This window comes from Impatiens glandulifera, chromosome 6 (genome assembly GCF_907164915.1).
Source record: "Impatiens glandulifera chromosome 6, dImpGla2.1, whole genome shotgun sequence".
In the NCBI taxonomy this organism is placed as follows: domain Eukaryota; kingdom Viridiplantae; phylum Streptophyta; class Magnoliopsida; order Ericales; family Balsaminaceae; genus Impatiens; species Impatiens glandulifera.
This window is the reverse complement of record NC_061867.1, coordinates 16100427-16172515: the sequence shown is the minus strand read 5'-3', so window position 1 is coordinate 16172515 and position 72089 is coordinate 16100427. Positions and strand designations below refer to the sequence as shown.

The window sequence follows — 72089 nt, the reverse complement described above, 5'->3', positions numbered from 1 at the left end:
TCCTCAGCAGTTTCTGAGGCGTCAACTTCCTGTTGTGAAGAAGTTTGATCTTGCTGAACTTCAATGTTGTTAACCGGTTGATCATAAACGAATCTTCGGTAGATCGTAACTTCATCTTCACTATCAGATTGAATAATTATATTTTCCCATCTGTTAGATATATCAATGGTTGAGGAAGTATTACTTTCAATAAATTCATCAAATACAACATGGGATGATCCTTCAATAGTAAGAGTCCTATTGTTATAAACTTTATATGTTTTACTAACTTCAGAATATCTTAACATGATACCAACATCCGATTTAGCATCCAAAGCGGTCAAATAATTTTTGTCATTGTTGTGGATATAACACTTACAGTCAAAGATCCTAAAATACCAGATATTAGGAACCTTGTCATGGTAAATCTCAAAAGGCATTTTATTAAGACGTTTATTTATCATAGACCAGTTTTGAGTATAGAATGCGGTATTGATAGCTTCTGCCCAAAGTTTTTGAGCGACACCCGAATCGGCTATCATGGATCTTGCAGCTTCCTTGAGGATTCAGTTTCTCTTCTTGGCTAGTCCATTTTGTTTGAGGAGTTCTAGAACTAGACAACTCGTGTCTAATACTGGATTTCTCAAGATATAAATTTAGAATCCTATTAGTAAATTTAGTACCTCTATCACTTCTGATCTTGTTAACACATACATATTTTTCATTTTATACTCTTTTAAGCATCTTAATCAGATTTGGAGAAGCTTGATTTTTGGAAGCTAGGAAAATAACTCAAGTATATCTAGAGTAAGCATCTATAATTACCATAGTATAGTTCAATCCTCTTAAGCTGGTTGCACTAATCGGTCCGAAAAGATCCATGTGAAGAAGTTTTAAGAATCTGCTGGATTGAATGTCTCTCTTACTTTTAAAAGTTGATTTAATTTGTTTACCCATTTGACAAAAAGAGCATACTTTATCTTTTGAAAACTTCATATTAGGAATACCTTGAACTAGTTCTTTAGTGCAAATTTGGTTGATTGTTTTAAAGTTCAAATGATTTAATCTTTTATGTCATTTTTAGCAATCAAGTAAATAGAGTTAGGACATTTAACTTTCCAGTCTACTTTATAAATGTTTCTTATCCTATGCCCAATCAATAAAGTACTACCATGTTGGTTCTTAACTAAGAATGCTTGTTTGTTAAATTCGACGGTGTATCCTATATCACACATTTGACTAATAATAAGCATAAAACACAGGTTCTCAACAAATAGCACATCATTTATAGTTAGGTTGTCATGGATAATCTTACCCCTACTCACAGTCTTACCCTTAGAGTTGTCACCGAAGATGATCTTTGAATCGGATTCTTTCACAATATTAGTTAATAGCTTGTCGTTTCCTATCATGTGCTTTGAGCATCCGCTGACCAAGTACCATTCCGAGTCCTCCAAGCGTTTAATTTGTTTACCCTGCAAGATACAGTTATTTACACCTTTTTCTACCCACATTTAATTGGGTCAACGGTTAATTAGTCCCTTATGAATCCATACTCGAATTAATCAAATGAATCTCCCTGTAATAGTTTTAATAGTTTTACTTGTATCAGGCTTGACATCTCTCTGTTTGCTTTTGAATATCTTATTGTGTTGTGGTGATGATCTTTGATGAAACTTTTGTGACCTTTTGTCGTGTTCTTGCCTGACTGGCCGGTTGTCTTTCCTTTTTTTAGGATTAAGTCATCGCGACTTGTCGGTTGGTCCTACATAAGTTGGTTCCTTTGCTAGTTTTGAATCGTGACTTGCTTCATTATCGATTGATGTTCTTTTGACAAAACTTATAAATGGAAGCTTGTCTTTACTGAGTTTTAACTCTTTGCAGTTAGAAGATCTAGACTTATCTGGATTGTTGTTGCCGTAGCCTAAACCGAACTTGCAATTATAAGGTCTTTGATGACTCGTCATCTGGCTCACAGCATCTCCAGATTTCTTCAATGCAGCAATCACATATTTAGTTCTTTCATTTTCTTTAGTCAACGATTGGACTGTCTTCTTAAGCTTCTCATTCTCAAAGGATAGTTCAATCCTTCCACCAGTCTGCGCATTTAACTGAGTTGGTACGAGATTAGATAGGTTCATGTACTCTATGACCATGTCATTGAGTGCAGTAATCAAATCTTCTCGGGTGAATTCCTTAAAGGCAAAGTCGAATACCTCTTCCTCGTTTTCCATAAGACATCTGATTCCTTCATCATCACTGTTTGAGTCGCTATGTGCCTACTGGCTTCCACCATCATCAGCTAGTAATACCTTTTGGATCGCCTTGCCTTGACTGTTTGACTGGTGATCTTCCCTTTGGTTCTGATCGGTTGGCTTTCTATCGTCTCTTCTTGGCTTCCAACATTCCAACTTGTAGTGACCTAAGGCATCACAATTAAAACAATGAATGTTAGCTTTGTTGTCGTTAGAGTAGTTTTAGTTGTATGAGTTGGTGGGTTGGTTCTTCTTCATGAACTTTCTAAACTTCCTGGCGAGCATGGCCATTGCATCATCGATAAATTGTTCAACTGATTTGACAGGTACCGGAGCTGCCGGTTCCAAGAAGGTCCCCGAAGCTTTGGTAGCTATTGACGTTGAGGCTTCATCTTTATTTCTTGAGTTCATCTCGAACTCATAAGCTTTCAGATCCTCAAAGGCATCATGTAACTTCATCTTATGAAGACCTTTTGATTCCCTCATCACCATGGTTTTGACATCCCAAGCGCTAGGAAGCGATCTTAAAGCTTTGACAATTGTTTCTTTGTTGTCGTATTTCTTTCCAATAAGTGAGAGTTCATTCACAATGCTTGTGAAGCGGTCACCAAATTCCTTTATTGTTTCTCCAGGGCGCATCTTGATGTTTTCAAATTTTTTAGTAGCCGCCATGATCTTGTTTTCCTTGATTCACTCGTTTCCTTCGTGAAGCTGGATGATTGTCTCCCATACTTCTTTTGCAATAGTGCATCCTCTGATTTTTGCGAACGTATTTTAGTCCAGGGTTTTGTAGATGGCATATCTGCCAAGACTATCTAGGTTGTTCCTTCTTTTGTCCTCACTTGTCCACTCACTCCTTTCTTTGTCATTCTTTATTGGACCATAAGAGATGACAAACATTATTTCATCATCTATAGTGGTTAGGTGCACTTGCATGCGTAGCTTCCAGTCAATGAAGTCTTCGCTTTCAAGGAGTGGGGCCTTACTGATGTTCAACATGCTTACATCTGTTTACATGAGTATAGAGATTAGTTGCTCTGATACCACTTGTTAGGATAGGAATCGTCGAAAGAGATTGGGGTCTCTCTAGGGTGAATGCTTACACATACGTCGGTTGATAATAACCCTGTTAGAGGTTAATATCGGTCTCTATACTTCGCAAGTTGAACCGAGTTCAAGCACGGAAGTGTTTATTTCAACTTGAAGCAATGTAATCACGGTTTAAACAGCAATAAGAAGACACAATGTAGAAGGAAAACACAACAAAAAATTTATGGATGTTCGGAGATAAAGCTCCTACGTCACCCCTTCTTCTCAAACTTTGAGAAGGATATTTACTCAGAATATTCAGACTACTTACAATGCTTATGTCAAACACCCGAGGCTTGTTTACTGCTCGTTTTCGACTTCTCACTAAGTTCACTCTATTGAACAGAAAAAAGATTTTGTCAACTTACAATACTCGCCACTCACACAAAATAGATGAAATTGTAATACACTTGAATTTCTAACACACACTTGTTTGAAAGCTTGAGAAACTCGATAGCAATATATGAACGTGAGTAGGTTTGAAAGCTTAAGCAAATGTTATAGTAGGTTGTACAAAAGGTCAAAAAAAATTTCAAAAGATAGTTCCAAGGTTGTTAATCCGGTTGAGCCTTGTTCTCTTAAATAGAGAATATGATAACGGTCATATTTTTCTTCAACGGATATATTTCCTTGATGGTACTTTGTTTCTTGAATCTGATTGGTTGAGGATCGGTATGGTACAACTTTGGGATATCCTCTGATCTTGTTTGGTAATAAGTCAACATGGTATTAATTTGATAATGATTTTCGAGGAGCAAATCAGCATGTAAATTTGTCTTCTACTGATTTGGCTTGTCTGGGGTAATGTGATAAATATCTACTCCAAGTGAACTGTATTTGACTTATACCGAAATGGTAGCCTGAGTTCATTTGGAGGGCTTCAGCTTCCAAGAGGTTTCATCAGACTTGTATTAAAATGGCAATAATACAGTCTGGACAAGTCAAGGCTCCCTTCTGTAATTACCGAAATTGTTCTACCTAGCACTAAAAAGGAAACTGTCGGCTGCAGTTAGTGTAAGGCTGTCTTGGCATAAAACCGATTTCGCTTTTTGAATCTGACCGATCAAACTACCGATCGGATTACCGATTTCGCCCTTTGTGAATAACTGGTCAAACTATCGTTAGATGGATATTACCGGTTCCGCTTCTTGGAGTAAACACCGGTCATTCTACCAATTCCATATAATGTACGATAGACTATCGGGAAAACTACCGATTGTGCCGTCTTTTATGAACCGAAGATACTACCGGTCAGATTACTAGTCGGTTTACCGGTTCCACTTTTAACACAAAACCGATAAGTTTACCGATCAGCTTGTTGAGCGGTAAAGCCGTTTTCCACTACCAAACTGATTCACTAACGGTTCCTCTTCTTGTATAAATAGTCGAACATACAACCGATCAGATAATACCGATTTGCGTTGTCTTTATAAATTCGATGAGACAAAATACCGGTTGCGGTTCTTTAAGTAAATGACTGAACGGAAGGACATCGTTGATGATTGTAAATTCAAAATATTTACAACATGCATTTGTTTTGAAAGGAAGTAACATGCTCAAAATGTTCATTTAAACTATACAAACATACACATAATACATATATATTAGCCACATAAGAGTTGTAGTGAAGAGGTCTTTTGGTTGTCTAGGCACGATAAACAACCAGCTTGGTGATAGTAACCAGGTTTTTTTCTAAGGGTAAAATGGGTAAGAGAGTCTCATTCACCAATAGTGGAAGGGATAAACCCCTGCCATAAACCAGGGAAGATAAACTCAATTGGGAATTTACCCCCAACCTCCACAATGCATGCGTCATATCGAACGACTCATCACCAAAGGGTGGGTCGATCCCAGTTTCTTAGTATTTCCTCTCACAACATCACTCGATTTGTAACAAGTTGTCATTCCACATTGACAATATTTGCACGTAATTGTAAAAGTATCGATCCCGATCGAGTACTTCGTTGCAAGAAGAGGATGATGTACCCTTTACACATAAAGGATAAAGGCTTTAAATATGGTAAAACATATGCGTCTTTTAAGGTGTTGTACCTTATAAGACAAACATATTAAGTGTGAAAATGTGATACAAACGTTTTAAAAAGTCAAGTTTATGTTTTTGAGTAAAACATTAAAGTCCCCAAAAAAGTCGGTAAAAAGCTGTAACCTCCGGGAAATCTCCCTTCGCAGCTTAGCACGTGTTTGGAGAACATGTGGCAATACGGGGGGACTCGGGGTGACTCCAGGTTCGATGGCTTTAACATAGATTAACGTGTCAAACATCTTTTAAAATAAACCTTATTTTTAAAGGATTTTGAAATTGTATCTCGCAGCTTTTAAAATTAATTATGTAAAAATAATTAATTTTATTCAAATTTTAATAATCTAGGAATTTGTTATAATCAAATGGAAATTTGTTATAATCAAATGGCAATTTGATTTAAAATTTGATTTATATTAATTAAGCATAATTAGATTAAGAAAAGATTATTTATTTGAAGACTGAGTCATCAATTGATTTTAAAAAAATCAATAAAAAGATGTACGTGTACAAACGTACTTTATACAAGAGTTTCTTGTTTTGGTTCGAAGTTTGGTGATACTCGGGAAAGAGTTTTCGCGCTTCATCCTCTTTACCCGTCCGAAAACGGTCTCTACTTATAAAGTTGGGTTTTAAAAATCGGTTGTATCACGTTTTAATTTTAACCGAATATTCTTTCGGTCTTAGTCATGCTTCTAGGTTTTAGTGTTATTTAAAATATTGAAACATCAATATTTAAATGTTGGTACCTATTGAGAATGATAACTAGGGTGGAAATACCAAGGGTTCCATAAAGGTCGGGAGAAAGAATAGGGGCAAAACCATACATTTGCTGCCTCAGGACAACTTGAGAACACTCCTTGATCCTTATGGAAGCTTTATGAATGCACAAATCCGAGCTTCCAAGAAATAAGCATAAATTTTGAAAAATTCGAAAGCTTCAAGTCATAATGGTGGATTTAGAATTTCTTTGATTTTAGAGGGTTGTGTTGGTTAGTTAGCTTCGAAATGAACTCAGGGGAGATATGTATACTATTCCAAGGTTGGTTAAATCTTCTAGTGGCTTGAATTAGTCAAAAGTCATTAATGGATTTTGAATGTTCTTGGCAAGTGGTTGACGGAATAGGCCGTGACAAGGCCTATAATTATAGGGAGAATGATCATCGTTGTAAGGTGATCATTCTGGCATTTGAACGGGTCAAAACCATCGACCAATGGCCGAGTTCCAAAAGGAAAATATCAACACGGATCTTCAACCTTATCTAGACGGCGGTCGCGATGAAGACAAAGACCGGAGCCGAAAACGACGTCGTTTTGTGCGCGTTCAGCGTTCCGTTGGCGTTCCATTTAGGTGCTGTTGTGTTTGGCGTTTTCGGATAAAGGGGTTAACGTCCCGTTAGTTGATCCAGTGCCTCACACACGCGCTCCTCCTTGGTTAGCATCGGTTACGCGGAGCGTTCTGGTGCGTTGGATTGGATTCAACCGTCCATCCGATGGACGTTGTTCCTACTGCATTGGATTCATCTGTTTTGGCTTTAATTTTGATATTTTTAAATACATAAAATATTAAAATAAATATGACAAATATTTTACCAATTTATTTTATTTATTTATTTATATTATTAAGATTTAAATAAATAATTTTTTTATGTGAATTGGATACAAAATTCACTCTTAATTATTTATCTTTGTCCTTTAAATTTTCTAAAATTATTTTTTATTTTTATCGTAACTCTTAAATAATTTGATTAATTAATTAATTAGTCATAATTAATTGTTTTAAATAGGGTTTTGGCCATGGGTTAATAATTTTGATCTTATTTATGTAAAATTAATTCAAAATAATTATTTTAATATTATAAAATGAGATGTAAATTTTTAGTGCTTAAAATTATATTCAATTATTTATTTTTTTATTTTTTTATAAATAACTGTCCTTACTAAATTTGGTTATTAAATAATTAAAACTATTATAAATATAAAAAGTAAAAATAAAATCTTAAATAAATTAGTTAGATAATTTTTTAATATTATATTTTTTATAAATAAGTATATAATAATAATAATAAATATTAAAATCAAGTAAGACTTTAATTTGATTGTTAATTTGATCCAAAATTGAATGTATGATTTATATTTTAAACTTTATATATTAGATGAAATTAAAAATATAAGTAAACATTAAATTTGGATTGAATTTTATTTTATAAATTAAAATCAATTCAAAGATTTGAATAATATTATTTTTGAATTTTATTTTACAAATTAAAATCAATTCAAAGATTTGAATAATATTATTTTTGAATTTTATTTTACAAATTAAAATCAATTCAAAGATTTGAATAATATTATTTTTAAATTTTATTTTACAAATTAAAATCAATTCAAAGATTTGAATAATATTATTTTTGTTTAAAATATTTATATATAAATAATATTTCTTTTATATCTTCAACCGTATAAATACACAAAATTCATGTTAGTTTAATTAAATTTGCAATCCCTACCTACTTATAATGAATATTTATAAATAACTAGAAAAAAAATGAAAATGACAAAATCTGTAAGAGGCAAGAGCTTTATAAATTTTAAAAATGTTAAAAGGTTTATCCCGTTTATTTATTATCTGTAATAAAATCATCAAATAACAAACTCCCATTTATGAAAAAAAAAATTGCAAAATTAACATGGTTCACATTCTCACTCTTAGGCCCAAAATTGAGCCCATTGTAATTTGGCCCAGACATGCCATTTTATAATGAATCAAGCCCGGCAATGGACTTCAAAAAAAAATTACAGAAAGAAAAGAAAGAATGGTAGACTAAAACACAAATCATGCAAAAGGAGATTGTCATGTAATAAATGAAAATTAATTCTTAAAAATAATTAAGTTTGAGTGATTGGTGATAGATTTATAATAATTCTCTCAACCCATGTTAACAATGAGTGAGTTTAATTTAATAAACAGTTTGAGAAACAGTTGTTCACATTACACTTTACTCCATTTAACTTGAAATATTGTTAATTAATACTTTTTGTTTATATATAATTCAGATAATTCAAATGGTTGTTTTCATTTGTAGCGTCCTATTTCTCTTCTTGGTACTAATGTTTATTATATATTTTGTTTTTGTTCATCCTTAATAATTAATCCATTAAACTAACAATTAAACAACACTATATCAAAATTTATTTTATAAATATGAAATTTCTTTATTCTTTTGATAGACAAACTGGTTAAAGAAATCATCCGACAATACAAAAACCATTACATAACCCGAAACTCTCCATCTCCATCTCCATCTCCATCACCAACACCAGCCTCCGCCTCCCCACCACCAGCCGCCACCTCCCCACCACCATCAGTCGCCGCATTTTCTTCTTCTCCTTGTTCTTCTGGATCATTCAATAGTTCTCTAACATCTGCAAAATCCTTCACTGTAAACAATGGAGGTGGATACATTCCCCGCCACGGTCTATCTGGGTGCAGTCTCATGTGCCCAGATAAACTTTTATCAGATTCAAATCCCAAATTGCATATATAGCATGTGAATACAGCCGACACAGCCGTCGCCGCCGTTAGAGCTGTCGGAGGAACTATCGCCCTCAGTTGAGGTGGCATAGAAAGCCCGACTCCCATATCTCCCCCATTCCTCATCCTCTTTCTTATGAATGTTTCAAGACATGGAACATTTGTTTCAAGGGTGTAAGACCCTCCAATTCTTATATATATATACTCAAGACCCTGGGGTGACCCATAAAATTAAAATAAATTTCACAATGTTACATTTAAAAAAAAAAATTAATATATAACAATATTAACTAGTGTAAAAAAAATATTTTAAAATATATATCAAAAATATTAATATAATAAGTTGTAAACCAAAAAATATATTATAATAATTTATTAATTAATTAGTATTTGATTCAACAAAAATACTCTTCTTGCATTTTTTATATATTGTGTATGATGTCTGAAAAAATATAATATATATTTTACAATGAGAAAAGATTATAAAGATAAACATAAAAATAAGAACAAATAAAAAAAATTTAAGAGTATTAAAATGTAACTTCAAAGATGATTTTCACCATTAAGGTTGGATTTATGATTAAAAAAATGTAAATTAACAAAGATGGAAAGCGGCTAAAATATAAATAATATAATTAGGGTTAGTGATATAAAAGTGATTGATATAATAAGAATAAATAGGAAATGAGCCTAATATTAAAGTATAAAAAATAATAAAATATTTACTAGAGAGAAAAAAATTAATATAATGAGTGAGAAAAAATTATTATATTAGATATAATATGAAAAGAGAAAAAAATTATTATATTATATATAATAGAGAGAGAAAAAAGTAATATATATTATTATATAATATGGAGAGAAAAAAATTATTATATTATATATAATAGAGAGACATAAGTAATATATATTATTATATAATATTAAGAGAGAGAAAATTATATTATTATATATAATATGGTGATAATAAGTTAACATATTATAAGGAAAAAAATATAAAAGGAATATGATATTATATTATAAAAATATTTTATAATATATAATTAATAATAAATATAATAATATTATATACTAAAATTTTGTAAAATTTAGAGCTCCTAAAAAATGGGGGCCCTATGCAAGTGCATTGGTTGCATTGCCCTTCGATCGGGCCTGCTCGAGACAACCGGCGACGACGGAGGTGCACCAGGAGAATTGGTCGGAGGCACATCACCGGATGGGGGAGTCGATAATGTAGTTGGTTGACATTATTATTTTTTATGAAGAAGGGAAGTAAACTAGGATGATTCTAGGTCCTTCCTCTTAGTCTTTGGTTCTACATGACTCGGTCCAAGAACACCGAGTGTTCTTATAATTTGGTATAAAAATTGTAGGTTTGCAACTTTTGATACAGATCATGAAAACGTGATCTATAAGTTATTGTTAACTCAATTGGATATAGAGATCATTATCCTTAATCCTAAAACCGATCAATTGAGCCATATGACGATTGATTTTCCGATATGATTTCTAGGGCAAGATTTAGAAACTTTTGAATTAGATCATCTCATGGTCTAATTCTTGTTCCAACAGATTCTAAATGATGTTTATAATCAAATACGATAAAACAATAACATCAATCAAGCTTTTTAACAAATTTTAAAACTGAAATTTAAACTTTTATATTAAAAAAATTCAGTTCGATCAAACATGATCAGGGTGTATGTTTTATGATTTGAACTCATCCTAACATATTTACAAACATGTTAGGCATCTATTTGGATCGAAATCCAAGCTCAAAATCTCAAGAACACAAAATTTAAAATTTTCATATTTTCAAATCAAATTTGGGTTTGTTTTATTGGGGTTGAATTGATGAAATCTCTTTCGACAAAAAGTTTAGATTTCATCTGAGGATCGATTTCAATTATAGAAAGTACAAAATAGTGTAACCCATTATTTCTTCTAGAGAATATCTTAATTGTTCCAGAATAACTAGTAAAAAACTTCAATGAGAAAGAATTCGGTTGATCCATAAATAAGTTTAACTCGATCGAAATTGAAAAAATTCAATTTTGAATCACAACTTGAATTACATGTGGTCTGGAAGCTTACTTGTGATTGGAGAACACTTCTATGATCGTAAGGAAACTTTCCAAAACTCTGGATCGAAGCTTAGAACACTGGAATAGTTTCTTCAAAAAACAGTCGTCGAAGTTCCTTTGAAAATCTTCAAACAGACCATGATTGTTGAATTATGTTTGATGGATTGAAAGAAGAAGACCTGGGGAGTATTTATACTCAAGCTAAGTCGGTTACGAAGTTGAATTCATATTTGATTTCGCTTCTAAAGTTCATCTTCTTCGTTTCTATTTTATCTTCACAAGCCTAGTTCTATGGTAGGTTTTGAATTCAATCCTTAGGGGAAATGATGGCAATAGAGATACATGCACATGGGTGAATTTTGGAGGGATAAGGAAGAGAAATGGCGAAGATAAAGCTTTTGGAAGGTTGTTGGTGTCGGGCGCAGTTCTCTGGTGTTCGCTCGGTCTCAACTGAAACGACGATTAAAACGACGCCGTTTCATTAAAACAAAACGCGTCGTTACGATCTGTTGACGGTCCGTCAATCGTTCGGGCGTTTGGGATAACGGGGTTGACGTCCCGTTAGTTGATATTGTGTGGACCAGGGCGCGTGTTGATCTAGTTATAACCGGCTACACGGCGTATTCTTGGACACTAGATGAAAATTCAGCGCTGATCCAATGGATGAAATTCCTGTTGAAGCCGATTTCTTTAATTTCGACCACACTGGATCATTAGTTTTATTTTAAATTAAAGGGTTATTTGAAATCGAATTTTTAACCCTTTCTTCCATTTTTCTTCACCAAATTAATGCACAAAAATATTTTGACAACATAATAAAAATTGTGTTCAATTATTTTATTTTTGGGTATTTATTTAATTATTTTAAGCTATAAATTACACATAAATTATATCTAAAATCATAATTAAATTATTTTACCCCCTTTTGGGGTTTAATTGGGTTAAAATAAATACAATATTTTAATCCCAAATTATTTTTGTCCTTTTAATTAATTTACCTAATTAAGGTTTAATTAACACAATAATTAATCCTAATTTAATTTTGTCATCTCCTTTGAATATTATTTATTTTAAAATTATAAATATTATTATAAATTGCGGTATTTCAAATTTTCATGCTTACAATAATATATTGTTATATATTAAAATTTTATATTATTATAAAGAAATAAACTTAAAACTTTTATAAAATATAATTAATAAATAAATATATTGATGATTTTATATATTTAAGTGTGTTTTTAATGTTCGGGGCATAATCGGGGTGAAATTAGGGTGGGAGACACAAATACCATCCCCGCGCCATCTCCGATCAACTATTGGTCAAACTGGGACAAATGGGACAATTCGGTTCAGTTACCGCGGTGTGGTTTCAAATTGTCATCCTTATCTAAAATCATGCCAAAAGGTGTAATCGAATGTGTAAGAATATACCTTAAAGATCGCAAAGTTCTTCCATAAAGGGCAAACAAGAGTCAAAAGGCATAGTCGAATGCTTAAGTATGGTGGAAATTGAGAGTGATTAGGATTAATAATGCATTATTGAAAACATAATTTAGATTATATATATGGGTGCAAGAGATTTTAATAATGCATTTTTTTCTTTTTAGTATTAAAATTATTATTATTATATATATATAATCGAATATTTAAAAATGTACCTTAAAATCGCAAAGTTCTTCCATAGAGGGTGAACAAAAGCCAAAAAGGCATAGTTGAAATGAGGACTTAAGGTGAAAATTGAAAATAAAAATGGTTACGGTTAATATTGCGTCATTAAAAAATAATTTAAATTATATGTATAGGTATAAGAGATTTTAAGAATGTATTTATTTTAGTTTTAAAATTATTAATTATATATATATATATATATATAAATTAAAAAAAACAATAAATATTTTTTATTTTAATTTATAATGTTTATATATATATATATATATATATATATTAAAAAATATATAAATTAGAAAAGAAATTTTAAAATATTTAATTTTTTATTTTTTTTAATAATATAAATAAACAAAATAATATATAATATAAAATAATATTGTGCGAAAAAATTTAAAAAGAAAAATATCAATATATATATTTAATATTTTATTAATTAAAAAGACTGAAATAAAAAAAAAATTTGTTAAAAACAATAAAAAATTGTAAAACAAATTAATAAAATTATTTTAAAAAAAAATTAAATAAATATGTTATGTTTTAAATTTATTAAGAAATGTATGTGAGACTTATTTATTATTATAGAAAAATAAATTAAGATACTTCAAAGAATATTTTTTATTATTTATTTAATTATTTATATAAATATATATATATATATTAATTGTAAATAATTTTTAATAATTTATTATTATAAAAATAATTAGGACATTGTATGAATAATTTTTAAATAATTTTTGTATTAGTACATATTTTTTATTTAATTATTATATTAATTTAATTATTTTTTAATATTTTTCCAAATATCTATTATAATAATTTTTTTATTATAAAACACAAATTAAAATGCTATATACAATAATTTTATTACCACATATTGTTTTTAATTATTTATATATATATATATATATATATATATATTAAATCTTTTATATTTTTCCAATTATTTATTATATTAATTTATTTATTTTTAAACAATTAATTAGATTTAATTTATTATTTTTTTATTTTTGATAAATGTCAATTCTTACTAAATTTGTTATTAAATATTAAAATTATTATAAATATAAAAAAAATAAAAAACTTAAATGTAAAATGAATTAGTTAAATAATATTTTAATATTTTTATTTTTAGTATTTAATAATAAAAAATATTATACCTAATTAAAACTTTAATTTGATAGGTAATTGGATCCAAAATTCATTTGATGTTTTTTCTTAAAACAAAAATTCTCAAATAATTATAAATTTATATGATTAGTCTGCATGCATTATATCTTTCTATTAGATTTTTTAAACTTTATATATACTTTATATATACTTGATAAATTTGAAAATATAAGTAAACATTAAATTAGAATTTAATTTAATTTTATAAATTAAAATCAATTCAAAGATTTAAATAATATTATTTTTATTTAGAATATTTATGTATAAATAATATTTTATTTATATCTTTTCACGGAATCCATACTAATTTATATATATATAATGATGCTTAATTTTTAAAGTATCCGGACTGCCGGGTCGAGAGCTGTGGTTAATTTGGATATATGTGAGAGTAAATTGATACTTGGGTCGGATTGTGGGTTGACCTGCCCATAAACTTAAAACGGTTAAAAATAAAATTAAAAATGTTATAGGTATGGTTCAAACTTGCAACCTAACAAAAACAAGTACAACATTTTAACCAACTAGGCTAATAACACTTTAGATTTTAAATTCAACCCAAAATTTGATAAACGCGTGACATTTTAACAATATAAGTTCAACTTTTTAAATAACTAATCTATATATATATATATATATATATATATATATATATATATATATAATGATGCTTAATTTTTAAAGTGTCCGGATTGTCGGGTCGAGAGCTGTGGTTAATTTGGATATATGTGAGAGTGAATGGATACTTGGGTCGGATTGTGGGTTGACTCGCCCATAAATTTAAAACGGTTAAAAATAAAATTAAAAATGCTATAGATATGATTCGAACTTGCAACCTAACAAAACAAGTACAACCTTTTAACGAAGTAGGCTAATAACACTTTATATTTTAAATTCAACCCAAAAATTGATAAACGCGTGACATTTTAACAATATAAGTTCAATTTTTTAACTAACTAATCTATATATATATATAATGATGCTTAATTTTTAAAGTGTCCGGATTGCCGAGGTGAGAGCTGTGGTTAATTTGGATATATGTGAGAGTAAATGGATACTTGGGTCGGATTGTGGGTTTAGGGTTTAGAATTTCGGATGTGAGAGTAAATAGATATTTTACCGTAATATTTTTTAACGATTTTTTATATTATTACTCGTGCAAATACACGGGATACATACTAGTTTAATTAAATTTGCAATTTTTGCCTACTTACCTACTTAATTTTATAAATTCTCACAATATATGGTTAAAAAAATTAATTTCATGGTTCTTTAAAAGATATTTATTGAGTTAACTAAAAAAAATGAAAATACAAAATCTCCTAGAGCAAGAGTTTTAAAAAATTTAAAAATGTTAAAAAGTCTGTTTATTTTCTGCAATAAAACTATAAAATAACAAACTCCCATTTATGAAAAAAAATATATTTGCAAAATTAGCATGGTTCCATTCTCACTTCTGGGCCAAATATCAAGCCCATTGTATTTTGGCCCAAAACCACCATTCTATAATGAATCAAGCCCGGTCATGGACTCCAAAAAATTACTGAAAGAAAAGAAAGAATAGTAGGCTTAAAACATAAATCATTCAAAAGAAGATTGTCTCGTATTCTCAATTTAAAAAATAAAAATAAATTCTTTAAAAAAATTAAATTTGAGTAATGGGTGATAGATTTATAATAATTTTCTCTACCCATGTTAACAATAAGTGAGTTTGATTTAATAAACATTTAGAATACAAGACCTCAACATTTAAGGTCCATTGGGTTGTTAAAATAAAAAATCATAAATGTCTCAACCCATGTAGTGTAGCTCAAACAAATCTAGGGTTACATGCTCGACTTTTGACTAACTATTGTTTAATATCGTTCTAGTGTATTAATATTTACATTAATTTTCTTACGACAATTTAAGAGAATAAAAATCACGAATTCAATACATTACGAGTATCATTTTTTATATATTTTAAATTTTGTTAACCCTTAAAACCAGACTGACTAATACTTTGTTGGTGCGGAATTCATTAGGTTGTTCATATTACATTTTACTCCGATTGAACTTGAAATGTTGTTAACTTAACACTTTTTGTTCTCATATAACTCAATTAGTTGTTTTCATTTGTAACATCCTCGAATTTGGGATACCATTAATTAATCATATTAGTATTTCTCTTCTTCTTAGTAATGTTTATCAAAGTTTTTGTGATTGTTCATCCTTAATAATTTATCCATTAAACAACACTATATGAAAATTTATTTTATAAATATGGAATTTCTTTATTCTTTCCAAAGACAAACTAGTCCATTGGACAATACAAAAACCATAACATGACATTTAAGGAGTTTTGTTCAAGTCGGGGAGAATCCACCTCCTCCCCCCAAACTCTCCCTCCCCATCACCACCACCACCACCAGCCGCCACCTCCTCACCACCATCAGCCACCTCATTTTCTTCATCTTCTCCTTCTTCTTCTTCTTCTGGATCATTCAACAGTTCTTTAACATCTGCAAAATCCTCCACTGTAAACACTGGAGGTGGATATATTCCCCTCCACGGTCTATCTGGATGCACCCTCATATGCCCAGATAAACTTTTCTCAGAATCAAATCCTACATTACATATACAACATGTGAATACCACTGCCAAAGCCGCCACAGCCGACGTCGTCGCTGGGGCTGCCGGAGGAACTACCGCCCTCAGTGGAGGTGGCACCGAGGGCGCCCCGGCTCCCATTTCATCACCATTTCTAGTCCTCTTTTTTAGGACTGTTTCAAGATAAGGAACATTTTTGTCAATGGTACATGACCCTCCATTACTCGAGACAACCGACGACGACGACGGCGACGGGGGAGGTGCACCGGGAGAATTGGATGGAGGCACATCACCGGATGGTGGGGGAGGAGAAGAGGAGTTGGTGGACATTATTCTTTTAGGAAGAAGGGAAATAAATTGTTTGTCAAATTGTTAAAAAAATCAAATATTTATACATAAATATATAACAATAAGAAAATAATAATAAAATATTTCACCATCAATTACCTACATAGATTTAGTAATACATTAGATATAATCTTTGAATAATAAAATAATGAAAATATTTTAAATTATATCTAAAGTTAAATATTATTGACTTTTTTGGAAAAATAATTCACAAAAAGATAATACTTTTTTTTAAATAATTAATATATTATGGGTATAAGAAAAAAGCAGTTAAATCATAACAATAAAATATTATTATTAAAAAAAGTAGCATAATAAATGCAAGAAAAAGAATTTAAAATACCAAAGATAAACATTAATATAATTAACAATGAATGATATTTGTTTTTAAAAAAGCATAAAGTTTCAAATTTAAAATTTTCTTTTGAAAAAATTGATTAAAATCCTATTTGGGGGAGATGTAGTTGTAAAAAAATGGAGTAAGAAATAATATAAATGCAAGAGAAGACTGAACAATTACAGGGTAAGCCCGGCAAGCCCTCGGGCTAGGGTAACCTACTTCTCGTCAGCCCATTTATTAAAAATATTAAGTTATTTAGTCAAATTTATTGTAATTTTAAACATAAAATTGTTTAGCTTAATGGTTCAAGATAAAGACTTATGATTTTTATATGGTTATAGGTTCAAATTTCACCAAAAACAATTTTTTTTTATCAATTTTGTAAACTACACATAGGGTAAGATTTTTTTCTAATGAGCCGGGGCAGCCCAAAACTCGGGGCCGACTCTGTATAGGATGCAAACTTAATCCAATTAATCTATAATTATTAAAAATGTCAACACAAACATGACACATTTTAGAGAAATAAGAAAATTTTTGGCTCAATCAAATAATATGACAAATTATAAGACTAAGAATACGACAAAAGATACGACAAGAATATCATGTTCTTCAATACAGTTCAATTAAATGAAACAAAAAAAACTTATTATGATAGTTTAAGTGACAATATTCATCTCTAAGAGATCAATAGTTAAGTTAGAGTTTATTGAAAAAGAGATTCATCTTAATAATAAAAAATGAAATACTCAAAAGACAAGACAACTCAAGACAAACATTGATACCGATTAAATCAAAGAATACGACAAATGATACAACTAGAATAGTTCAATTTAAATAAATAAATAAATAAACTTATTGATAGCTTAAGTAACAAATTATAAAAATATATTGTTCTTCCATTTAATTCAATTAAAATAAATCAAAAGAACACATTTTTGGAGAAATAATAAAATTTTGGGCTAAATCAAATAATACGACAAGAATATCATTCTTTTCCATATATTTCACTTAAAAAAATAAAGAAATTAACATATCATGATAGTTTAAGTAACAAAACTTATCTAAGAGACCCATGGTTAAATTGAAGTTTTTGAAAAAATAAGACAAACATCGACACCATTGGAAAAAATAAGAAAACGTTTAGCTAGATCAAAAGATACGACAAATAATACGACAAAATATCTATATAGTTCAATTAAAAGAAATTAACTTATTAGAATAATTTAAGTAACAATATTCGTTTCTAAGAGATCAATAATTTAAGTTGAAGTGAGGACAATGATTATTTGATGACTTCCTAAATTTAGAAAAATAAAATAAATCAACTAACATTTTGGTAACTACAATCCAACCATGTTGCAAAAGTTATACAAATTTTCAATCAAATGAGAAAAAAATAATAAGTAACACATATTTATGTTTTATTTTTAAGGGAGACATTAAAGATATGTTAAAAAAATTAGCATAAAAAACTGCAAAATGATGTATTAAGATATGGACAACAAAATCTCTTTCACAAGTTATAAAGAAAATTTAAGTAAAATTACTATCCTAATCTACTTACCTAATGAATGTTTATAAATTCTCACAAGGTTAAAAAAATTAATTTTGTGGTTAACCAATTATGGTAGAATTCTAAAATTCCTTGAAAGATATTCATTGGGTGAACTAGAGGCGCAAGTTTTAGATATTTTTAAAATGTTTAAAAGTCTATCCATTAAGATTTTGTTGCTTTAATTTGTTTATTTTCATATTTTGCAATAAAACCATCAAATTCAAATTACAACTTTCAGTATTATACTCATTAAAATTTTAAAAATAGTTTAAGTAACAATATTCATCTTTAAGAGATCAATAGTTAAGTTAAAGTTTATTGAAAAGAAATTCATCTTAATCAATAATGAAATACTCAAAAGACAAGTCAACTCAAGACAAACATTGATACCGGTTAAATCAAAGTATACGACAAATGATACAACTAGAATATTTTTTCTTCTGTATAGTTCAATTTAAAGAAATAAATAAATAAACTTATTTGATAGCTTAAGTAACAAATTACAAAAATATTCTTGTTCTTCCATATAATTCAATTAAAATAAATAAAAATAACACATTTTGGAGAAATAAGAAAATTTTGGGCTAAATCAAATAATACGACAAGAATATCATTCTCTTCCATATATTTCACTTAAAACAATAAAGAAATTAACATATTATGATAGTTTAAGTGACAAAATTCGTCTAAGAGACCCAGGGTTAAGTTGAAGTATTTGAAAAGACCAAGAAAAACACACCATTGAAAAAAATAAGAAAACTTTTAGCTAGATCAAAAGATACGACAAATGATACGACAAAAATATCTATATAGTTCAATTAAAAGAAATTAACTTATTAGGATAACTTAAGTAACAATATTCGTCTCTAGGAGACCAGATTAAGTTGAAGTGAGGACAATTATTATGTTATGATTTTCTAAATTTTGAAAAATAAAACAAATTAACTAACCTAATTAAAGATGAATTTGATAACTACATCCAACCATGTTGCAAAAGTTATACAAAATTTTAATCATATAAGAAGAAAAATAATAAGTAACATATATTTATGTTTTTTTTAAGGGAGACATTAAAGATATGTTAAAAAAAATGAGCATAGCAAAATGATATATTCAAATATGGACAACAAAAATCCTTTCACGAGTTATAAAAAAAATTTAAGTAAAATTACTATCCTAACCTACTTACCTAAAATATTTATAAATGTTTATAAATTAATTTCATGGTTAATCAATTATGGTAGAATTCTAAACATTCTTTCAAAGATATTCATTGAGTTAACTGAGGCGCGATATTTAGATATTTTAAAAATGTTTTAAGGGTCTATTCATACAAATTTTGTTACTTTAATTTGTTTATTTTCGTATTTTACAGTAAAACCATCAAATAATAACTTTCAATATTATACTTATTAAAATTTCAAAAACAGTTTATGGTTTCCAAAATTGAGCCCATTAGAATTTGGCCGAAAACCACCATTCTCTAAGCCCAACCATGGACACCAAAATATTACCGAGAAAGAATTGTATTCTAAAACATAAATCATGCAAAAGAATACTCAAATAAATTAAAAAAAAATAAGTTTGAGTGATAATTCATAAATTTATAGGTCAAGGCTAACAAGAAGTGAGTTTATAATAAACAGTTTGATTAAATACATAGAAAAAATGGGTTGGGTTAATAAAATAAATAAAACATAATTATTTCGGCCCATTTAGCTACCTTAGTTTCAATCAAGGGCGGTTAAAATTTAGAGTTGACTTTTAAAATTTTACGATTTTACGAGTCTAATTTTAAGTAAAGTCTTAAATAGATAAACTCTTACGATTTTAAATTTACGATAATAAAATTTTACGATTTTAAATTTACGATAATAAAATTTTACGATAATAATATTTTACGAGTTTATAAATAATTTTAATTTTACGATTCAATACGATTTTAGTTTAAGAAAACAAATTTATATTTAAAAATTATAATATAAAGTTATTATTTATTTGAATTAATTAATTAATATAAATAATTTTATAAGTATAAATTTTTCTAATGTTATTTACTTATTATTATTTTTTTATTAATTTATATTAAAATATATAATTTTTTTAAAGTTGTCTAAATATAAAATACTTAATTATATATATATAAATAATAAAAATATATAATTATTATTTTTTCAAATTAAAATCTTACAATTTCATCTAAAATTTAGATTTTACGAGTTTACAACTACATAACGATTTTTTCCGTCTATTCAAACAGGTCTAGGTTACCTTCCCTCTTTTGACAAACACTTTCTAGATGAAAACCCATCCTATCATAACTAGAAAAAAGAACCAAAGAGATTATAACTATAATCAGAACAAGGCAAAATGAATAGCCTCACCTCGAACGTGAAGGAAATCCAAGTCGATGTGATTCTGAGCATGCACTAGAAACAACAAGTGTTCCATGGTCTTGAAATGATGAGACAATAAATTTTGCAGAATGCTCTTCTTTTAGAGAAAAAATAAGTTGAAAGGAAAACATTAATGAACATAGTAAAGTATGACATTATATGCTCTGCAGACGATAAATTAACATTTAAAAATAGAAAGCACGACCATCTAAACAAGCAAATTTCAAATAATAGAATCACATCGTCTAATCGATGGCAATTATGAGTTAAAAAGGCCAAATTGAACCCTTTTTTTCGCCACAAACAGAGTGGACAGAAATAAATAGAAATAAACCTACACAAACAAACACAGCCAGATCGAATACATTATTTTCGAAGAAAGGAAAAAGGGCCAGCTTACTACTCATCATGGTTAACTGGCAGCCCATCCCTCTTGGAACAAAACCAATCATAAGCATACATCTCTGTAACAGTTTTTTTTTCTCAACTTTTTACCTTCAAAACTTGATCAGCGAGTTTCATCCTCTAGGTTGCGGAAACCAGCATTTAGATCGTCATGGAGCTTCTGAAACTTGGCCACAAGAGCTGATTCTCCTTCAGCCGGATCTTCAAACTTCTGGGATCTGCATTTTTATATAGGTTTGCATATAGTTAGAAGAGAAAATGAGGTGGAAATGAAACAATCTAGTGAAAATGAAACACTTACACAAGACGGTAGAAAAGATCTCCTAACCGATGCTTGATAAGAGTGTAACTTATCTTTTGTCCATCCATACCAGCTGCACGTTCCACTGCCTGCACATTTATCCCATTTTTCCTTTCATTTTATATCGTTCTCATTGAAAAACGAAAAATTCATAGTTGTAACATAGAAATGTGCGTTTGGTAAGCAAGTGTGGCTAGGTGAGACCCAGAATTTCATTTGTTAAACAAACATTTATGGGTTAGCTCTAGGGCCTTGTTTGATGAAGGGTTATTTATCCCATCGTCAATTAAATTATCAACTAAAATACCCTTACTTTATTTTTACAATATTTTAAGACATTAAATATAAAGGATATTTAAGTACTTTAACCCAAATAATCCTCTTTTATAGTTTAAATATTAAAAAAAAAAAAACTACATTAGACGCTCTAGGTTATAACATCAAAAGAGGTATTTTGGGATGCAATGGTAGCAATTGATATTTAGTTGAAATGAGTTGATGTGATAAAAAGTGATTGAAGATTTGATTATATTGTAAAACTAAAAAAGAAAAAAGGAGAAGATGTTCTTGCACATAACTTTCATATGGGTGAGAGAAAATCTAAACCTAGCAATGTTCAAGACCAATAATCTTGAAAGCATGTTGGCAAACAGTCAAGCAGCGCTAAAAATAAGCATGGAAGTGTAAATGAATTATACCTGATTAGCCAAATTATAGAAATGGATTATGTTGCGCATCATCCAAACAGACTTGTAAAACGGGCAGAACTTATCATACCTATTGACCAGGAGTTAAAAAAATCAAATTTAAGAGATTTCAGAGTCGATTGCATGAAGCATTTATTTAATGAAGAAAGAAAGAAAGCAATATGAAGCATTTACGGTGTAAAAGCATTCTGGGCAAGATAGTCCTCTCTCAAAAGCTTGGCAGTTTCTAAAGTAATTTTATCAGATTCTGCTAAAGCATCTTTCCCAACAAGCTGTAACAAAAGGCAGCCATTAGGGATACTGAAAAACAGCCTAAATGCAACTGACAATAATATATAGTGAGATTAATGAAAAAACATACTTGAACAATTTCATTCAAGTCATCCTCTCTCTGCAGAACTTCACGAGCTTTTGTCCTGATGTTGATAAAATCTGGGTCGAATTGCTCATAGAAGGATTCTAATGCCTGAAAAATGATAAAGCAGTGTTTTTTTTCTGATTCAATCCAAACGAAGAAAGCATTGACTGGAATATAGCATAATTGTTCTTAATTCTCAAAAAGAGATAAAAACACACCGTCGAGTATTTTGAATATGAGATAAGCCAGTTTACAGAAGGGAAATGTTTCCTCTGAGCTAATTTCTTGTCCAGACCCCAGAAGACCTGCTCAATCAAAGTACAGCATATAGAAGAACAAGATTATAATGAAGTTGACCATCAAATCAATAAATCATCTGACCAACCCAGCAACTGACAAAATCTAACTATAAGAAAAGGCTTTTTGTAAACTTGCCCTCACCTCTTAGTATCCTTATCTAATGAATATAATTAATTCCAATAACTAACATATGATGCATATTTGAAGACAAAACTGTTAGATGGTCTGACAAACAGGATAGAACCAAGCTAAGTCCTTGTTTGATGTGGATCACATGATCAATCACTTCTTCTATCAAATCATCAAACCCTTAATATATTCTATATAACATTTTAAAATAATAAGTAATCTCTTGGTATACCTGAACTATACTGAGGGTTGCAGATGTAACCGGATCAGAGAAATCACCACCTGGTGGTGAAACAGCACCAACAATTGTGACACTTCCAGTACGTTCTGGTCCACCAAGACATTTCACTTTACCAGCCCGTTCGTAGAAGGATGCTAAACGTGCAGCCAGATAGGCAGGATATCCACTGTCTGCAGGCATCTCCGCCTGAACAGAAAAAAGGATAAATATACAATTTAAGGAATGGAAATAAATTAAGGAATGTAATTATGAGATCAATGAAATCAAATCTAAATTAAAAGAAAATTTCAAAAAACATATAAATCAGCCAACTTACCAGTCGACCTGAGATTTCACGCAATGCTTCTGCCCAACGTGATGTTGAATCTGCCATCATACTAACATTGTAGCCCATATCTCTAAAGTATTCAGCTATGGTGATTCCTGGATATTCACATCCACAATAAGAAGTGTTATAATAAATTCATTAAGTTCTTAAACAATTTTCATCTTATTCTTCAGGAAAGAAAAAGGAAAATGTAAGAAAAGAGATGAACATTCCATACATAACTGAGAAGAACATATAATCAAGGGATAGGAGGAACAAATGGTGATAGAAAGTGCAACAAAGACAAAAATGAAGAAGGTATTTTGCACCAAGAACGTTGTTTCGATTTTGATTTTGCACCTCAAACTTTTAAAATCATTTGATTGTATCTCCTAATAATGAATCCATTTGCGGTCAGGGTAATATCAAAATATTTCAAAAGTTAGAGGGGGAACAATTGAATGAGGTTGGGTTTGAGGGGCAAAATCGAAACATATACAAAAAAAATAAAAAGTTTAGGCTACTTAATATTTCACAAAAGAATGCAAGAGCCTTATTTTCTACAATGTACAAACTGAACAAGTCATTACCTGTATAGATAGAAGCCTCACGAGCAGCGACAGGCATATTTGAAGTGTTTGCTACAAGTGTGGTACGTTTCATGACTGACTCTTCACGGCCATCTGGAAGTGTCATTGTCAATTGAGGGAAATCCATAAGCACCTAGCAATAACAAGGTAGTTCAAGTTAGAAAATCTCAGCAACACCAAAAATAAATGGATGCCAAACAAAAAAGGCAAACAGACCTCTGCCATTTCATTCCCTCTTTCTCCACATCCAACATAGACAACAGTATCTGAATTAGAGTACTGCAAACACACACAAAAAAAAGTGTTCAAAATGAACAATTAGAAAGAGCTCCATTGGCACAATGAATCATGTGTGAGTAACAATTACCTTTGAAAGAGCTTGACTGATGACAGTTTTTCCACATCCAAATGCACCAGGAATGGCACATGTCCCACCAAGAACTGATGGGAAAAGTGCATCAAGAACACGCTGATATGAACGAAATAAAAGGTTAACAGAGAATAATACTTGAAGACCAATTTTAGAGGATGAAAAAAATGTTATCCGTGCTAGTTACCTGTCCTGTTAGAAGAGGAGTATCAGCAGCGAGTTTTGATGCAACAGGCCTAGGTGTTCTTACAGGCCATGTCTGTGGATAAAAAGGCAAATAAATTATTTATTTCTGTATGCTAAATGCAAATGCAAAAACAAAATCAAATTTGTGTTAAATGAGGTTGAGGTGTTAATAACCTGAAGCATGGTAAATTTCTTTGTGACACCTTGGAACTCAAGCTCCAAGACAGTATCCTGCATGTACATAACAAGGTTTAACATGCAATCATCTCCTCGTAAAGTTTACCTACTTTGAATATTGAACAATTGATTAAATAATTTCATCCGAGAGTTGATCCAGAAGATGTAGAAACGACAAAAACCACTTTGTGCCATGTAAGACATAGGTGATAGTCCCATGACCCCTAAAACTCTAGGTTTGGTTTGGTTTGGTTTAGTTATTGGAAGATACTTTTGATCAAATCAAATTTTAAAATCAATTATGTACATTTATCAAGACTCTCCTAAAGGAACATTTAACCTGCAAACCACAATAAGATATTCAACTCAGAACATAAAATAATTGGGACTAGTTTTTGTTAATTTTCATCACTATTTAAACTTAAATTATTTCTGGAGTGCAGACAGTTAGTTTATAAGACCTAATTATATTTGCTTCAGATCTTTTATAATTCTCCAAATTGTATCTTCTACAACTTTCAAACTTATAGTTATGATTAATGGGCAACTAAGTTAACCAAATTATTTATAGATGGAACTGGTCTGGCTGGATCCAAATAGATAGTGGCAAAAGGGTCTGATGGAACTGTGAAACAAATCCATAGGCCAGAAGAAAAAGTGTGATTAGTAGGAATCTCTCTTTACGGTTTTTGAAAGAAACCAGAATCGCATGCATGGTACCTTCAATGAATATTGTCCAGCAGGTGCTATGTATGATATCTTTCCCATTGCATCAGGAGGAAGAGCCACGTGATGTTGCATTAAACTGTTCTCAAAAACAGTCTGCAATAAATTTAAGACAAATTTAGATGAAAATATGTAATAGTAATAGGGAGCAAATAAGAATACATTTATGAAGAAAAAAGAGCTAAACATCAAGTGCAAGATCAAACTTACAGCATACAAATCTCCACCAGTTACATGATCTCCCTCACCTGCCAATCCAAAGATGATTTCAAATTGCAAAGCATTGATCATAAAGCTCTCTTGAGACAGCACAAATCAATTTTTGTGGCTACAAATAACATTACTGGACTAATCAGTTACCAATTTTTTTCGGCTGAAATTCCCAAAGTGTGTCTTTGTCAAGGGCGGGAACAGAAACACCACGAGGAATATACACATCACCAGATAGTTTTGCTATGGTTTTTAGAGGCCTCTGCATTAATAATTTTTGGGTAGGGAAAGAAAATATATAGATGGTAAATATCATCCTTAAGCAAAGTAAATGCGATTAATATTAGATGATTAGTTGTTACAAACAGATTTACTAACCTGAATACCATCAAATATATTCCCCAATATTCCAGGACCCAACTCCACAGATAGAGGCTGTCATATTGTAACCAGAGTTGGTGAATCCAAAACTAGAGTATGAATGCATTAGGAGCTTAAAATCATGCCAGATAACGATTCATGCTTACTTTGTGGGTTCGTAGCACGGGGTCATTCACAGTTAATCCAGCTGTTTCTTCATAAACTGATGGGAGAAAAATACAGATTAGTGTACATACATGTTATTTTCTCCTCTTTGGGATAGTAGGTCAGGTAAAATCTAAAGATTTGGGTTTAAAAGATAGCAAATAAAGACCATAAGAAGAAATAGGTACAGATAAAAGGATAATCAAAAACATGCCAAGAAAAAGTCACTACAGCCCATATCACAAATGGTTAGTGATGCATCTGAGAAAAATAAAAATAAATACCCTGAATTGTAGCAGAATCTCCTTCTAATCGAATAATTTCCCCAATAAGATTATCATGTCCAACACGAACCAGTTCATACATAGCAGCTCCTGCCATTCCATTTGCAACAACAACTGGCCCTGACACCTATAAAAAAAGGCAAACCAGAAGGTAAGAATGATAACATGCATCACAATAGGTAAGAGGCATTACATGAATTGAAGGCTAATACAGTGCAAAATATTTTGGACAATAAAATATATGGATAGGAATTAGGGAAGATGTGAGAGGGAACCGAAGAAACACAATGATAAATAGACTTATTTAAACACTGACAATTGAAACAAAAAACATTACCTTTATTAGGACGGAAAGAAAAGAGAACAATCAAAAAACATTCAATCTAACAACAGAATGAAAAGTCCTAAAAGAGATATCATAAGTGACACTAACAAGTAGAGCTTGTTTAATTTTTCAAGATAAAGGAATAACAAAAAGCACTACATCGAAAACTAATAAAATGTTAAAGGTGAACAAGAAATTGTGGCCAAATACTATTATACCAATATATTCTCTAGTCAACCCTCTATAGTTTATCCTTCATCCTATCCATATGTTCTATAGACCATCTCCAAGTCATTAAGGGTTCATCAAAATGAAAAAATGAACAAAACTGAGTCAAATGTAAAGGACATGCCATCTCCAGAAGAACATCAAATTGAAGTTAAATGAGAAACCCAATAAGTAGAAAAGAGCCATGATCACAATAGTCAAAATTGAGTAATCAGATCTCAACATTCATTTCATATTATACTGAACAGACCCAAAGCAACCACAGAAAAGAAGCAACGGGATGTTATCTTTAAGAGTACTAAGAAAAAAGGTTAGAACTTTAGAATAAAGGATCAAACATGAATAATCCAGAATCAACAAAATTGACCACACACACACAAACTACTTCAAGATCTGGCAAGGCTAGTAAAACCCAGTAAATCAATTGAAGGGTAACTGCATAGTAAATGGATTTTAATAAAAAAAAAATGGATCAAACATTTACGGAAGAAAATGATGCACCTTGCGAACATAACCATATTCGCTTTCCTTCTCCGAATCCTCGAACGTTGTCAGTCGAGCTCCATAAACAGAAGGCATCTTTCTCCGATCAGAACAAAATGAACACCTCAATATCAGAAGATCCGATTTGTGGCTCCCTGTTGCCGAATGAGCACGTACTTATTTCACCGATCGGAGAGGTAGTAATTGACAGATTAAGAACCTTCCTAACAATTGGCCTCTCTCCCAATCTCTCTCAATCTCTCTCTCTCTCTCTCCCAATCTCTCTCTCTTTCTCTCTCTCAATTGGACCAGAGTGATTACAGATCTTATTCTTGATGGCAGCAAGGATATGAGTTAGAGATGACACAGCCTATTTAGAGAAATGGATATTAATTAATATTTATTTATAAGAATATTTCAATATAAATTTATTAATCAATTATTTCATTTAAAATATATTATTATAACATGACTCATTTTAGAAGAGCCTAGAACATTTGTTATTTATGTAAGAACTCATTATTTCAGATTTTACACTTTTTGTTATGAAAAAAGATCTTGCACTTTAATTTATATCAAAAAGTCTAAATTAATTAATTTTTAAATTTAAATAATATTTTTATATTAATTTTTTAATCTCTTTTTTATTTTTTTAAATCTTTTACTCATGTGTTTTAAATAATAATTAAATGTAAAATTTTGTAATGATTAAGAGTTTAAAGAGATAGACTCAAAGTTTTTCAACAATTTTTAATCAATTACAAAAATTCTTATATAAAAAGAAAATTATTTATGTTACATATTGGTTGAATTAATCTTCTAACTAAATTAAAATTGATAATTTGAGATTTTTTTAAATAGATGTATTTTGGTGTTCAAATCCCCATAAAAATTATTATAATACACCCATCATTTTGTAGTAATAACCCATATTTTATTTTAATTAGAAGTGTTCTTATTGATTTTTTTTAAAACATGATTTAAAACTAATGAATTGCTTTCAAATAAAGGGTCAATTAATATAAAATTAGAATAATAAAAAAAATATATATACAATGAGATCCGTGAATCCGACCTACACAAGATTACAACATGGGTACTACTACCATTTTATTAAAGTATAATAAATGCGATCTTGTTTGAAACAATTTTAAAATAAAAATATATTAATTTGTTGTATTTATCCAGAATCACTATTTATATTATTTTGAGATATTAAATGATTGATTCTATTGATAGAGTTGGTTATTAAATTATTTACATTATTAGTAATAATAATTTTGTTAATATCAATTTATTTATTTTCGATATCCAATTTACTATAACATTTTATATCATTTAGTTTTTGTTATATAATAATATTGTTTATGATGAATTAATTCTTATTAAATCAAATAAAAAAAATATTAATTTGTATATAATAAAATATATCAGAGATTAAATAATACATATTTATAAATATTAAAATTATAATAGAAATCAACTAACAATCATTAATTTAAGGTAGCTCTATAGACAATTGATGTGAGTTTTAAGGGTGAGCATTGGATTAATTAATCTGAAATACAATCCGTTTTGAATCCAAAATACTATTTCGAATTGGATTGAGTTTAAATTGGACTGAAATTGAATTAAGTTTGAATCGGATTAAATTCAAATTGGATTAGGATTATCCAAATTAACTAAATCATCTAAATAAAAATATATTTTTAAATTTGTTTTATTTAAATTTTGAACTTAATATAATATATTTTTGATTTATTTTCACAACACTTAGTTGAATTTTTTTTATTCTAATTTTTTAATTAATTAATTAAAAATTCGAAAGTTACTAATTAAAGGTTTAGCAAAAATAAAAAAATACTATTTAAATAAACAAAAATAATTATAACATTAAAATTTTAATAATATTTTTTTTTTATAATTAAAGATAATAAATATTAAATAATAAAATAAATCGAAAATTAAGTAATTAAATAAGAAAATATTAAATTGGATTATCTTAGAGGCGAACATTTGACGTATTAATTCGAAGCAATTCCGAATTACAAAATTTCATTAACTATTTCGGTTTGGATTAAATTCGGATTTGATTAAATTTAAATTTAATTTAATTATGATTGAATTTGAATAATTCAATTAATCTAAAATAATTTGAATTAAAATATATAATATATATACTTAATTCACTTTTTCATTTTAAATACAAATAAAATAAATTAATTAATTATAAAAAAATTATTATGGAATAAGTTGAAGTTACACTTAAAAAAAAAAGTATATAAATAATTTTTAATTAGTTAGGATTATCCAAACCATTGTATTAATTAGTAAAATGATTTGGATTACGGGTCGAATAAATTTGGTTTGAATTTAATACGAATCGGACAAAACGGAACAATATACCCGTTTTTTCTCGATAACAATGAATGATGAATGACAACAAATCAAACAAACTAATTAAGTTGTGTCGGAAAAATCTCTACCCAAAATTCTAAGCGGTAGTAAAATTAGTCTTTTCTTCGAAGGTTGGTAAACAACGCCAATTTTTGTTTTATCAAATAATCATTATACATTTACAAATATGATCAAAATAACGAGAAACTCATAGAAATTATTTTTAAAAAATACTCGTGAAAGGGTTTTATATGAATGATAAATTCTAAAACTCTTTATTAGAAAAATAAAAATTAACTTTAAATTCAATAACACCGTCTCATTTTCTGGAAAAAAAAAGGAGAGAAACACAAACTCGAGAAATGATCATCAACACGATTGAAGGTATAATTAACAGACGATCCACTAAAAATTGAAAGTATTATTCGAATTACATAAAATCGATACGCAAATTCAATTCGACTAAATAAAATGTCATGCCAAACAAAAACAGAATACCAACTCGATTTAAGATTAATTATATACTTTGTATAGATTGTTGCCATTAGTATCTAAAAGTGATCATAATAATCTAAAAATGAAAAATTCATTAGGTCTCATATTTAATTATCTTTATGAAATCATAAGAAAAAAATTAGTTAGGAAATAAAAATGGTGTAATAATAAATGGTTAGAGCTCATTTGATTTGGGATTTCTTAAATAAATCTAACCATTATTTTAGATTTCATTTTCAACTCACTTAATTCATCAATTATACTCTTATTATATTTTTATAAAATTTAAATTTTAAATATAAAAAGAAATTATGATAATTCAATAAATTAAAATTTAAATAATATATTTTCTTCCAATATAATTTTTGATAAAAAAATCATTAAAAACCTTCAAATAATCTACTTCAAACAAGCTCTATACTAATTTGGTCATTTATTTGAAGGAACACTACTTGAGTTGATTTATTTAAATAATTTAACCTAATTGAATTTTTTTAGTTCTGGTTATTAAAATTTTCAATTTATTAATAAAATACTAAAATATTATATATTTTAAATTATTATTTATTATTATATATTAATACCATTTAAATATTTTTAAAAAACTATGTATCTTCAAAATCATTACAAATTATTATTTTTTAAATAACTAGACTATTTATAAAACTGAATTCGAACAAACAACATGACGATAAGTCTCCCATCGAGAAACAAATTTATATTATTGGCTGAAGCGACTTAGGCCCACCCCAAAAAAAAAATTGGGGGCGTTGTTCGGTCATGTTTTGCATTTATTTCTCCTTCGAATGGACGACGGTTGAGGCATTTTTATGTGGATGAGATTGGCCAGCCTTAACAATTGTGGAGAGATAAAACCCTTTGTCATGATGTGTATATGATGCATTTTTTCAATACTATATTATGAGCGCAATAATGATCCATTTTGACACTCACGTTTTATTTTATATCAGGAACAAAATAGTTTCAGGCCAAATTGTTAGTCCCATGGATTAAAAAAAATAAAAATTTAGAGGGCAGAAATACTCAAAAAAAAATAAAAATAAAATAAAATTAAGGCCATGGTTCTTACATTTCTTTCGTGACAAGGATTTGGATTGTAAAATTGAAGGTTTTCCTGCCTTCATCGTCGCCTATGTCTCAAATCGAAGTTTTGGCCATTTTCGAGATGGTCAAAACTCAAAACCCTTGTGAATTCGATATATCTATAGACGTGTTCTATTGAAATATATCGACGATCATAAAATTTTAGAGGAGGCCTCAACGTGAATAGTAATAAGAGAGAATAATTTTTAAATAATTTAAATTATATATATATAATAAATCAGAGTAGATGATTGAAAAACCAAGAAAATAATAATTAAATCTACTTATTAGTGAATTGAGATTAGAATTAAAGGGTCGGTTAGAAATTAAAGTAATAATAATAATAATTAATGTATTTTTTGTTATTCAATAACTTTTTGGATTGTCCAAATCTCTTGGTCTTATGTAATAAATGAGATTATTCATTTCTCTTAGTTAATGTCTAGGTTAGGTTTTTATTTTATACAAGGTTGTAATGATGTTCTTATTTCAATAAGTTCAATAGACAAATTTTCATTCAATGTTGTTTTCATTCTCTAAAGTTTCTATTCACTTTCTAATAAATTTTTCACGGTTCGATCATCGAAGTCCTGATTGTGACTTTGTTACATGGTATCAGAGCTTTGGTAACATTGGTGTAAAGGTATCGTTGTTATTTGATATTAAAAGTGGTGGTCGTGTAGCTGGACTCGGTTTGGAGTTGTTAAACCAGTCAAACTACCGAATATGGAAAACGTGTATAGAATCGTACCTGGTTGGGGAAGATTTGTGGGACATCGTCGTAGACGATGATGATGTAGCTCCCGAGGATGTTGCTGAAAATGCGGAAGCATCGAAGAAGCGGAAGAGACTCAACGCGAAGATAAAATTTGTGTTGAAGAGGTCAATCTCTCACAATCTTTTCAAGCACATCATCAATTGTGGATATGTTCGTGAGATATGGGAAACGCTTGATTGCCTTTTCAACAAGTAGAACGAGGCTCGTCTCCATTCATCATATCGATTCAAGGTTGGGCTCAACAACCTTCACTCGAGGAGTTTGAAAATCTCTTGTCATCTCAAGAGTCGTTAGCCGCACAAATGACTGGAACGAGTATAAAGGATGAGTCGAACAATGCGTTGAAGAAATCGAGTTGGAAAAAGGGAAAGTCGGAAAAGGAAGAAACATGTCAAGATTCTTTAAATATTCCTAAAAAGCCCTCAAGTGTTTCAAGGGCGGCAAGACTAGACACTTCAAGAGAGATTGTCGAGTAAATTTAAATGGAAATTTTGCTAGTTCAAATCTCGGAGAAAAGTCTAACTAGCATGTTGAGGAGGACTAGGATAAGGCTTTTCATGTCGATATGAGGATTTCGAAGGAAAAGCAAATAGATGCGTCTCATGGTAAATAGGAAATTGATCAAAGGTGGATCGTCGATTCAGGGTGCGGACATCACGTTACTGGAGATGATTTTGTGTTCTCGTCGAGTCGATTTCATAATGGGGGCGGTGACATTGTCATAGAAGATAACTCGGTTCACGAAGTTAAAAAGGAAGGATCTGTTGTCATTGAAAACAACAAAGGAGAATCTATTACTCTAAAGAATGTCTATCACGTTCCAGGAATTTGGAAGAACCTTTTTTCGGTCGCAAATATTGTAGACGCCAGAAATCTTGTGATGTTCGGTCCACACAATGTGAAGTTCTTAAGGAACGTGAACGAAATCAAGGCGGATGTAGTTTACAATAGAACTTGGGTAATGATCTTTTTGTTCTTTCAGCATCAAATTCGTACATAGAAAAGTTGAACGATAAAAGCACCTCTTTTTCATGGCATGCAAGGCTTGGGCATGTCAATATGACTAAGCTTAGTGTTATGTCTCAAAAGAAACTTGTCGAAGGTCTACCTGAAGATTTGAGAATTGAGGAGGGTAGTGTGTGTGAAGGATGTCTATATGGGAAGGCTCATCGACTTCCATTCGACAACTCTGTATCAAGAAGTAAGGGTTCTTTGGATCGAGTTCATAGTGACTTGATGGGACCAACTCGAACTGCCTCATACTCGGAAAGTAAATATATGTTACTATTTGTGGATGATTTTTCCCGGTTCACTTGGGTGTATTTTGTGAAAGAAAAGTCCAAAGTGTTCTCTAAATTTCTCGAGTTAAAGTAGACGGTAGAAGGAGAACAAGAAAGGAAAATTCGAGTATTGCGGACAGACAATGGTGGAGAATTTTGCTTAAAAAAGTTTGAATTGTTTTGTAGGCAAGATGGCATAAAAAGAGAACTCTCTTGTCTTAAGACCCCACAACAGAATGTGATAGCCGAAAGGAAGATTCAACACCTTACAGAAACTTATAAGTCGTGGCTGCATATGAAGAATATACCAAAGTAGTTATGGGCGGAAGACATGAGTTGTGTTGCCTATGTCATCAATCGAGTTTCGCTTAGCCCAAATGAGTTCAAATCTCTATTCGAGATGCTTTTAGGTTTTAAGCCAAATGTTAAGAATTTTCGAGTTTTTAGATCTACTTGTTATGTCCATATTCCAAACTCGAGAATGAACAAATTGGAAACAAAGGCAGTCAAATGCGTGTTCATCGGCTATGACCAAAGAAGGAAAGGGTGGCGGTGTATGGATCCATCAACCCACAAATGCACTATGTCGAGAGATGTTGTTTTTGACGAAATCTTTTCATACTACATGAAAGATGTTGAGGAAACTGTTTAACTAATCTTCCCATACCCACGTTTATGGGAAATTCCTGTAGTAGTGATAATAGTGACAAGGAGAGCCCTAACTTATCTCAAGATACTTCAGTCGATGAAGGAGTAGAAAGTGAAAGGTTACCAGGAAGTCCACATCAGGAAGAGTCTAGTCAACAACAGATTGAGGAATCTCGACCAAAAAGAAACATTGTAAGGCCCTGTCGATTTAGGGATGAGAATTTTGTAACAACTTTCTCTTGTTTCTTAGCAAACGCAATAGACGATGATGAATCATCTTCTTATAATGAAGCAAAGAATGTCAAGGAATGGGTGGCAGCAATGGAGGAGGAAATGCATGCTCTCAAAAAGAATGAGACATGAGACGTCGTTCTGAAGCCTCCTGATACTCAAGTAGTCACATGTAAGTGAGTGTATCGAATTAAACGAAAGGTTGATGGAATCATAGATCGATACAAAGCTAGATTGGTCGCTCGAGGATTCTCGCATAAGTATGGAGAAGATTACAAGGAGACATTCATCCTAGTTGTAAAGATGACGTCAATTCGCACTATGTTGGCCTTAGCAGCAAGTTCTCGATGGAAGTTGTGGCAATTGGACGTCAAGAATGCATTTCTCTATGGAGAACTTGATCGCCCAATATATATGAACAACCACCTAAATTTGAGAAGAATGATGGTCACCAGTTGGTTTGTAGACTTAAGAAGGCACTATATGGATTAAAGCAAGCTCTGCGTGCTTGGTATGGAAAGATTGGAGAATATCTTCAATTTTGTGGGTATAAAGTTTCAGAATCCGACTCAAGTCTATTTATAAAGAAGCATTAAGGGCAGATGATGGTGGTACTTCTGTATGTGGATGATATAATTTTTACGGGCAGTAACTATGATGAGGTTGATCGACTACAATATGAGCTCTCGCTTCGCTTTAAGATGAAGAAACTTGGTGACTTGGAACTTTCATTGGTCTACAAATTGAAAATTTTGAGAAAGACTTGTTTGTATCGCAGATCAACTACGCAAAGAAGTTGATAGATAAATTTGGTATGGCAGATGGAAAAAAGAGTTATATTCCTCTCGACGTAAATCCCAGACTCAGTCGAGATGAAGGAACATGTCTACCAGATCCTCGCCCGTATCGTGCTCTTGTGGGAAGTTTGATTTATCTGACTATAAAAAGGTCTGACATTGCTTATGCAGTTGGAGTGGTAAGTAGATAAATGCAGGAGCCAAGGAAACCACACCTCGAAAAAGCGAATAAAATTTTGAAGTATATTAATACCTCACTAGATATTGGTCTACTATATGAGAAAATTGCAAAATTTGTCTTGCAAGGATATGCAGATGCTGATTTTGCTGGAGATCGAGACGATCGAATGTCCACATCTGAGTTTGTTTTTCTTTGTGGAAACACTAGCATATCTTGGAGTAGTAGGAAATAAGGATCGGTATCCTTGTCTACAACAGAAGCGAAATACAAAGCATCAGCTCACGCAACACATGAGTGCATATGGCTTTGAAGACTCTGGGAGGATTTTCATGTCAAGTTTGATCAGCCGGTTCCTATCCATGGAGATAATTTGAGTGCTATTAAATTGACTTCAAATCCTGTGTTCCATGTGAGGACAAAACAGTTGGAGCATCACTTTATTCGTGAAAAAGTACTAGAGAGAATCATTGAGATAGTTGCAGTAAGGATTGAAGACAATGTTGCTGATATCTTCACAAAAGCACTTTCTAAAAGTCCTTTCAAAAATCTACGATCTAAGTTGGGACTAGTTCATTGGACATTATTTTAAGGGGGAGTGTTAGAAATTAAAGTAATAATAATAATAATTAATGTGTTTTTTGTTATTCAAGAGTCTCTTGAATTGTCCAAGTCTCTTCATCTTATCTAGTAAATCAGACTCTTCATTTCTCTTAGTTAATGTCTAAGTTATGTTTTTTATTTTATATAAGGTTAAGTTATGTTTTTTATTTTATATAAGGTTCTAATGATGTTCTTATTTCATCAAGTTCAATAGATATATTTTCATTCAAGGTTGTTTTCATTCTCTAAAGTTTCTATTCATTTTGTAAAAAATTTCTTCACGGTTCGATTATCGAAGTCCTGATTGTAACTTCGTTACAAATTTCAATTCTAATGTTGAAAATAAATTTAAATATAACAATTATATTTGAAATTTAAATGATGATAAAATTATAAATAATATTTATTAAAGTTTAATTTCGGTTTAAATTATGTAAAAATTAGAATGTATGTTTCTTATATCTCTTCATTTCCTTTCCCATTTACTTAAATTACAAGATTAATCAAATATTTTATTACATTTTTTTTTTTATATTCTTCCTATTAATTTGTTTAAAATTTTAACAATATATATATACTTACCATATTACATTACATGTACTTAATTTATTTACAAAATAATCTTCATATTCAAATAAGAGAATTATAATAATTCAATTTCAATTCCTCTAAAATTTGGGATTTCAGATTAATTTGGATTTGGAGAATCTTATGCCAATATACAAAATTTGGATAGCTCAATTGACAAATAACAAAAAAATTATCTAAAAAATAAATTTGTTATGAACACTAATTTTAAAACAGTTAATATTAGCCATTCCAAAAATAAATTAGGATTAAAAGAAATAATGACAATGTACTAAATTAAAAAAAAGGAAAAAAGAAAACTTTGGTGTATGTTTGACCCAAAAAAACTAAAATATTAAAGATTAATTCTTTTTGCATCTTAGCCTATTAGGAAGTAAATCTCATTTGATTTCTTACATTTCAAATTAAATTAACGTTATAATTTAATAAGTCTGTTTGTTTTGGATTCAAAATATATATTAAACATTTCACTATTAACCCAATAATGTTTTTACAAAACAAACGAGTCATTGTTCATCCCCATATAGAATTCACTATTGGAATTTGAAACCCGCCTTAAAGAGTTGCCGCCGGTTCATTTAAATCTGCAAGAAACTGAGTATAGTGATCGGCGATCTCTCTCTCTTTCTCTTTGCAACTGAGTTTAGTGATTTGACGATAACGACTGGTGAGTTTTCATTATCTTCCGAATGATTTTGTTTCTGATTTGCCCTAATCACTTCATAACATTACCTGCTTGGTGATATTTTGGATCTGTTTTCAAATGACATAATCTGTTCTATTTCTTTTACTTTCAATATCATAGGACATTTTCTGAACATACCCACATGCCTCAGCTACTTAATTTAAAAAAAAAAATGACATTTGAGAGGGATAATAAGCATATAGTGGGGGTAAGTGTATGATTTTATTGAATCCTTTCTAGATATACCAATGTAAAATGCGGTATGAGTGTAGGATTCTTGATTGTTAACTGAATCTTGGGTTTATTTGGTGGGTATTCTTTGGATTGTTGTTCCACTCTCTTGGGTATGATTGACTTATATGTATTTTCATTCATGTAGTTAAGAATGGAGCAAAGAAATGTTGAGCATGAAAAGGAAAGTTGTACTGTGTTGAAATGTCAAAATATCGAACCTGGGACAGATGATTTTGTTTCTCAGTTGCCTTCCAAGGTCCAGAAATCTGAATATGTTAGGATCAAGCAAATGGACCCGAACATTGTATCCTTAACACCTGATAAGACGAAGGAGCACAAAAGAAAACCGGCTGAACTGCCTGAGAAGTGGGTATTGTTAGGCAAAAGTTATTTTTTATCAATTCAAGTATCTAACTAATTCAGTCTTTCGATTGCAGATACATTGTTTTGGTAAAGTTATTTGATCGATTGATTTGTTCGTGGAGATTGCTCACTCTACTTAAAAAACAGCTTGTTTTCCAGAATATTAGTAAGCAGGTGGAAGTAATGTCTGGAAGGTAGGCTGGTTTGGTTATCTTAATCTTATACTTATGCATATCAACGTTTCCTCTCACTGACTTTGAGTACTTAACAATGTGACAAGCAATAATACCTTAATCAGGTGACATCTTAGAAGGATGTAATGTCATCAATGAAATCTATCAAAATTATCTTTCCTCATCATCAAAACCTTTACAATCTGATAATACCTTAATTTGGTGTTCAAATATTCAAACAACTGTTCACAATATGTTTCTTGCATTATTTAGTATCTCTGGTTTCCTTTCTTACTGACAATTCAATTTCCGAATTCTGATTCAGTAGATGCTTTTTTCTGTTGCCAGGAAGTTCTCATACAAGCAACTTGCACAGATAATGTACTTAGTTCCAGATGTTGTAAGGATAGACCGAGTCCTCATACATGACGACAAGAGTATGTGTATGAAGGAAGACGTTAAAATCTCCTTACTTTTTGATGCTATTGAATGTGAACAAGAGTGTTCTCCATTTGCTGAGCTGAAGCAATTATTTTCTTCTAGACTTTTGAATTTCTCTGCTTCACATCCCGAGGTAATACATTTTCTCTATCTCATTTTATGTTGCAAACATTTATGAAGGAAGTACTATGTCCTCTTGGAAATAAATGATGAATAGAACAAATGAAAATATCTAAAACCACATGATATAAGTTGATTTGATAAAATGTGGAACTGGTGTTGTGAGAAAGTACTTCAATACTATTTTACCCTTAATGTAACTTGATTTTGGAACAGGATAATGAAATTCCTGAGGCGGTGTTGCCATTGCGATTCAATAAAGAGAGTATATCTGCAAACATCAATGTAGATTTGCAAAGAGACCTTCAATCCAGTACCGCTGAAACTGAGACTCTGACCATCCCAGCATCCCATATATGTCCATCATTCAGTAAAAACTTCTCACTGAAAATGGATGCAGAAGTTGAGAGTACAGATCTGGAATCTCTCTCTCTTTTACCTCCTAGTAATGAAGAGAAACACAATTCAGTTACGGGAAGCATACAAAAGGAAGGAGTTACAGGTGGAAACACACCTATAAAGTCAACATTCATTGAGAGTTTTGTAAGCATAGTAAATGCTTGTGAGAACACACCTATAAAGTCACCTTCGAAGGATTGTAAGTTACAGGTGGAAACACCTGCTTTGGTGACTCCAATGAGAACAATTTCTACTACCAAGTGTAATATGAAGGCTTCAGCAAAAAAATCAGGCAGTGCCTTGACAAAAAGGTCTTTAATATTCTCAGAACTAGAGGCTGAAGAAAGCAATCCAAACATTGACCTGGATGACAGAGGAATTGCAGAATCTGTATATGATACTGTTATGGACATCAATCCAAGCCGTGAAATTATGCCTAAGGTAATTGTATTATCTTCTACTTATAATGCTAATATGGGTTTGTTTTTTACTTTTTATGGTTTAGTTAGTTGGTGCTTACTTACTAGGTTTTGTTGTCACTAGATTTCAAGATATCTTATTTTGAATACACTAGTGACTTCTATACTTTTTCAAACTAGCAGTCGCTTTACTCACTTAAGAGCTTAATGTTGCCCCATGCCAAATGAGTCCCTAGGGGGGGCTGTTTGGGAGATTCGTATTCTCCCCAAAATTTGATTTAAATCACTGTTTCAAATGATATTATCTGAACCTCTAATCTGGTTTATTATGAAACTAATGGCCTGAAAACAAGTTTACCTGAATATTTATTTATTTTTTGATTTAATATCTTATAAATATTTTGTTCTTCCCAGAATCAGATTAATCCAAATGAAACAACCCACTTACAACCCAAGAGACTTGATTCGGAACTATGAGATCCTTTTAAACAACAATATTCGATTTGCTGGAGTGGAAATCTTTGCGTATAGATCATATAGCTAAAACTATGGGGAATATATATAGTCTTTCAATAGCTTTTGTTTCTAAACAGAAATAAAAAGGAAGAAGAAAGAGCTTTCTTTTGTTCCTGTCAACACCTTCTAATTGGAAGCCTGAATCAACCTGAACATTGCTGACCTATTATTTTTTTTTATCCTGACATTTAGTTTTTTATTTCTGTTGATGTAGAGTTCATTTTCACTTCCTTTTATAGAGTAGCTGATTTGTTCATTTTGATCTGAATAGGCAGAGGAGACCAAATCTTGCACTGAAAAAGTTCAGAAGATGAATAAGCAGATGCCTAGTTCTTTGTGTTCTTTGGTTACACTGATTTATGATGTATTTCAATCCATTAGCTGCTCAACAATCACAAAAGGAGAGCTAGTGCATAAGATGGTTATGAATGATCTTGATATAATCGACAACAGTGAGTATCAATTCCCCAAAGAAAAAGCTTTATCTTAGTTGTTTTCTATTTCATTTTTTCCTACAAAATTTGCGTGAACACAGGAGAGGCTGAAGAAAAGCTGGAGGTTCTTGAGAAATTGGCTCCGGATTGGATTTGCAGCAAATCAGCCCCTAGTGGTGATCTTTTATACAGGTGATTATAAACTTGTTTTTAGAAATGTATGCTGCATGGTCTTCATTCTATTGTTGGCTGCTATGCCTAATTTTCTTTGATCAACATTCTGGTTTTCGGTTATGTGCAGCATCAAGAAAGTATCTGATCTGAGTGCATTACATGTAAGGCTCACTAGCATGTGATAAAACTTCCTGAGGTTAGAGATTCATTCTATTGATAATGAAGAAATGGAGAAATATGGTTTGGTTGGTCAAGTAAAGGTATGACAAAATCATAAAATCGACTTGATCATCTGATTGTGTTAACTAGTTTCATGCGAATATCATTACCTTGATGTGTAATTGCATTTTTATTTTCAATTCCAATACTTCAGGTTTCTGAAACTTTCTGGAGGGTGCTGCTTGTTGAACTGCGGGTGGGAATCATGTTTTACAATTTTTTTTCTTTTTCTGCTTACTTGACTGGTGTTTGTATAATTACAAACTACAACTTACTCAGCATTTCATTTCACTTTTAAGGGGAATTTCTTGGGTGTTTATTTTTGGAAAAGTGATTTTTCTCTATTTTTTCACCTTATTTACTTTTATCAATTATTTGAACCAGGTCTGCTATGCTAGTCTAATAATATTAGCTATTTATTTTATTTAGTTCTAAAATTAAAGATCTTAAAAAATAAGAGTTATTTTTCTTGAGAATATGTAAAATTTCTCAAACTGGGAGTAAGTCAGCATCTAAATTCCTCAAGGAAGATCACACATGGCTTTTAGGTTTCCTTTACCATAGACACCTCAACTGATCTTGGATTATTTGAAAAAATTACATTATAAATTTAAAATTTTATTTAATAAATTAAGTGTTATAATTTTAAAAAGAAACATTTAAAATTTTGAGATTACTTTTGATGAATGCTAATGAATGAGTCTGATTTAGGTATTTTTTTTTATAATTTTAAATTTATTATCTTGAAATTTAAAGAAATTTATAAATTACTTTGATTTTATGATATTAGAGAAATAAAAAAATTTATATTTATAAAAAAATTATAAAATAATGAACTTTTTTGAATTAATTTTATAACTATGACATTTTTTATATTTAATGAATAAATGGTCAAATTTTCTTTTGTTTGGACAATTAAAATTTTAGTTTGAGACTCTAATTATTAATTAGAATATTATTTTAACTATTTCAAATTCTATTAACTTATTATCTACGTTATAATTTTTAAATAAAATTTTAGTAAATTAAATGTTTTGACTATGATGACAAATGTGTACATGTATATCTGTATATCTGATACTCGTGAGTACTCTATTGTCGGGTTCATGTATTTTAAACCTCGGGTTTGAGTTTGGGATTAGAGATGGAGTGGGAAGAAGTGTAAAACTAATAATAACAGTTTAATAAACTGTTAATTTATTTTTAAAATGTTCGGACTGCCGGGTTGAGAACTGTGGTTAATTTGGATATATATGTGAGAGTAAATGGATACTTGTGTCTGATTGTGGGTTGACCTGCCCATAAACTTAAAATGGTTAAAAATATGTTTTGACTATGATGACAAATGTGTACATGTATATCTGTATATCTGATACTCGTGGGTACTCTATTGTCGGGTTCATGTATTTTAAACCTCGGGTTTGAGTTTGGGATTAGAGATGGAGTGGGAAGAAGTGTAAAACTAATAATAACAGTTTAATAAACTGTTAATTTATTTTTAAAATGTTCGGACTGCCGGGTCGAGAACTGTGGTTAATTTGGATATATATGTGAGAGTAAATGGATACTTGTGTCTGATTGTGGGTTGACCTGCCCCATAAACTTAAAATGGTTAAAAATAAAATTAAAAATGCTATAAGTATGATTCGAACTTGCAACCTAACAAAACAAATACAACTCTTTAACCAACTAAACTAATAACACTTTATATTTTAAATTCAACACCAAATTTGATGAACACGGAACATTTTAACAATATACGTTCAGATTTTTAACTAACTAGTATATATATATATATGCTTAATTTTTAAAGTGTCCGATTGCCGAGTCGAGAGCTGTGATTAACTCGCCCATAAACTTAAAACGGTTAAAAATAAAATTAAAAATGTTATAGGTATGGTTTGAACTTGGAACCTAACAAAATAAATTTAACTCTTTAACCAACTAGGCTAATAACAATTTATATTTTAAATTCAACATCAAATTTGATGAACGCATAACATTTTAACAATATAAGTTCAACTTTTTAACTAACTAATATATATATATATATATAATGATGTTTAATTTTTAAAGTGTCCGGATTGCTGGGTTGAGAGCTGTGATTAATTTGGATATATATGTGAGAGTAAATGGATAATTGGGTCAGATTATGGGTTGACCCGCTCATAAATTTAAAACGGTTAAAAATAAAATTAAAAATGCTATCAGTATGGTTCAAACTTACAACCTAACAAAATAAATACAACCCTTTAATTAACTAGATTAATAAAAATTTATATTTTAAATTCAACACCAAATTTGATGAACGCGGAACATTTTAACAATATAAGTTCAACTTTTTAACTAACTAATCTCTCTATATATAATGATGCTTAATTTTTAAAGTGTTTGGATTACCGGGTTGAGAGTTGTGGTTAATTTGGATATTTATGTGATAGTAAATGGATATTTGGGTCGGATTGTGGGTTGACCGACCCATAAACTTAAAACGGTTAAGAATAAAATTAAAAATACTATATGTATGGTTCAAACTTACAACCTAACAAAACAAATATAACCCTTTAACCAACTAGGCTAATAACACTTTATATTTTAAATTCAACACCAAATTTGATGAACGCGGTGGTTCATTAATAATTTTTAATCGGTCATAATTCTCTTTTGACTATGCGCTATAGATTTAACTATTATTAGTGAGCAATAATGGAAGAATTTTTTCATATTTATAAAGATAGGGGACATAATTCATATGGATATAGCTTGGACTACTTTAATGATAATCTTTACATTTTCCCTTTCACTTGTAGTATGGTGAAGAAGTGGACTCTAAAGGTTAAACTAAATGAGTTGAGAAATCAAACTGTATCAATTGTTTTAGAGATCGTCCTGCAATGTAAGAGTAAATGGATACTTGAGTTAGATTGTGAGTTGACCCGCCTATAAACTTAAAACGGTTAAAAATAAAATTAAAAATGCTATTACATTTTACCGTAATATTTTTTTTACTGTTTTTTTATATTATTATTCGTGCAAATGCACATGATACATGCTAGTTAGTTATAATACGTGTTAGTTAGTTTTATTAATTGTAGTTTAGTTTGGAGACTAAAAGATCACAGATTCGATTCTATTTGAAAGCGCTTTGAGTTTAAGCGAGAAGTCATGATTGTGGGGTGTTATGCTAGCTCTCCTTTATTAAAAAAATAAATTAATTATATAAAAGGGTGATATAATTGTTTGGATATGAACTTGAATAATACATTTGAGTTTATATATTTTTTTTTTCAAGAATTTATCATAGTATTAGAGCTTAAAGTTTAGAGATCTTGGAGAGGTGTCTGCTGCCTCCACGTGGAGGCAGCGGCTTGTAGAGGACTTTATTCTATATTATATTAAGATTGAAAAAAAAAATTACTTTGTTCACTGTTTATTTGAAGGCCAACTAACCACAACTCTCGACCCGACAATCCAGACATTTTGAAATTAAACATTATTATATATATATATTATTTATTTTACCATTTTCCACTATTTAATTTACTCCAAATAAGAAAATGTTTGTCTCTCATAACTTTCATATCTATTTTTTTAATAACAAAATATTTTTCTCTCATCACTCTTCATTTTGAACCTTACTTCAATTTCATTGTTCATCTTTTTTTTTTTTTTTTTGTTAAACTCTAAATATCTAATAACAAAATTGTTATACTTTTTAACCTCTACCAACTATAGAAATAACTAATGTTTTAATTTGTGTTTGTAAAATTTCGACATTCTTCAATTTTTTTCGTATTAATATATTTATCAAATAATTAATATAAATTTACATTTAATCGGGTAATAAAATACCCGTCGGAGACCGGGTATTCGACGAATCGAGGATAAAAATACAAATAGAGATACCCGTCGGGTTCGAGTAATAAAATGAAAATTAAGTTCTAGAATGAGTAATTCACTACTCGGCGGGTATGGTACTCATTGCCATATCTAGTTTTGATTACTATTTTTTTTAAATTCGATAATAAAAATCCTTAATTAGTTGAAATTCGGTAATAAAATGAGTAACATAAATATTTTATTTATTTATAAATGTCACATATATAATAAGTTAACTGAATTTAACACCATTAAAACAAAATCTCGTTTTATATAATTTTAACACTAATAAATTATAAATTCATTAAAATAAAATCTCGTTTCATATAATTTTAACAATAAATAGTCACAAATTATAAAATTTAAAAGAAAATGACCGAAATCTCAATTGATCCAATAATAATGGGAAATTTGAGGAAATGACCCCAAAATAGGGGCAAATAGCGGATGGTGCGGCGCTATAATTTTTATAGCGCTGGTGACCCCCAAACAATTTTCTGCCGAAAATACCCCCGTTGCGTCACGCACCCTCCGATTGCGTGACGCACCCGAGGGCATTGTGAAAAGTCCACAATGCCCTTACTATATAATAAAAAAAATATCAGTTCTTTTCATTTCTTTCTTTTTTCTTCTCTTTCTTCACTTCCCTTTCTCCTCCTTCTCTCTAAAAAAGACAACCACCGACGAAGACGACGGCGGAATCCCTTTCTCTTCCTTCACAATGTCTCTTTCTGCTGCTACGGATATTCTTCCTTCCCTTTATTTCTCTCTTTCCACGCTTTGTTTGTTAGGGTATAGTGATTAGGGAATGAGTAGGTGGAATGCCACCGTCGCGGCGGAAACCGGGTGCGTAACGCAGTTGCGTCACGTAGTTGCGTAACGCAGTTGCGTCACGTAGTTGCGTTATGCAGATGCGTAACGCACCCCAGACCATTTATAACTATTACTTGCATTTCATTGTTACAGTGTCTCTCAGGCTACGACGCTTGATGGCTGCTTTGCTGGGGGGATATATCATCATATTCAACATTCCTCTTCCTCTTGGAAGGTTGGACAGTAGTAGGTTCTTCATCAACATCTTCATCATCATCATCTTCATCAACATCTTCATCAGCCTTTCTCTTTTTTCCCCCATCAGTAACTCCTTCAAACAAATCATCGAATGAATTGTTAATGTGTTCAAAATCCTCCCCACTGTACAAACTCGTCTCCTCGGAGGACTCTTCTATCTTAGAAAACACAGCGCTATTAAAGGCAGATTGTACCTCCTGAAATGTATTCTTCCTTTTGGATTGATACAACAGTATCCTTGGGCGAAAAGAGCCATCAACGTCTTTCCTTGTGGCGAATTTAGGGACCAAGTTTTGAATGATCTCATAGCTCCACACTTGTAGTGCTAGTACAAACCCATACACGTTATAAGCAAAAGAATTAGTAACTCCACTCCCTTTCCTGAACATATATACGGACCTGTGGTGTTTCATGTCCTGGTCAAGACCCCTCATGGTGAATCTAAAGGACACCTTCCCCCATGGAAATCGGAGGAAATCTTCAACATCTTCAACCATATGGATGGTTTTGAGATTTAAAATCCGTTTTGGGTCATATGAGAAGAGGTACTGGTTAATCAAGCAGATCAGCCGATCTTCCATGCGTCTTCCTTATCGGTGCATTTCATGAAAATAGATTCCAAATCCATCATTCGAATTGACGTATTCCTTTTGAAATATTTTATCAGCAAGGGTGGACAACCTCGACATTCATCTTTGTATATAGGCAATCTATCGAAGTTGAGGCCTGTAATCAATGCGTACTCTTTCAGACCAAAAGTATATTCCTCCCCATTAAAGTTGAAAATCATCCTATTCAAATTGGCCTTCACCTTCCGAAGCAGCAACTGATGTAAAATGGTCCTGAGAACAACAAGTCTGGGACTCCTTTCAATAAATACTGAAATTGGGAATTTAGAGCCCTCTCCATAAGACCCAGCGCTTCAAACCTATTAGATACTTTTTTCAGAGCTAGGACAGATTTCAATGAAATCCTACCAGGAAAATCATAAACCGTGAAGTCTGCCATCTACAAAAGGGAAAACAAAAACAACAATGTTTGTAAAAACCTTTCACAACAAATATAAACAAACGAGAAGAAAAACAACCGTCAAAATAGCTAGAAACAACTGTCAGATGCGTGACGCAGCCTGCGTGACGCAACTGCGTCACGAAACTGAGTGACGCAACCGCAAGACGCAACCCAACCCATAAACCGTGCATGAACCATTTGAAATCAAGAAACATCCTACCCTAATCCCTAACATAAAATATGCATGAACCGTTTGAAAGCAGGAAGCAACCTACCCTAAAACCCTAACATAAAACATGCATGAACTATTTGAAAGCAAGAAGCAACCCTAAAACCCTAACATAAAACATGCATGAACCATTTGCAAGCATGAAGCAACCCTAAACCCTAACATAAACCATGAATGAACCATTTGCAAACAAGAAGCAACCAACCCTAAAACCTAACATGAACATAAATCAATGAATGAACGAACCATAACATAAACCAACATAACTAAAACTAACCTGATGAAGTCAATGAATGAACGAGAAGACGAAGACAAGCAGGAAGAGACGTCGAGGCAGGTGCGTCGTCGAGGCAGGTGCGTCGTCGGGTGCGAGAGAGAGAGAGAGCATGAATAGTGGTCGAGGCTTATTTGGGTTTTTATATAAAATAAAAATAAATGTGACGCATCGTATCCTACTTGACGCATCCGAGTTGACGCATCCGAGATGACGCATCCGAGTTGACGCATCCGAGATGACGCATCCGAGATGACGCATCCGAGTTGACGCATCCGAGTGACGCATCCGAGATGACGCATCCATGTTGACGCATCTGAGATGACGCATCTATCTTGACGCACCCTGCGTGATGCATCCTACGTGACACATCCTACCAAACAAACAATCTGCATTCAACGAATCAACGAATCAATGAGGAACGTTCTGTAAAGGAAATATACACGAACTGAATAGGAAATCGAAACAAACAATAACGAAATAAACACAAAATATAGTGGAATGATCGAATGAAATGTCAATTTGTTCGAAATCCTCAGCGCTGTGCAAACTCGTCTTCATTGGAAGTTCTTCGAAGCTATAGGCCGTTGAATATGGTGCCATGGTCGACGGTGCCTCTTCGATTCGTTCTTCAGCGCTGAAAAAGAAGAGAAAATCTTCTCCGTCACCATTAGGGTTTCACGGCGGAGCGGAGAAGACGGGGAAGAAAGGGGCTGGATGAGAGAGAAAATGAAACGAAAATGAAAAAAAATTAAGTCTTTATAGGGTTCAGGGTGCGTCACGCATCTGGAGGGTGCGTGACGCATGAATATAATGGTCATTAAGAAATTTGGGGGTCACCAGCGCTATAAAAAACATGGGCCCGCACCATCCGCTATTTGCCCCTATTTTGGGGTCATTTCCTCAAATTTCCCATAACAATCCCCAATTTGATAATTTAGTCATATATAAGTTATAATTTATAACTAATACTTTTTTAAACAAATTATTAAAATTTAAAATAAAATAACAAAATAACAAGATCAAATAATCTGGATTAAATATTCATTTATTTTATTTATTTTATAAATTTAAATTAAAATACAAAATAATATTTTAACTTAAATAACCTAAAAAAAAAAACTTCACTCTTTTCTTAAATAAATGTTTTAATTTCTTAATTTAGATTTATAAATGGGGAACATGGTTTAGTGCCATTTTACAACATAGTAGAAGCGAAGAGAAGGAGAGTGTTTCAATGGAAATCATTGAAAATGCAAAACGAAGATGCAGAGCTGCCATAGATCAGATTGACAATTTATCCGGAACCCTTTCCTCCAAAATCTCCGATTCATGCAAGAGAACTCTTATCCGCTACGCCAAGACTGAGCTCTCTTTCCTTTCTCGATTTGATTCCTCCACCGCACCTCCATCACTGAGGTTAGTTTATCCTCGATTAAATCATTCTGTCATTGAATTGCTTTTGTTTTGTCTCTATTATGCATTTGTTTTTGTTTTACCTTGATATCAAGAGTTAGTATGAATGATGATGATGATGATTAACTGTAGCTGGTGGCTCTAGGATGTTAGAGACAAGTGGGTTTTTTGTAAATCAAATTATATTATCTGGTAGAGATGACTTGGATTTGTTAAGTTCTTACTCCCAACATCATTCTAATTGAGCTTATTGTTAGTTGTCTTGTTACTTATCAGCTTAAGCTTTTAGGTGTGTTAATAGCATATTTCAAAATTTACTTTTGACGTTTTTTATTGTTCAGTGTCAATATAGGTCATCTCGAGGCTGTATTGTACATTCTTCAACAGCCATTTGTGAATGGAGTATCTCGAGTCTGCAAACGAATTCCTCCAACTTCTTGTCTGGGGAAGAGGATGGGTTCTTCATCAGAAGGCATTCATGTTGATATAGTATCTACTGTCAATGGAAATCCTGTGTGGTTTATTGTTTCCGACAGGAACCCTAAGTATCTATCTTGGAATGGATCCTGTCGGGACAAAGGTCTGAGAGAACGGATTGAGCGAGTACTTGATGCAGCCAGGTCCTCATCAACAACTAAACCAACTTCTGTCATTTTTTTCTTCTCACATGGACTTGACAATAGTATCCATTTGAAGCTTAAAGATGAGTTTGGAGCCTTTAATTTTGGCATGGAATTTTCTGATTTTGATCTTCATTTAGCTGGGGAACAAGAGGGTGAGTGGATATATATTCTACAGAGATCGTTTAGTAAAGCAGTAATTATCGAAGTGAAGGTTGGTTTTTCAAGTAATGCTACTGTAGCATTAGAATATGGGGGTAATGACTTAGGTCTCAGTGTAGGTGAGTTGGACTTCGTTTATTTTATTATAGTATTGTTTCTAGTAAGTTGATTCCAATTTCTGATTCCTTAAATAAAAAAATCCAACAGGTCCGTTCCTTAGGATGGAGCAAGAACTCTCTAAAGAGTTTATGGATTTGAACTTGGGCATCTCTTTCTGTTCACTCATTTCAAGAATGTCCTCAAGTTCTTCAAGTGCCAATAATGCTGAATCTTGTGAGCAAGACAACTTGTCTTTGGGAGCTGATCTAACAAACTTAGATACAACTGCATTGATTGCTATCGTGTCAGGAATCAGTAATGGCAGCGCACAAAAACTCTTAGCTCAGCCAGTAAATGAATTAATAAGTCGTTACAAGAGCAATTTCGATTTTGTAGTGGAGCAGGTAAATCCTAACTCCTATGAAATGTGCATCTTAATTTGTCTTTGCTAATTATGCAGTCTCATGCAATCTATCACATATATTATCTTTTTTTTTTGCATCCAAAACCTAATGGGAGGAGGACCTAAGGATGGAGAAGCATGTTCTTCCTCATTTTGCTGTAAAATATGTTCTAACATATTCTGAATAGTTTAAGGCTTGAATATAAAATAAGGAAAGAAGATCAAGTAACCTTTTAGATTTATAGCCAAAGATATTGAACAGGCATGTGAACTTTGGAAAGATTTATAGCCAAAGTTTTGTTTCCCTTTGAGACCAATCTCATTGCCATGACCTCCCACTTCAATTAATGTGTTTTCAGTGGAATCGAACCTGAAACCTCAGCCTCTTAGATCAAGATTCTTATGACTTGAGCTATCTTGGGTGAGTCTCTTAGCTCGAGACTCTTACACCTGAGCTAGCGAGGAGGATGGAAGGTTCATATGTTTGTATATATTAGATGAAATAAACTTTCATCATCGAACCATTATATATCAATATTACGTGATGAAATACATGGATAATAACATGTGAACAATTTCTAAAAAGATGCATAACTTCTAGATGACGGATGTCTTATCCAATAATATGTAGAAGTAAAGGGTGTTTCTATAATATTGGTAGGTGACATTTGAACTTGATACTCCAATCCATGCCAAACTGGAAAGTGTTTTATCGGGAAAGAGATGGATCGTATGCTCAAGTGTATGTTCGGAGTTCAAGGAATTGGTTTCAATGTGTGGGGGCCCAAATGAGAAGTCCAGAGCCCATTACTTACTAAATTCCATAAGGTAAGCATTTTGCTGATATTGCATTCAATTGTGAGAAAACTATCATTCTTGTCTTCTTTATTGCAAGTTTGTCAAAATATTCTTCAATTACTACTAACACTGGTTGAAGATATTGTTCTTAACAAATGGATGGAGGAGTGGGGGTATGAAACACCTTATGCATGCACATTTATTATGATTAATTAGCTATAAAGTGTAAGTTTGGGGCATAAAATCTTCTATTTTTGTGGGTGCAGGATAGTGGAAGATAGTCCATCGGAGCGTATGATGAATCTGCCTACGACAAGAAAACTGGCGATGAAGAATAAAGTCACGTTTGGGACTGGGGATAATTGGGGAGCCCCAACTTTATCTGCAAATATGGCGTTTGTTAGAGCGGTTGCACAAACCGGGATGTCTCTCTTCACAATAGAGCACAAACCTAGAGCTTTAATAGGGGACTAGCCTCCTCCTGTGTTTTATACATTTATTTGCATTATAACATCTTGTTTTAGGTTTTTCCTTTCCAATTGTACGACGGATTGAATCAAAAGATAGTTATTGGGTTAAATTACCAAGCTAAGGTTATCAAAATGGGCAGTTTGTTCTCTTGGATTGTTTGTCTTTAGGTAGTTAATTGTAGAATTATCTTGATAGCATTATTAGAGCCCTCTATCAATGACTAAAGTAACAATTGATGGGGGCAACAGAAGACTAGATTTTATAGCTCAAGAAAAAAACTTTGACTCTGATACTATGTAGAATTTTGAGAGAGAGAAAATAATATTTTTATTGCTTTTATTTGTATGTGTATTACATCAAAAGTTTAGTATTTAAATAATGAAAATTATATATCAATAAAATAAAAATTAAATCTATTAATAAAATAAAAATCAAATTAATTATAATTGATTTGACAATCAACAACAAATCTTTAATCAAGTAGCAAATCAATATCAATAAAATAAAAATTAAATCTATCAATAAAATAAAAATTAAATTAATTATAATTGATTTGACAATCAACAACAAATCTTTAATCAAGTAGCAAATCAATTATTCTTATTAATTTGCTACTGATAACATTACATTCTTGGAATTTCCATTATTGGAATTGTTTCCTTATAAGATAGAATTTCAGCGATACTCCGGCGTTTCAAGCCAACTCGCTGTCATCAAATTCCAGTGAAACTTCGGTAATTCAAAGCTTTTTCACTGCCATCTAGCGACACGGTATTTCAAGCCAACTCACTGTCATCAAATTCTAGTGAAACACCGGCAATTCAAAGCATTTTCACTACCATCCAACGACACTCCAGCGTTTCAAGCCAACTCGCTGTCATCAAATTCCAGTAAAACTCCAACAATTCAAAGCTTTTTCACTGTCATCCAGCGAAACTCTGGCGATCCAAAGCCAACTCGCTGTCATCCACACATAATCCCATCGGCAACACCCTCTTCAATCTCTGCTTAAGGTTCTATTGCACCCTTCTACGTTACATCCCGCAATCAGGTGACTAACGTACTCACCAAGGCGATTCAAGGAAGTATGTGGCAAGTTGGGCAGTCTCAACATCTACTACCCAACTTGAGGGGGAGTGTAGAATTATCTTGAAAAGAAACAATTCTAAGAATGAAAATTCCAAGAATGAAATGTTATTAGTAGCAAATCAATGAGAATAATTGATTTGCTATTTGATTAAAGATTTCCTGCTGATTATCAAATCAATTATAATTGATTTGATTTTTATTTTATTAATAAATTTGATTTTTATTTTATTGATATTTTATTAAGGTGTAATTTTCACTATTTAACCACTAAACTTCTTATGTAATACACATTCAAATACAAACAATAAAATATTATTTTCTCTCTCTCAAAATTCTACATTAATTTTTCTAACACCAAAACTAGCTTTGCGTTCAAGTTTAAGAACGTCATGTTGCGGTTTAATTTTTTTTATACTGTACAATACCTAAGCAAGCCATGAAATGAGCGATGCTCTGTTTTCAGATCTACTAATGGATTGTGCATTGTAAATATATCACAGAATGTCTGAAGGGTTACATTGGTTTGGAGACCGAAGTAGTAAACATATAATTTTCCATTTTAGCAAGTAATTCATGTGTGCAGTAAACATATCAATTTTGAAATTGTAGGGAGAGAAAAAAATAATTGCTAACAAACAATAAAGAAGTTAATTGATCAGTGCTTTGACGTAAAACCCGCGAGGACAAATATGACGATATAACCAATATGGAGATAGTAGAAATTGTTGAAAACTTATAAGTATTTAGTTTGATATAATCTATATATTACTTGGATAAATAAAATTAGAGTTTGTGGATTGATTTATTATATATCAATAAATTATATAATGAGTTGTTAAAAAGGAGGTCAAAGGAGAGATCAAATCTTATGGAATGAATGATGTGTTAACAACTACATTAGGAACGAAGAAAACTATGAAATGGTTACAGGCGTTAGAAGATTTGTAAAATCCAAATATATCTATATATCTATATAATAACGCTTAATCCTAATTTTCAAGGATTAGCGGGTCGAACTTGTGAGTGATTTGTATATTTTAGTTAGACAAAATGAATCGGGATGATCATTTAAATTTAAACCCAACCCTAAGTTAATGGGTATGATATAATAAATGAATAATTAATTATAAAACTTCAAAAAAAATTTGTTTCTCTTTTTAATTATATTTTATATATTTTTTTTAATAAATAAATAATTATATATTTTTAACCCCGAAAAAACTCTTTGGTTCCGTAAAAGCTCGAGGTTCAAAAAATTTAACCTCGGTTTGCGTGTCAAAAATATTTTTTAAAATAAAACATTATTTTAAAAGATTTTAAATAATTCCTAATAGTTTTTAAAATTAATTAAAAATAATTAATTTAGATTCAAATTTAAATAATCCGGAGATTTGCGATAAATAAATTACAATTTAATTTTTTAGAAATCCGTTTGTTTAAATTAATTAAAAACAATTCATTTAAAAGATTACTTGTTTGAAATAGAGTCACCAATTGATTTTTGAAAATCAACAAAAATGGCATATGTGTACAAACGTATTAGTTATAGTTTCTTTTTAGTTCGTAGTTTGGTGATACTCGGGAAAAAGATTTTGCGCTTCATCCTCCGTACCCATTTTGAAAATAGTTTCTACTTATAAATTTGGTTTTAGAAAATCGGTTGTATAACATTTTATTTTAACCGATTATTCTCACAGTTCTAGACATGCGTAGGTTTTACAATTTTAAAGAATTTTAACAACAATTATTTAAATTCTAGTACATGTTGCTGATGACGATTAGAGAGGAAAACACCTGAAGAACATCAATTTAGAAGATATTAGGGTTTAAAAATAAAACATAACCAGCCTTAGTCAAAATATTTTGTGTGAAAATATCCTAAAAATATTTTGAATCATTTTCTAATTTTTCGGAATTTTTAGAAAATTATTTGAGGCTCCAAAATTACAAAAAATAATTTTGTAATTTGAAAATTAGAACAAAATAGGCCTTAGGACCTGTATCGGATGGACGTTGGGTTATCATTCAACGTCCAAAGTGCGCCCGCGTAGCCCGTTGAAGCAGAAGGAGCGCGATATTGGAACTCCTTCTAATGATCGGCTAATGCTTGTTAACCGAATCACTAACGGAACTCCCAAACGCCAACGATATTGGACGGACTGCTAACGAAACGCCCAAACGCGCATGAAACGACGTCGTTTCATACGCCACCTTCATCTTCATCGCGATCGCTAGAGGGATCAACAACAAAGACCCATCTTTGATTTTACAAAGATGGAACTTTCTCTATAGTTCATCTTTGCGACTGATTCAAAAGCTAAAATGATAACCCTACTTCGGTGATCATTTTTACGATGATTTATCCTTATTTCGCCAAGTTCGCTCAAGAACAACCAAAATGTCATTAATGACTTTTGGCTGGTTCGATCCACTAAAAGTCTCCACCGTCTCAGGGATGCTATAAATACTCCCCTTAAGTCATTCTGAAGGTAAGAGATCCATTTTCCACCTTTAAATCGAAGAAAATCAAAAATCCGCCATAAAGCTTCAAGCTTTCAAATTTTTCAAATTTTCTGTTTAAGGCTTTAAAACTTGGATTTGAGCATCCCAAAAATTTCCCTAAGGATTTAGGAGTATTCTCCAATCCTTGGTAAAGTTTTAATCACTCTATAATTTATATTTACAGTTTGAATTTGAAATTTTTATATTTCAAATTGCATAAACTTGTATGCATAATGTTTATAGTGTTTTATGATTGTAAATATATCATAGGATAATTTATAAACTTTCTGAATAGGTTAGAAAGAATCAATCAATCTAAAACAGAAAACTCAAATTTGAATTTAAAAAAAAATTGTATTTGTTGTTCGTAGGCTAGTTCTCTTGGATCACAACCCATAAAGCATCCCAACATAATTATAATCATGTTGTGCAACTACTGTTTGGATCATGTTTGATCCAATAAATAATAGTAAAAGTTTTCTCAACTCCTCCATCTGTTTCTTAAGTAAATAGTGGGGAGATGAATGAAATTGGGATTTGGAAGGAACAATACTCTACTAATTTAATGAATGAAGTAATTACTACTTGCAAGAATGTGAAACGATCACAATACGTTTTATCCCTTACTAATTAGTTAATTGAAAATGGCAAGCCATATATATATATATATATATATATATATATATATATATATATATATATATATAAAGCTAGGATTTAAGATTTATATTTCTATTCCAAAGATTCATAATAAGGAATTCATGAATGCATGCATCTATTAATTAAAGATTGGATACAGAACAAAATTTGTTAACTTGTTAATTTTTATTACCTAATTGTATATATGAATAAAAAATCTGCATTATTATTATTCTTCAAAATTAAATTAAAACTATCAATATTGAAGCTTAAACTTGCTTGCTAGCTAGTTTGGATGCTTTCATCCTTTGGGTTGTGATCAGTAGTATAAATACAAGGGAATTTTACAATCTCACTTCTTCTCCACCCACATTAGGCTGAATCTGTTTTCAATTGTTATATTATTCATTTCACTTTTTTTTCCGTTGATCACCTGTCGTCCATAATGTACATTTTGTCATTCACTTTGACTTTGAGCATCAATCAATACATATAAAAAGTTCACTCATCTTTCATTTTATTATATATTATTTTTTGCAGAATTCTATGTGTTCTTTGGTCTTTTTCATTTTGGGATGTAACGTCCCTTTCATTCCAATAGAATGGTCCGATCTCACTAACTATAGTTGGTTTACATTGTATGTATATCATGACTAAAGCCCAATTTGAAAGCTTCTTATATATGTATATAAAACCAATTACCAACAACAATTTGTATATATATATGGGCCATAAGAAATTATAAGGAATATATAAGTACAATTTTTAGAACCAGTTGATAAGGAGATTGAATGATTACCGTAAATAGGAGAGTGATTTACAGATAACACCGATCTAGATGGTGTGAAGAATGCCGAAAAATCAAGAATTGAAGAATTTATGAACTAAATCTGCAGAATTTTGAATGGTTCTCAGCTCCAACAAACTGAGTGATATCTGCAACAAAAATGAACTTCAGAAATCTAGTATCTAATAAGAATGCTTGAAAAAAGATTAAAAAAAAAACAAGTAGACCTACCAAAAGTGAACTACACTATCAGATGAACTGAAAGAGATGACAGGAATATTAAGATCAAATTCATTCTCATCAGCTTTAGAAGCAAATTCAAATTCAGCAAGATTCAATAATATTGTTCCCATAATAAACACCTTATTCTTCTGTCCTATATTCGAGTTCTGATTCTAGTAAAATATGCATCAATTTCATATTCTCAACATGATTCCATAACTATATATATAAAAAAAACAAAACAACTCACATCAACAGTTTCAAAGAGATCTCCCAAAGGATGGAAACATTGTTTTTGTAACCAGAAATACCACATGCACATTGTCTCCCAAGGACGAACTGGCCGCTGCGGACGAATAGGTTAGAAAATTGGTCTTTCAACCCATAAAATGAATGACTGATTCCTAATTTTAAAATATATAAGTTCAATTTTTATTCATAAATATAATACAATGTTTAATTAATTTATATTATTTTTTACTTTTAATTTAATTTAATTTAATTTAAATAATAATTAAATAAAAGAATTAAATAAAAGACAGATTTTAATAAAAAAATAATAATGCTATAAAAAAAATTAAAAATTATATTATATAAAAAATAATAATTAAATTTTAATGTTAATAAAATTTTATGTCAAATTTAATTAAAAAAATTAAAATAATGAAATAAAATATTTATAAAGTTTAAAAATAAAACATGAAAAATATTAAAATTTATAATAATTAAATTATAAAGTTTTAACAAATTTTGTATATAAAAATAATAAAGGTGATGGTATAAATATATTGGTTGGCAAAATATTTTTTCTTTAAAAAGTATATTTTGTTGTAGTGTACTCACTCTTTTTTTCTAGTCACGGCACTTGAAACCAATCTAATGTGCTTCTTATTTACACGTATAGCCCATGTTTAATTTATTTAGAAATAATTGAATTTTTTTTTATTCAAAATCACAATAAATCCTTATTTCCATACTATAGACCTTTTAGTTGATGATATCCACCTGTGTGAATAAAAACTTTAGATATATATTTATATTAAGTTGATGGGTTATCTTCCCTCAAATATCTTCAAATTTTGTGTTATTTGAATCCATCATCTTCTCTATTTTTAGAAGAATGATGATTTGAACGAGGTAGACGTGTCTTGGTCTGTTTTAGTTTTCCTAGGGTTTTTGAAATTTCTTAGTTTCAGTTTCAATACTTATATTAGTTTTTCATATATTTTAAGATATATATAATTTTTTTTACTACTCAAAATTTTTAATTTTTTTATTTATTTAAATATTAAAATTTATAAAAAGTAAATTTTGAAAATATTGTCCTATCCAAATATAAAGACGATCAAGATTCAGATGACATGATCATTTATATTGATGACACATCTATCTCATTTTCAATTTTTTATTAAATATAATGTAAGCATTATTGTCCATTATTATATAATATATATAATAACTATATATTAAATAAATATATTTTATTTCTTTTAAAAAATGAACAAATTTTGTCAGAATATATTAAATTTCAAAATATATTAACCCTTAATACTTATAAATTTTCATGAAAAAACTAAATTTCTTACATTGAAATTTTATAATATATTACATGTTTTATCTAAAAGTTATTTCAAGTTTAATTCAGGTTTAGTTTAAAAATATTTATAATTTTTTAAATATTAAATTTAATTAATATTTATTTATTTATTTATTTATTAATTTATTCAATGTGCTGTACTAAATTGTGAACAACTATTACACTTATAATTTTCAGCATTTTGTGTTTTCAAGTGCTGGCTATACAATTTTTTTTTTTATTCGATTAATTTATAAGCCACACATATTATACTTTAATAATGATAGATAAGTGAAAATTAAAATTAATATAAAAAAAGTTGTGTCAATTATTTGTATATTTACTCTAATAATATATATTTAAAATAATTTTATATTTATAAATAGTTTTCGTGCAACATGTTTAATTTTCAGCACAACTTTTTTGTTTATTTTTATAATACTAAAATAATTATTGTAATTGTTTTTTTATAAATTTTGAGAGAACTAATTATAATAAAATATAATATAAAAAGTAAACTGTAAAAAATATTTAAAAACTGTAAAATAAAAAAAATAAAAAAAATATAAAAGTTTGTAAAAAAAACATATTTCTGTTTTAATTATTACTAATCTAAGTTTAACTAATGTTTTAGTTCATAAATAATTTTAAATTTTACAATTATATCATTTATTTATTAATTAGTTAAATATGAATTATTTGGATGAGAATAAGGCTGAATGTGAAAAATAAATTAGATTATTATAGAGAAGTTGGGTTTGAATAAATAAAATTAATATAAGAATTTCTTTAAAGATATTTTTTCATTTTATTTATGTATAATGATATATGTATAAAATATATTTCAGTCCCTAAATAACTTTAGATATCAATTATTTCTTAACTAATTTATTTTTAACCTTTAGTAAACATTTCTAAATACATATATTTATAATACAATTAAATTAAATTATTTAATATAATTTTTATACTATTTTTTCCTTATATATTAAAATTAAAACATTACACAAAAAAAGTACTTATTTTCAAGAGTTAATTTTTAACACTCTCAAAGTTTTATTTTAAAAAATAATTATAATTATTTTAATTTTAATTTGATAATTATTATGTATTGTGTTATAACACGTGATTATAGTTATTTAATATAAAATATTTATATTATTATCCTTATTTCGTATAACCGTGATTTTTATTTTTTGTTAAAAAAATGTTCAATAATAATTTAAATATAATTTTTTCATTGAAGTTAATATTTGTATTTTACATTTAAAAAAATTATAGTTAATTAAGCTCTAAAACAATATATCACACTTTAGTGATAAATAAATAAGAACTAAAATTCTTATATTTAACCCAAAAAAAAACGCTGAATTAGTGACGAATAATTATTGACGTATGATAAACGTCGAGAATATGTGACATATATTGCGACGGTTTAATCCACGAAAAACCTAATCCGTCGCAAATATAAAGGAAGGAAGAAAACTTCGTCGCAAATAAACAAAGATATTATGTTTTTTAGCCAGTCGAAAAACCTATAGAAAATATTTGATAGGGAAAATTCGTGACAAATTTTCGACATTAGTTTCAACGATATTTTTGACGTTTCTGAGTGCATTTTGTTTCAACATAACTTTCGTGGCAAATAACCAAGTCTATAGATTTAATTGACATTTTTAAAATAATGAATAGATTGTTTTATACAAAATAAAATAAAATAAATTTTATTTTTCATTTTATAATATTTAATATATATATTAATAAGTTAACATAAACTTTTAATAAACCTAATATTTTAAAAAGGAAATCTCTTCAATTACATAAAAAAATAAAAATATATTTATATATATTGGAATAATTTAATTTTTAATAAACAATATTTTGAATTTAGATTAAATCTTTCTAAAATAAATAAAATATAATTATTTTAAATTATTTTTTATATACATAATTAACTCTAATTAATTTAATAAATCTAATTAATTTACTAAATGATGTATAAAAATTAATTTATATATAATATATAAATATTTGACCGTTAAAAAATTCTTTGATAATACAATACCATCGCAATTTACATCGAAACTTGAAATAATATTATTTAGTGAAACCTCTCTTTTTAATTATACTCACTAATTAAATTAATAAACTATTTAGGAAAAAATAATTTATAAATATTTTACCGTCGAAAAAATAATGGATAATACAATACCATTGAAACCTATATAATTATTGAGTGAAACCTCCTCTTCGACTTCTATTTTTCTATTCCATATACAGAGAAGTGAGAGAAAGGGAGTCTTCTCATCAGTTCATATTTGACTTTTATTATTTGCCCTAAATCACAAGTTGTTGTTACTTGTTTAGGGTTATACCAAGGCACTACAAGTTGCAAAGAAAGTTCATTAAGCAGCCAAAGACAGCAAGAAATAATTCAATTACTATTAATGAGCCCTGTAATTTTATGTTCATCTATTGATTTGAAGAGAAAACTTTTGTATGAATATAAAAGGTTTAGAAATATATTCTATAATAATCTATTCTGGAAAAGATGTATTTTGTATTTATTGATACAAATTAGATATCTAGATTGATATTAGAAACAAAACATACATTAGAATCTCTCAATTGATTTTCATGCTCATCATACATTAGAATCTCTCAATTGTTGTTCACAATCTCTCTGCTTAATTAATTCTTATACTTGGTTTTAGGAACAACAATGTACTGCAATTAGCAGCAACAAGCCGACAAAGAAGGTTGCTCTTAGAGGGAATAGAGGAATGTTGGACCAAGCAATGCGCATAGCAAAGAAAGCAATATTGTTCTCCATGTAACTCTTTCTAAAGAAAAGATTACAAGGTTGTTGATGTAATATCATATATAGTAGTATTTTCTTTGTTTATGTATTTTGAAGATTCTTGCTGATTTTGGTAATTCTTAGTTTGATGATGAACATCAACAACAACCAGATAAACAAGAATGTCTGGTTTACCCATGAATTCCAGTTTGTAAGATATTGATGCAAAGAATAAGCTATTGGAGGAGATGAAGTTCGCCCCTGAAACCAAAAAAATCGTGTTAACTCACTCGCATGAAATTAAGGTGGGGACTTGACATTTATTATTTGCCTTAAATTGCAATCTAATCTGATCAAAGTGATCCGTTATTAGATATATTTATTTTCTTGAATGGCAGGTTTAGGAAGGAAGAATTATCAAGAAAGACTACATCACTTTGATGCAGATCACCCTAAACGTTGGATTCCTGGTTTTTCAGTGAGTACATAATTGACTATTTTGAAGAAATGTTGGTATATATTCTTATTTGTATGACATTCAATTTTTTTTTATTATTTCTTATATAATCTATTAATCTATTGTATTTTTTTATGACAGGTCTTCACTATGTAGTGTTGTGAAATCCTAACTCTATCAAGCACTCTCCTTTATACTTGTGTTTTATATTATTTGTTAACTTGTATTTTATATCATTAAATCTGTGGAGCACATATTATACTGTTTTTATTATTTTGATTAAATATAGGTTTTACTCTAATGAATGTATTTTTTTTAGGAAGATGATTGGCACACGCTTGAAGAGGATGAAACTCTCATAACAGTGGAGGAAAGAAAAGAAAAATCGGAGGCTTTTGCAAAATGAAGTAGAAATATCCTTGAAGAGTTATTAAACGTTTTAATGTGGAAGAAGGTAAATGTATTGGATTTGATCTACAAATTAGCATTTTCTATATTATGAACTTTCTTCTTAATATTGTGTTAAAGCTTCTATTATAAGACTTTGATGTTGTTTATTATGGTCATAGGTATTTTATTCTTAAACTATTTTGTAACTTTTTCAGGTTGATGGGAGCATTTTAGGGAATCTTATGTTGATAGATTAAACAATTACACTTATAGTTAACGTGGAAGGTGGAAGGTATAAAGAGGTATGGCGTGTTCAATTTAATTTTGAATTTGATTTAAAATTGTTTGTAACTTAAATTTTGTTATGTCGTGCTATTAGATGTGTTTGAATGATCAAAGCTTTGTTCCGTCAGGTTTGGTGCTTAAAGAAATCAATTGTTTATGGATTGCATTACTATTCTTATTAATAGTTTCATGTATAGATTTAATTTAAAAAATATGTTTTAACTTTAATGATTTTATATTTAAAGTTTAATTTAAATTATTTTGTAATAATGAATGATTATTTATGCAATTTTGTTTTATATATTTGGAATGTATTTTGTTTATATTTAATTTGATTGTATTTTGTTTCATATATAAATATAATTAGGGAAAAATTAAAGATTATATATATATTGCGACGTATATTCCCATAAATAAGTTATATTAATCAAATATTAAAAATGAAGAAAGTTCATCGAAATTTTCGTCATAAATAGCGTCGCAAATCCCGTTTGAAAATTCGTCGCAAAAAATTTACGACAAAAGTTATATTCGTCGAAGTATTAGCGACACAAATTTGCAAAAAAATATATTTATATGAAAAAAATGTCGCAAATTATATATTCGTCCGAAATTAAATTATGTACAAATACCCTTTTGCTTGTATTATAATTAAAATTAATGATTTGGGCAAGCATGAGATCTCAATTTTTTTTTGTAAAAACTTAAATAATTTGAGAAATATTATATTAAATTATTTTTCATTTAAGATTTTTATATTTAAAAATAAATAATAATTTTATCAAAGTTGATTTACTAAAGAAATGATAATTATATAATTAAAGTATATTGGATTTTTTTTTAATTAATCTTCGTTCTATTTTTTTAATTAACTGTACGAAAAATAAATTTATAATTATTATTAGATAATAAAAAATAATTAATAAAATAATTTTAACTTAATAATAATATTTTTTGGTAGAATAAGTTATTTATTAAAGTTATAAAAAAAGTAAAAAAACATTAACTAATAAAATAAAAATTAGAGATAAAGAAAAATGTTAAATTAGATCATTTAAACCATACCTAATTCAATCCAAATTTAAATGTAATTTATAGTTAAAAATAAATGGTTTGAATGGTTTAAATTACGAATTTGATAAATATAATTTGAATTTAGCATAAATCCGATAAAACGGATTGAATATACTCATCTATTCACCCCTTACCTTCGATACATATCTCTCTTTCAAAATAACCCTTACTTTAATAAAAATAAATCAAAACAAACAAATTAAATAATTTATAAAATATACAATAATAATATTTTTTTTCTAAGAATTTTTAGTTTCTTATAGTTATATTTTTACTTTCATTAAAAAAAAATAAACTAATGGTTATTGATTTTAGCTGTAAGTGAAAATAAAAAATATAATAAAATAATTTAGACACCACACTGTTAAAGACAAAACTCAGTCACCGAATATTTTCTCAGCGTGTGCGACACTAATCTAAATTGTCTCAATCCTAGCTAGTCAGCCTCTTAAAAGATGCAAAAAAAAATTATCACTTTGAGAGAGAAAAAACTTGAAGAATATCTTGTCTATTGTTTATTGCTTTACAAGTATGAGGTACAAGTATATGAGGTGCTTGGTTTATTGCTAAGACTTATTTATATACAAGGATGATCATTTTATATCCTCCTTAACTTAGGGTTTTCTAGACTCTTCTATTATCTAACCTAGACTTAGGAATTCATAGAAAATTCTAGAGAGTTCTATTATCCTCCTAGTTTAAGGAACTCCTAGAGAAATTTAGAAAGTTCCATCACCTTACAAAGACATGGGAATTTCTAGAGAATTCTAGAGAGTTCCACAAAAAGAAAAAGACTACAAAAACCTAGAAAAATCTAGAACATTCTAGAGAATCTACATTGTGGGCTTGACATTGTCACCCCATTTGAATGAGTTGTGACATTCTCTCTCACCTAAGTCATGGTTATCCTCGGCTCGACCTTAGATCGATACTTAGTTTGATGTATAACGTTCAGCTCCAACCGATATAAGACGTTTCCCACACGTCTCTCAATCTTAAATGGTCCCTCACATCTATACACAAGCTCTTTGAACATATATCACAAAGATTTCAATTGTTGCGGGGTAATATCCCCTTTGCTCGGTTCCCTTCCTCAACTGCACGCTTCTTCCTCTTCAGATTTGCCTTCTTCTTCATCATCTTGGTTACTTTCTCCAAAGATGCCCGAGCACGGTCTGCTTCCACTTCTTAGGATTTGGCGAAGTGAAGGCGGACTAACTTTGACAGACATAACCTGTGGACAAACTTCATGGAGTTGATGGTTGTTTGGTGCCTTTAGCCTTGAGCCCCTCGAAGGTCTTCTTGCACACACTTTGGATTCCCTCGGATACTTCTATTTTCTCCTTGGAATCGTCCCCATCATCCGTCCTAAAAAAGTGGCAAATGTCCCTTTACCACGTTTGCAACCTCGACTGAATCGCATTGCTGAGAACATGCCCATTCCCTTTCATTCTCTTCTTGTTGGTATCACACTAGTCTTTCCGTGATCCAAGATAATTAAGGAATCATAATAAGGCATTAGGCAAGCGCGTACATGATCGAACCATTGTAGTCCCAACACTACGTCGTAGTCATCCATAGGGACTAACGTAAATGAAACTATTTCCTTTAAGTCTCTAATCCTGATGTTCACTTTCTTAGCCTCCTCAACCACCGACTTAGCTACATTAAAGAACATGAACGTCTCCCTCGTTGGGTTGATGCGAAGACCCAACACCTTAGCTACTCCATGACACATGAAGTTGTGAGTAGTCCTAGTATCCACTAGTGCTTTGATGCGCCTTCCCCCAATTAAGCATCCACAGAAAAAACTTGTTAGGATCTGTGTTAATAATAGAGACAGAGTTCTGACTATTGTGAACAACTTACAGACTTCAGTTCGATTTTAACTCTATTAAAAGTTAAAATATGTTTCTATTCTTCACAAATCATATTTCAAAATTTCAAAATTAGCATATTTCAAAATTTACTTTTCACGTTTTTTATTATTCAATGTATCTCGAGGCTGTATTGTACATTCTTCAACAACCATTTGTAAATGGAGTATCTCGAGTCTGCAAACGAATTCCTCCAACTTCTTGTCTAGGGAAGAGGATGGGTTCTTCATCAGAAGGCATTCATGTTGATATAGTATCTACTGTCAATAGAAATCCTGTGTGGTTTATTGTTTCCGACAGGAACCCTAAATATCTATCTTGGAATGGATCCTGTCGGGACAAAGGTCTGAGAGAACGGATTGAGCGAGTACTTGATGCAGCCAGGTCCTAATCAACAACTAAACCAACTTCTGTCATATTTTTCTTCTCACATGGACTTGACAATAGTATCCATTTGAAGCTTAAAGATGAGTTTGGAGCCTTTAATTTTGGCATGGAATTTTATGATTTTGATCTTCATTTATCTGGGGAACAAGAGGGTGAGTGGATATATATTCTACAGAGATCGTTCAGTAAAGCAGTAATTATCGAAGTGAAGGTTTGGTTTTTCAAGTAATGCTATTGTAGCATTAGAATATGGGGGGTAATGAATTAGGTCTCAGTGTAAGTGAGTTGGACTTCGTTTATTTTATTATAGTATTGTTTCTAGTAAGTTGATTCCGATTTCTGATTCCTTAAATAAAAAATCCAACAGGTCCATTCCTTAGGATGGAGCAAGAACTCTCTAAGGAGTTTATGGATTTGACTTGGGCATCTCTTTCTGTTCACTCATTTCAAGAATGTCCTCAAGTTCTTCAAATTCCAATAATGCTGAATCTTGTCTATGGGAAAATCACAAAGATCTAACGCAAGAGCACAAAGAATGCGAAAATCACAAAGATCAAATGCAAGAGCACAAAGCATGCGAAAATCACAAAGATCAAACGCAAGAGCACAAAGCATGCGAAAATCACAAAGATCAAACGCAAGAGCACAAAGATCAAACGCAAGAGCACAAAGATCTAACGCAAGAGCACAAAGCATGCGAAAATCACAAAGATCAAATGCAAGAGCACAAAGCATGCGAAAATCACAAAGATCAAACGCAAGAGAACAAAGAATGGGAAAATCACAAAGATTGAAGGCAAGATCACAAAGTATGCCATTCCCATAAAAGACTAACCTCAAAGAGTTTTCCCTAAGTCAAAATTTAAAATCCGTTGACACGAAATAAATTTTTCAGCAGGTAGACACTTAGTACCCATATCAGTAGGATTAAATTCTGAAGGAATTTTCTCTAACTTAACAATGCCCTTTTCAACAATATCCCGAATGTAATGAAACCTAACATCAATATGTTTAGTTCTATCATGAAAAACAGGATTTTTACATAGTTGAATAGCAGATTGACTATCAGAAATCACAACCACATTTTTGTCAAGAAAACCAATTTCAGACAAAATAACCCTAAGCCAAGTTGCTTCCTTAAAGGCTTCAGTGGTAGCTACATACTCAGATTCTGTAGTAGATAAAGCAACAATGGGTTGAAGTTGAGACTTCCAACTTATGCAAGAGCCACACAAAGTAAAGACATAGGAAGTAGTAGACTTTCTATTATCCCTATCATTAGCATAATTGGAATCTACATAACCAACCAACTTTGTACCTATAGAACACTTAGAGAAAGTCAAGCCAACATCAACGGTGGTTTTTAGATATCTCAAAAGCCATTTCAAAGCATTCCAATGAGGAATACCAGGGTTAGACATAAATCTACTCAAGCAACTAACTGTATATGCAATATCAGGCCTAATACTAATTATGAGATACATAACAGACCCTATTGCATTGGAATAAGGCACATTCTTCATTTCAGTTATTTCAGTTTCAGTCTTAGGAGACTGATCCTTACTTAACACAAAGTGGGAAGCAAGAGGCACATTCACAGATTTAGCATCATACATAGAAAATTTACTCAAAATTTTAGCAACATATGCACTTTAATTCAACACAATAGAAAATTTTGTTCTTTCTCTAATGATATTCATGCCCAAAATCTTCTTAGCATCACCTAAGTCTTTCATGTCAAAATTTTCACAAAGCGATTTTTGCACATGCATAGCAGACTTCAGACATGGGCTAACAATCAACATGTCATCCACATACAATAAAAGAAATACAGGCACATAGTCTATATTCTTGAAGTAAATGTAATGATCAGAAGAACTTCTTTTAAATATCAAAGATTGCATGCACTTATCAAACTTGATATTCCATTACCTAGGAGATTGTTTTAAACCATACAAGGCTTTTTTTAACAAACAAACATGATCAGGCAACTGGGGGTCAACAAACCCCTCAGGTTGATACATATAAATATTCTTATCAAGTTCACCATGTAAGAAAGCAGTAGTAACATCCATTTGCTTCAATTCCCTATCAAAGTGAGCAACTAAAGCAAGCATAATTCTAACAGTAGTGAATTTAACAACAGGAACAAAAATTTCAGCATAATTTATTCCCTCCTTTTGAGTAAATCCCTTGGCTACTAACCAAGCCTTGAATATAACTTTTTCAGACTCTTGTTTCACCTTATACAATCACTTGCAATCCACTAAGGAGAAATTATGAGGTTTAGGAACAAGTTTCCAAGTATCATTGATTCTTAAGGAATTCATCTCATTATTCATAGCAACAATCCATTCATTAGAAAACTTAGACCTCAAAGCTTCTTTGTAAGAGTTAGGCTCATTACAGTCTAGGGATTCGAGCATGTTAAAAGCAAATTCAGACATATTGCAATCATTCAAATTATCATCCCTAAATCTAGAAGGCATTATAACAGTTCTTCTACTTCTATCCTTAGCAAGTTGATAGTCATGCAAATTATCAGACAAATCATTTGAATCAGACAAAACATTTGAATCATGCAAATCATCAATATCATGCACATTATCATGCTCCACCTCATTTGGAGCATTCACATCATGTTCAACAGGTTGATCGAAAACTACAGGCACATGCTCCACCTTATTAGGAGCATCATTAACAGGAGTGGGGGACATAGACAAGCAAGGAAAATCATTCTCATTAAAGACAACATCTCTACTTATCACAATCCTAAGCCCAGGTTCACTCCTATCCCAAAGCCTATAACCTTTTACCCCTTCAGGGTAGCCTAAGAACACACATTTCTTGGACTTAGGCTCCAACTTGTCAACCTTCTGATGCACATAGCCAACACAACAAAAAACTTTCAAGTTGCTCAAATCAAGAGGTTTACTTGAAAACACAGATTTAGGACATTTCCCTCCTAAGGGAACACTAGGGGACCTATTTATTAAATAAGCAGCAGCATGCAAAGCATCCCCCAAAACTTCTTAGACAAACCAGATGACGCTAACATAGCTCTCACCCTCTCTAGAAGTGTCCTGTTCATCCTCTCAGCAACACTATTCTGCTGTGGTGTGTACGGCATAGACCTATGTCTTTTAATACCCCAGGTAACACATAAATCATTCATCTGTTTATTACAGAATTCAAGACCATTATCTGTTCTAAGAGTTTTGATTCTCTTACCTGTTTGATTCTCAATAAACTTCCACTCTTTAAACTTTTCAAAAACATCAGACTTATGTTTTAAAAGTAACACCCAAACTTTCCTAGAATAATCATCAATGATGGACAGAAAATATTGGTTCCCTCCATGTGTAACAACACTAGAAGGACCCCACACATCAGCATGTAAATATTCAAGGATATCAGAACACTTAGACACATTTGGGTAAGAGGAGATGAGAAAACTCACCTTATGTTGTTTTCCTAGCACACATGATTCATAGAAGGGGATGGGGAACAATTTATCACTACCAAAGTGACCACCTTTATGCAAAATTTCTAGACCTTTGTTACTTATGTGACCTAATCTATCATGCCAAAGAACAGATTTATCACCAATCATAGAGTTCACAGAGTCACAAGCAGTCTCAACATGACACACATACAGATTGTTCATCTTTTTAGCAGTAAAGATAACAAGAGACCCACGTAAAATTTTCATAACACCTTTCCCCCACTTTCCCTCCAAACCATCATTCTCTAGAGATGCACAAGACAACAAATTATAACGCAAATCAGGAACATGCCTCACATTCTTCAAAGTAAACACAGAGACACAAGAGAACCTTAGACATACATCACATATTCCTAACACTTTGCAATTTTTCGAATTTGCCATAGACACAAAACCATGTTCAATATCTTTATAGTTGGAAAACAAATCTCTAAATGGAGTCACATGAAAAGTACAACCAGAGTCAACTAGCCAATCAGATTTGCACAAAGAATCATATAACACAAAGTTTAAGCTAGCATAATCACATAGATTATTAATCATAAAAATATCACCCATATTGCCCTCACAAACAGCCACATTAGCATTTTCAGTATGCTGATTTCTCTTAGGCTTAGGACAGTCCTTGATAAAATGACCAGACTGATGACAATTATAACACTTTTTTGCACTAGACCTAGACTTAGATCTGCTTTTACTAGCAGGATGAGATTTCTTACCAGAACTCTCATTACTGACATTCTTTTGGACATTCGACCTACCTTGAGATCTACCCCTCACATGCATGACTTCCCCACCAGACTGTTTACCTCTCTCAGAGTGTCTCAAATCTAACTCCTTACTCTTAAGACCATTGACAACAATATCAAGAGTGACACTGTCTCTACCATACTTAATGACAGACTTCACATCATTAAAAGAATCAGGAACAACATTCAACAAGACAATAAGGGCATACTCATCAATGTTCTTATCACCACACAACTTAATATCAGAAATAAGTTTAGTGAAAATATCTAGATTATCTTCAATGTCCTTGGACATATCCAATCTAAATTTAAAAAACTTTTCAAGTAAAAACATTTTATTAGGCAGAGAAGTTTTAGTATAAAGTTCAGACAGTTTATCCAACAAGGTTTTTGCACACTCTAAATTACCAAATTTTCTAATCATAGAATCAGATAAATTAAAGTATATAGAGGCACAAGCATTTTCATTCATTTCACTATTTTTCTCAACGGTATCAGTAACAACATAAACCTGACTAAAAGTTTTAAAACATTTTTTCTGAATCAAAACACATTTCATTTTTTGTTTACAAATGCTAAAATCAGTTTTTCCATCAAACGGAACCATACCATAAAACAAATTAAAAACAATCAACAATCAATTGGCAGAATTTAATAGGAGGGTTCAAGCTATGATACCTTGCGAAACTTAAAGAAAGTTTCGACTTACCCACCCCGCTCGGGGATTTGCTGCTTCGTCTTCTCAGCAGCGGCACGACAGCGGCACAATAGCGTCACGACAGCGGCACTATAGCGGCACGGCAGCGGCACGACAGCGGCACGGTAGCGGCACGACAGCGGCACAACAGCGGCACGGTAGCGGCACGACAGCGGCACGGTAGCGGCACGACAGCGGCACAGTAGAGGCACAGTAGCGACACGGCGGCGACTTTGATTCTCAACGGTCGCGACAAACGCGACACCGACAACGGTTGAACAAGACAACAACAACTTCTTCTCCAGAGGCGGCAACGACTTTCTTCTTCCTCCAGTAGCAGCAAAAACAGAGAATAAAAGAAGAGGATTAAAAAAGAAACAAGGACAAATCTATGCTTATTGGTGAAGATAACTTATATCCTCCAACCCAATCTCAAACTTCAATTACAAACCCTAAACTCTAGGTCTGATACCACTGTTGGGTGTGAATGCGATTGATGTTTGACTCAGTCCTTTTGTTTATCGATTCCGTTGCACCACTATCTCACACAAAGGAGACAACTCTCTCACTAACATCCAAACACCACAAAGGAATTTGACCTCTGCTTCCCACCAAGAGAGTAGTATCTATTTATATTATTAGGTCAAGTCCAATAAGCAGGTTACTAGAGATTGGCCACAATGTTGGACCAACCAATACCCAACCACTACTAACACTGGTTGAAGATATTGTTCTTAACAAATGGATGGAGGAGTGGGACATGAAACACCTTATGCATGCACATTTATTATGATTAATTAGCTATAAAGTGTAAGTTTGGGGCATAAAATCTTCATTTTTTGTGGGCGCAGGATAGTGGAAGATAGTCCATCGGAGCGTATGATGAATCTGCAGAAAATTGGCGATGAAGAATAAAGTCACGTTTGGGACTGGGGATAATTGGGGAGCTCCAACTTTATCTGCAAATATGGCGTTTGTTAGAGCGGTTGCACAAACCGGGATGTCTCTCTTCACAATAGAGCACAAACCTAGAGCTTTAATAGGGGACTAGCCTCCAATGTTTTATACATTTATTTGCATTATAACATCTTGTTAAAGGTTTTTCCTTTCCAATTATACGATGGATTGAATCAAAAGATAGTTATTGGGTTAATTTACCAAGCTAAGGTTATCAAATTGGGCAGTTTGTTCTCTTGGATTGTTTGTCTTTTGGTAGATGGATTTGGACTTTAATTTTTGCATATAACTCCAAAACTAGCTTTGCGTTCAAGTTTAAGAACTTGTGTTCTTGAGACTAAGATAATGAGTTTGAGTTTTACATTTGAACTTAAAAGATAACTATTTTTCTAAGACTTTTAACAAAATTTCGAATCAGATTTTGCCAAACATTGTTTTTCAATCAATTTTGGACATGTTTGTTCGAAAATGACAAGAATTTTCACT

The 72089-nt window shown here is 30.8% G+C and overlaps 4 protein-coding genes across 4 annotated transcripts; 2 read left to right on the top strand and 2 right to left on the bottom strand.

Moving 5' to 3' along the window:
* Positions 1 to 16149: 16149 nt before the first annotated feature.
* Positions 16150 to 16737, bottom strand: LOC124943251 (zinc finger protein ZAT3-like). Its single transcript, XM_047483791.1, has one exon. The coding sequence runs from the start codon at positions 16735 to 16737 to the stop codon at positions 16150 to 16152; it is 588 nt and encodes a 195-aa protein (XP_047339747.1).
* A 4521-nt stretch (positions 16738 to 21258) lies between these two features.
* Positions 21259 to 28253, bottom strand: LOC124941221 (V-type proton ATPase catalytic subunit A-like). Its single transcript, XM_047481507.1, has 20 exons — positions 27920 to 28253; positions 26866 to 26992; positions 26584 to 26639; positions 26435 to 26491; positions 26207 to 26318; positions 26057 to 26094; positions 25841 to 25942; positions 25118 to 25174; positions 24945 to 25016; positions 24755 to 24856; positions 24604 to 24666; positions 24388 to 24520; positions 23807 to 23913; positions 23482 to 23676; positions 23039 to 23125; positions 22824 to 22928; positions 22637 to 22734; positions 22454 to 22532; positions 21756 to 21844; positions 21259 to 21672 (listed from the first exon to the last, which is right to left on the bottom strand). The coding sequence occupies exons 1-20, from the start codon at positions 27995 to 27997 to the stop codon at positions 21558 to 21560; spliced, it is 1872 nt and encodes a 623-aa protein (XP_047337463.1). The 5' UTR covers positions 27998 to 28253; the 3' UTR covers positions 21259 to 21557.
* A 9298-nt stretch (positions 28254 to 37551) lies between these two features.
* Positions 37552 to 41520, top strand: LOC124942163 (CDT1-like protein a, chloroplastic). Its single transcript, XM_047482595.1, has 9 exons — positions 37552 to 37667; positions 38065 to 38285; positions 38357 to 38476; positions 38804 to 39029; positions 39233 to 39856; positions 40622 to 40802; positions 40886 to 40976; positions 41086 to 41218; positions 41324 to 41520. The coding sequence occupies exons 2-8, from the start codon at positions 38071 to 38073 to the stop codon at positions 41138 to 41140; spliced, it is 1512 nt and encodes a 503-aa protein (XP_047338551.1). The 5' UTR covers positions 37552 to 37667; positions 38065 to 38070; the 3' UTR covers positions 41141 to 41218; positions 41324 to 41520.
* Positions 41521 to 48836: 7316 nt separating this feature from the next.
* On the top strand, positions 48837 to 51670 carry LOC124942603. Its single transcript, XM_047483135.1, has 5 exons — positions 48837 to 49060; positions 49399 to 49958; positions 50047 to 50342; positions 51003 to 51169; positions 51406 to 51670. Exons 1-5 carry the CDS (start codon positions 48879 to 48881, stop codon positions 51611 to 51613), a joined length of 1413 nt encoding a protein of 470 aa, XP_047339091.1. The 5' UTR covers positions 48837 to 48878; the 3' UTR covers positions 51614 to 51670.
* The last annotated feature ends 20419 nt before the right edge of the window (positions 51671 to 72089 follow it).

What these genes read in the sequence shown, in the direction of transcription:
- LOC124941221 (XM_047481507.1), bottom strand. Translation starts at nt 27,997, where the DNA reads ATGCCTTCTGTTTATGGAGCTCGACTGACAACGTTCGAGGATTCGGAG. An exon ending in CCGTGCTACGAACCCACAAA is followed by an intron (nt 26,492 to 26,583) that starts GTAAGCATGAAT and finishes ACAATATGACAG; the next exon opens with CCTCTATCTGTGGAGTTGGG. An exon ending in TCAGTCAAGCTCTTTCAAAG is followed by an intron (nt 24,667 to 24,754) that starts GTAATTGTTACT and finishes GTGTGTTTGCAG; the next exon opens with TACTCTAATTCAGATACTGT.
- LOC124942603 (XM_047483135.1), top strand. Translation starts at nt 48,879, where the DNA reads ATGGAAATCATTGAAAATGCAAAACGAAGATGCAGAGCTGCCATAGAT. An exon ending in TGACTTAGGTCTCAGTGTAG is followed by an intron (nt 49,959 to 50,046) that starts GTGAGTTGGACT and finishes AAAATCCAACAG; the next exon opens with GTCCGTTCCTTAGGATGGAG. An exon ending in TCGATTTTGTAGTGGAGCAG is followed by an intron (nt 50,343 to 51,002) that starts GTAAATCCTAAC and finishes TAATATTGGTAG; the next exon opens with GTGACATTTGAACTTGATAC.
- LOC124942163 (XM_047482595.1), top strand. Translation starts at nt 38,071, where the DNA reads ATGGAGCAAAGAAATGTTGAGCATGAAAAGGAAAGTTGTACTGTGTTG. An exon ending in TCTCTGCTTCACATCCCGAG is followed by an intron (nt 39,030 to 39,232) that starts GTAATACATTTT and finishes ATTTTGGAACAG; the next exon opens with GATAATGAAATTCCTGAGGC. An exon ending in AGTGGTGATCTTTTATACAG is followed by an intron (nt 40,977 to 41,085) that starts GTGATTATAAAC and finishes GGTTATGTGCAG; the next exon opens with CATCAAGAAAGTATCTGATC.
- LOC124943251 (XM_047483791.1), bottom strand. Translation starts at nt 16,737, where the DNA reads ATGTCCACCAACTCCTCTTCTCCTCCCCCACCATCCGGTGATGTGCCT.